Source organism: Rattus norvegicus, chromosome 1 (assembly GCF_021556685.1).
Source record: "Rattus norvegicus strain SHRSP/BbbUtx chromosome 1, alternate assembly SHRSP_T2T, whole genome shotgun sequence".
Lineage (NCBI taxonomy): Eukaryota > Metazoa > Chordata > Mammalia > Rodentia > Muridae > Rattus > Rattus norvegicus.
The window spans coordinates 65,608,156-65,680,244 of NC_141534.1; the positions used below are offsets into that span (position 1 = coordinate 65,608,156).

The window sequence follows — 72,089 nt, forward strand, 5'->3', positions numbered from 1 at the left end:
GCACCTCCATTTTTGCCAAGCCCCTCCACTGACGCAAGACTTCCACTTTTGTAGCACCTTCACTGTCCAAGAAAACCAACTCCTGCAGGATCTCCATTGTCTCAGGGCATTCACTAATGCCAGCCCTCCAATGTTGTAGGATATCCACTTTCACAACAGCTAGAATCTTGCAGGACCTCTACTGGCAAAGACAGTCCACTGCTGCTGGCTCTCTATGGTCAGTGCCAATGCACCGATTCATGACCTCCATTGTCACAGGACCTCCACTTTTGTAGGACCTTCACTGTCCAGGCAAACTGCAGGATCTCCAGTGTCTCAGGACATTTACTGGTGCAGAGCCTCCCTTTATTCCAGACTTCAACTATTCCAAGGTCATCTACACTGTCTTAGGACCTCCAATATTGCAGGACCTCAAATGTCCCAGGACCTCAGGTGACATAGCACCTCCATTGTCCCAACACCCTTACTGTCCCAGAACCTCAATTTTCCCACGACCTATTCAGTTGCATGACCTCCAAAGTTGGAAGAACTGCACCGTATGAGAGCCTCAACTGTTGCAGGACCTCCAATGTTGTAGGAACACAATATTCCTACACTGGACCTACACTGTCCATCACCTTCACTTTCCTAGCACCTCCACTCTCACAGGACCTACACTGTTGCAGGAACTCCATTGTCTGAGCACCTGCATGTCTCAGGACCTCGAATGATCCAGAAACTCTAATGGTGCAGGACCTCCACTGTCACCAGACTTCCACTGTCTCAGGACATCCACTCTATCACCAACTAGACTTTTGCAGAACTTCTACTGGAACAGGATCTCCATTGTGGCTGGTCTTACATTGTCTAAGGCCTCCACTATCACAGACTTTCAGATGAATTTGTAAAGCTGTAGAACTTCAAAGAGCTCCATGAGAAGGTATAGACGTGTCTCAGACTCAATTCCTTGGTGAAGCAATATGAATTTGGGGTGGATTAATATCTTCATTATATTTGCCATGGTCTGGTCTGGGTGGCATCCTTGCTGCTTCTTTCCATGCATTTTGATAACCATTGTAGCAGTACTTCCACTGTCCCAGAACCTGCACTACCCTAAGAACTCCCTTGTCACAGGACAGCCACTGTGGTAGTACCTCGGCTGTCAGGAAACTCCACAGACTCAGTACCTCCAAACTGCAAGATCTCTACTGGCACAGGAATTCTACTGTCCCTGAACATCCACTGTCACAGCACTTCAACTGTTTCAAGGACCTCTATTGTCGCAAGACCTCCTATATCACGGTTATAAGGACCTGCATTGTCAAAAGACCTCCATTGTCTCAGCCCTTCCACTTTCTCAGGACCTCCAAGCTGCAGGAACTCTACTGGCACAGGTTATCCATTGACACTGCTTTTCCACTGTTGCAGGACCTCAACTGTTATAAGGACCTCCACTGTGGCAGGACCTTCAGTGTCTCATCAACTTCACGGTGAGCAACACCAATGTGCAAGACCTCTACTAGCACAGGATATGCACAGTATCTATACTTAGACTGTTGCAGTACCTTAACTGTTGCAGGACCTCCAATTTAGAACATGCACTCTTTTAGCAGCCAGACTTTTGCAGGACCTCTACTGGCACAGTAATTCCTCTGTTGTTGGACCTCCACCGTCAGTTCAATGGCACTGACTCATGACATCCACTGTTGCAGGACCTCCAATGTTGAAGGATGTTCACTGTTGCAGGGCATTCCCTGTCAAAGGACCTCTGTTGATGCAGGATCTCCACTTACACTGTTCTAGCAAACCAACTATTGCAGAACCTACAGTGTTGGAACAACTGCATTGTATCAGGTCATTTACTGTTGCATGACCTGTAGTGTGGAAACACCCCCATTTTTGCCAGATCTCAGCTGTCCCAGGCCCATCTCCACTGACTGAGGACCTCCAATAATGCAGGACATCCAATATTTCAGGACCTCAAATGTGCCACGACCTCAACTGATGAAGGATCTCCAATATCGCAGCACCAAAACAGTCACAGGACCTCCATTGTCCCATCACCTTTACTGGCCCAGCACCTCCACTCTCACATGACCTACAATGGTGCATAAACTCCAATGTCCGAGCAACTGCACTGTCTCAGGACCTCGATTGTTCCAGAACCTCCAATGGTGCAGGACCTCCACTGTCACCAGATCTCCACTGTCTTAGAACATCCACTCTATCACCAACTCGACTTGTGTAGAACCTCTCCTGGCACAGCATCTCCATTGTGCCTGGTCTGACATTGTCTCAAAACTTCAGCTATCACAGGAATTCCACTGTAGCAGGACCTCCTCTGTCTAAAGACAACCCCTATTGCAGGACCTTTACTGTGCAAAGAACTCCACTGTTGCAGGACATCCATTCTTGCAACACCTGCATTGTCTCAGGACCTCCACTGTACCAATCCCATCTCCAATGTCTCAGGACGCCCACTCTTTCAGGACCTCCACTGTTGCATGATCTTGAATGTAAAAGGACCTTCGCTATCTCAGTGCCTCCACTGTTGCATGAACTACAATGTCTCTCAGTGCCTCCACTGTTGAAGGACCTACAATGTCACGGGTGCTGCACTGTTTTATCAACACCACTATCACTTATTACAAGGCTTTGCTGGTTATTTATTTTGAAGCTTAATGGAGAATGATGTTACTTTTGACAAAATAAGAATTTGTTCCAAACCGCTTGTGATTAATTGCCATATGTGCAAGGATCATTTGCCCCTAGAAGATTGCATGAATCCATAGGCCTCTAGACCTCACCTTGTGGGAACCGTTTCCTTTTGGTGGTGATACCGTCCTGGTAAAGGCATGGGGTAACAGGACAACTCTGAAGTCTGGGGTACACATCAGTCATATTGAGTCCTTGTTCGGAAGAGGAGAAATCTAGAAGAGGGAGAAGAATTGGCGGAAGAATCATACAGTACTTAAAAAGTTAAGACAGAAACGATTTTGCAGAAATGGATACCAGAGACAGAGCTAAGCAACACAGAGCAAACTGGGTAGAACAAAGCACAAAGGTACCTGTCCTTGCCTGCCTGCCGCTTATTTTTTGGATGCTGTCTCCAGCCCTCATTTCTCAGGAGAGAAACTGTCCTGTCCCAGGAGAGTTTTCTTGCTTGATTGAGCACAGGAACACTGCTTCATTTGGATATTCCTAATTTCTTGGACCATCCCTTGAATCCTCTTAGCCAGCCACTGATGGGGACAGACTCGCCCTCTCCTCATGCACAGAGAGATAATAGGTTGTCTTCTGTGTTTTCATTGATGCTTCTGTTCAGCCTGAGGCTGCTTGTTGAATGAAGGAAGAAGACAATCTGGCATGTATGTTTTGTCCAGGTCATCTGTAGTGGCCTGAGAAGAAAGCCAGTCCCAGTGGTTCTTCTGAAAGCTCTATGACTAGAATATGGACAAAGGCATAAATGAGGCCATGGGGTTGACAAGTCCAATGTGTCAATGGTGGGTTGGTTTCCACTCCTCTGCAGTCCAGTCCTAGAGGGACAGCAGCATAATCATTAAGGGTAGGGAATGGAGCCATTACTAGACTCACTGTCTGAGCCTGGGTATGAAGCCAGGCATCAGAATAGCCTGTCCTTCCAGTAAGCAGTTGGATGCCATGATCCGCTTAGACTTTCTTTGATGTAAAGAATCTTTGTCTTGTGTTTTGAATAGAACATGTTGCACTACTTCCAAAATTCCAAGGTGTGGCCTGAGAGGTATCATTTCTTCATAGGGATTTGGGAAACGCTCCCAATCTTCTTTGAAACAGGGGTGCATTATCATGTCTATGACTGATATTTCTGGGTTTGACTGTTATTAAATGCTAAGCAGGTCATCTAGCTCTCTTGACATCCCACAGTGGTCAAGATGCACACCTGCCACAACCTGTCTTTTCAGCTCCTATATTAAAACAGAGGTAACTTTTTCAGCTACCATAAAATGTAAGACTAACATTCATATGTGGTTCTTTGGACCATCATAAGTATAACCCAGGAAGAGTTCAGGGGCATCAAAAGTGTTAGCACCGTAGTACATGTTCAGCATTTGCTCTGGTTTGTCTTGGGTACTAAGGCCAATGTCGATGATTTTGACTTTATTGTTCTTATCCACCATTTTATTTGTTTTGAAGTCCTGTATTTATTCTGTGCCCCTGACAGTAGATCCAGGCTGCTAATATCTGCATAAGTATTTCCCATGCCTTGTCTTTCACTATGTAGCCATACTTTCAGATACATTTATGAAGACATTGAACCTCACACAGCTCCATGACAAGGTATCTACTTGTTTTCGTCTCAATTATTGAAGATGATGTTGGAGTGGTTAACCACAATTGTCATCATTGCCATGGTCATTATTGGATGGCATAAGTGCTTCCTCCTCACAAGGACTTGGAGGCCACTGTAGCAGGACATCCACTGTCTTAGCACCTGCTTTTTCCCCACACCTCCACTGTGCTGACTGTCCAAGCCTATTTTGTGCTGTCTTGCCTGTGAACTTCCTGCCTTTGCAGAAGGAAGTAGGATGCCATGGTCTGGTTATAATTTTGTTCAGTTGAAGTGTCCTTAGTTTCCAGCACTTGGAATCCTATATATTCCATTGCTCTTATACTTACAGGGTCTGGCCTGAGGGGGATCAGTTGCTCATAGGGATTTGGGAACTGCGTCTAGCCTTAGTTGAACTAGGGTTGCATCATGACCACAGTGACTTTTGGCCTATATCTAGGGTTGACTGTCATTAGGAGGCTAAGTAGGTCCTTCTGACACCACACCAGAGGCACCACACACTCCTGCTACAACCTGTCTTCTCAACTCTAGAATGAAGAGAGAGTCAAATGGAAACTTTCTGACTGCCATGAAATATAAAACTCCACCTAAGCGTCAAATTTAGTTCTTTGGAACGTCATAAAATTTGCCAAAGAAGAGTTCAGGAACACAAAAAGTATAAGTACTGCAGTGCTGGTTCATCATTTACCCTGATTGGAATGGGATACTAAGGCCAAAGTTGGTAATTTTGACTTTCCCATTGATGTACAACACAATATTCTTTGGCTTTAGGTGCCTGTGAAATATTGTGTGCCCATAGCAGTAGCTCATCACAGCTATTATTTACACAATATTTTGCTGGCCTTGCCTTGCTCTAGATAGCCATACTTTTGGGTGTATTTGTAAAGCTGTTGCCCTTCAACCAGCTCCATGAAGAGATGTATTGTTTTGGTCTATATTACTTGAAGAATCGAGATGATGTTGGGGTGATCAGCCATCATCATCACTTCCATGGTCATTGCTGGCTGGCATTATTTCTTCTCTAATACAAGGACTTTGTTGGACACTGTCACAGGAACACCAGTGTGGTAGAAACTCTGTTGTCAAATCAACTCCACATTCTCAGGGCCTCCAAATTGCAGGGCCTCTCCTGGCACAGGACATACACTTTCCCTGTACTTCTATTCTCACAGAGTCTCAACTTTTCAGGACCTGAACTATTGTCGGACATTCACTGTTGCAGAAAATTGAATCTCTCAGCAACTAGTATGTTGCAGGACCTCAGCTCGCAGAGAAATTCCACTGCCGCAGGACCTGCAATGTCAATGTAAATCTAGAGTCTCAAGACCTCCACTGTTGCAGGAGCTCCAGTGTTGTAGGATGTCCAATTTTGCAGGGCCATCACTGTCAAAGGACCTCCTCTGTCACAGCCTAGACCTTCAGACTTAACTGTAAAACAAGTGGCATTCAAGTAGCACCATGAAAAGGTATTATCTTGTCTCAGACTCAATTACTTGCGTAGTGAAATGAAGTTAGAGTGGTCAAAAATCATCATCATTACAAGCACTTTGATGTGCACTGTAGCAGGACATCCACTGTTCCAGTGTGGCTTCTGTCCCAGTACCTCCACTATCACTGGACCTCCAGTGTCATAGGACCTTCTCAATAACAGCGGCTGCATTGTCAGGACCCTCAATTTTCAGGACATCTACTGTCACAGTATGTGTACTGTTGCTGGACTTTCATTGTCACTGCACCTAAACTGTCACAAGGTCATCCAGTGTCACAGAGCAGTGTCTCAGCACCTCTACTCTCCCAGGACCCCACAGTCACAGGACCTCCAATAACTCAGGAAATCCAAGTTCCATTACCTCAACTGGCACAGCGTGTCCACCCACTGATGTTGGACTTTCACTGTGGTAGCACCTCAACTATCACATAAAGCCCACTATTGAACGATCTCCACTTTTCTGGACATCTATTTCCTCTGAAACTAGAATTGGCAGGACCTCCTCTGTCACAGTACGTCTACTGTCGAAGCAGTTCCACTATCACAGGACCTCTAGTGCTGCAAGGCTTTCACTATTATAGCATTTCTATTGTCGCCACACCTCTACTGGCTCTCCTACACCTGTACTGTCCCATCACCTCCTAGGTCAAAGATCCTGACTCGTGCATCAATTGAAGTTTTTCAAGACCTCCACTGTAGCAGCATATCCACTGTCCCAGCTGCTACTCCACTGTCAAAGGACCTGAAATGTCTTAGGAACTCCACTGTTACAGGACCTCAACTGATGAAGCACCTCAACTGTCACAGTACCTCCACTCTTGCAGTACCTCCAAAAACTCAGCCACTCCACTGTCACAAGTCTTCCAATTTGAAGGAACTCGACTGTTGCAGCACCTCCACAGTTGTCGAAGCACCATTGATATGGCACTTCCCCTGTCCTGGGACCTCCATAGCTTCTACTCTATATTCTGAGGACCTCAACTGTTGAAGCACATCCACTGTCCCAGGACCTCCATTGACAATGGACCTCATTGTGTCAGGAACACCACTTTTGCTTGGTCTGTCCCTAAAGCCTCTGGGCTGGCACTAGCTGAGGACAGACTTTCTCCCTACTGAGGCATTCCAGGAGAGTAGATTGGCTTCTGTGTTCTTATTGCCATTGTTCTTCTCAGTGAGGCTGATTATTTAGTGTATTCAGGCGACACTGGAGGCATGGATGCATGTTTCTCCAGTGTGGGTGTCATCTCGAGTGGCCTGAAGAGAGAAGGGCAGCACCAGGGGCTCTTATGCCTAATCATGGACCAGTTTATGGCCGCAGGGAAACAGAAAGCCATTGGAGGATGATGAGACCAGTGTGCTTAGGGTGGGGTAGCTTCCACTCCTCTTGAGCCCAAAGGGAATGAATCATTATCATCAAGGGTAGGGAATAACTGAACTCAATGTGTGAGCCTCTGTTGTTCAGCCTTGCACCTGGAGAACTTGCCAGGACAGTAAGCAACATGATCCCATGGGTTGATTATACATTGTAATATCTTAGGCTCTGGACTCAATATGTTCCATGTCGTCCACAATTACAGGGTCTTGTGTGATGGAGCTCAGTCCTCATATGGATTTGAGAAAGCCTTCCGGTCTTCCTTTAACCAGAGGTACATCATCACATCAGTGACTGTCATCCTATATTTCATGTTGAGTATCATTAAGAGGCTAAGCAGGTTATCCATCTCTTCTAACACCCAACAGGTGGCAGAATACAATTGCCACAACAAGTCTTTTCAAATCTAGTATGAATAAAGATCTTAACTTTTTAAGTACCATGTAAAACTAAGGTCCTAATGTCATTTTGTGGACTATCATAAAGTTTGCTGGGCAAGAGTTCAGGAGTTCCAAAAGACAAAGCACCACAGTGCCAGTTCAGCATTGCCCTGGTTCAACTTGTGTTCTAATGCGAAAGAAAGTCTACGATTTTAACTTATCCATTTATGTCCAACATAATCTTATATGGTTTGAGTTCCCTGTGTACTATACCATCCATGCTCATGGCATTAGCTCACAGTTGCTCTAATTTGCCTAAATATTTGCCTGACTTTATCCTCCTCTACCTTACCCCCATTTTCTGGTGTTTTCATAAAACTGTTGTCCTTCAATGAGCTCTTACTTGAGGAAATAAGATGCTGTTCAGGTGGTCGACCATCATCATTGTCTCTGCCTTGGTCAGGAGTGGCTGGCACCATTGCTTCTTTAGAAGCAGTTTGATGGTCATGGGGCTGCCAGGGAGCTGATGGTGTGGTATTGGGACCTTGGTGTTGCTCCTGTGTCCCATGGTCCTTAAGTCTTTGTATTGACAGTGGAAGTATACCTCCTCAGAGATTCTGCTCAGGTCTAGGGTGTTGTAACTCCTCCTTACTATGTGTAAGCATTGTAGTTAAAAACTACAAATATTCCCTAGAAATAACTTAATAAGAATAGAATAAAAATGATGAAAAAGATGTGGTGAAATTACAATATGTGTTAACTCAAAATGAGCAAAATGTCTTGTGGATTGCTCTTTGTATTTTTGCTTTCCCAACAGGGTGGACCTGTAGTGCAATAGATCACATATTCAGATGATGTCAGGTGAAATAGTAATTAGCCAAATAAAGGTTACTTCCTCTGATTGGACAATGGAAGGAAAAGGTAGAGCAGAATGCATTGGAAAAGGGAGAGAAAGAAAAATAGAGATGGAGGATGTGGGCAAGAAGTAGATGGAGGAGGAAGAGGTTGAAAATGGAGCAGACCCCTGTGGCCTGGAGGAGCCACAAGTAGCTAGAGATTTCATAAATGGGCAATAGAGTGCTGTAGAGGTGTATTTGTCCAATCTAATCGCACACTTTGTCGTTATATTATTGAGTTTTCTGTTCCTTGCATGGGCGTTTTTGGTTTGGAGATTTACCCATGTAAATCTGGTTAGTATAAACCTCTGGTATTTTCATTTCAAATGACTAAGGCAAGTCCTGTGAGAGGAACTTTACCCAGCCTTCTGCAGGCCAGCCAGAGGGTGTGGGTGGGATGAGAAATGCAACAGCACTCCAGGCACTTCAGTTAAAATTTGTTTGGTTAAAGTAGCAAACTAACAGCAGGAACCAAGACAAGATGGCTGCATAGAACTAGCCATGTAGGGTGAACCTAACCACTGATACCAGAGCATAGAATGAATTAGCATGGGTTTAATTTAAAACTACATGCAATAGATGACGTCGAGTGTGGTAGTCAACAATCCACTAGGGAGTTAGGATTCTTGTCCTAGGGATGAGAGAATTAGATTCCTGAATGAGCAGAGATGAGTCAAGGGACTCCAGCACATGGGAATCTTAAACACAGGGATAGACAGACCCATATCAGGCTCTGAGTTCTCCTCCTGTAAAAAGAATCAGTATAATGAATGGCTCCAGGCAGAGAGGGAAAGTAAAGGGTGCCTGCTTTTAATAAAGTTTGGTTAATTGTTGCTAATTTGGTTTAATTGGATAGAAGAGGACACAATTTTGGCCTCAGTCACCTGAGGAATTTCTCCTGAGGTTCAGAGCTAACTCAGGGAAAATGGGCCCAGATTATCTGGGAGCTCCTGCTGTGCAGGGAGAAGCTGAGCTAACAGAAAAACTACAACCTGCAAAGCAGACAACAGAGATTGGATGAGGATAAAATCCTCTAGGAAAGTCTCAGTGTCTCACAGGATGCTCCTGTTCTCTCAAAAGTGGGTTCAATATCCTGGCCTGGCAGATTAGAAAAGGCCGGAAAGTAAGGTTTCTACTGTGCTTGTTTGGTTTAGTTACTTTGTTGAGAAGTTAATTTTCAAAATGTGTGTGATTTTGAATTTTCTGGTTATTGTACTATTTTTCTGGGAAAGATGTCAAGCTAAAAATCTTTCTGGTTACTGGCTAAAGGACATGCTAGTTTGGGAGAAAGACCTTATGTTTCTGCTTATAGGAAAAGTAATTAGGCCCTGGACTCCTTCCAGAGTTCTCTGGGTCAGAAAGGGCAGAGGGAGCCACCCTGAAGAACTAGAAAATTCTAGAGAACCAAACAAGAAAGGTAAAGATTCCTTATGCCATCCTTCACAAGGCATGAGCAAAGACTTAGGATTGGTTATTATTAAATTTGGCTCATAAAAAGACTATCTTTTCACATGCTCAAACAAAGAGCAATTTCATCTTGAGTAGTCAAGGTATTTTATGTTAAACTGGTTCACAATCGGCTTAGCAATCGAGCCTTAGGATGCAGAGTAACAAGTGCATAGAAGTAGCCATGGAGGCTGCGTGAAACTCTGATGCCTGTGTTTAGCCAGACTTAGTGCTGGGTTATTTTAATATTGCATGTAGCATAATGTGCTTGAAATGAACTAAAATCAAAGTTAGAAAAATAGAATATATATCATGGAAAGATATCAGGGAAAAGGCTAAAAACAAAAATCCCAAGTAAAATCCAAACAAATAACCAACTTTATATTCTGTTCAGCAGAGTCATGAAGCTCTCTAGAAGGAGACAAGAGAGGATGCAGCTGTTGGGCTATCTCAGGCAAACTCTGCACCAGAGCACCTGTTCAAAGAGATTAGGGCATCATTACTGTATCATGGATGTTTACTGGGAGAATTGAATGAATTAACAGCTGAGTTGTGGAATTCTATAGATCTATAAAATAATCCGCAGTGGATAATACAAAGTTATGAAATATCTTCCAGCTTCTTAATCAGAACTATAAATTTTCAATGTAGCCCATGGATGCTGAGGGTAACTGTGATTTCAAGGTCATTTCCAATCATCTATGTTAAGTGTTTTGACTCAAGGAAAGTGGCATTGCCATAGATGAAATCAGTTAAAGGCATATTTATTTCTGCTTTGCCAAGTAACTGGACAAAAGTCAGTTCAAAAAGTTGCCATTATTGAGTGTACTTTTTTCCTCTCAGTTACTTCATGTATTTTCTCACTTAATTAAATTTCCATACATCTATACAGTAAAATATGGTCTTATCAACCCTAACTTCTCTCCTCCAAATTCTAAAAGATTCCTCTCAGAATCCCCCTTTTGACTCTATAGCACTGGTTAGTCTGGGACTGGCTGTGTAAATCAGATTAGTCTAGAACTCACAGAGGTCCACCTGAATCAGATCCTGGGTTAAAAGTCAGCACCACTAAACCACCCCTCTGTGTGTGTGTGTGTGTGTGTGTGTGTGTGTGTGTGTGTGTGTGTGTGTGTGTACAGAAATACACATAAACACATTTTTTGTATCTCATTAATCCCTGTTAGACCTGGTCAGGCTTGCATACTGTGTGTACAGCTGTTCACTGGGAGTCGTACCAAAGGCCTTCCCCCAAGGAAGAATGAATTTCTATCAGCTGCTGTTAACTGCAGCTCCTCATTTGATGCAAGGGCTTCTAATTTCTTCTCCCACCCATGCATGATGTGCAGACAAATGCCACATCTGTCACTTTACTCGGTTAACATATACTAATAAAATGTTGTGGTGTTTTCAAATTTATATGTGTATATATATATATATATATATATGTATATATATAGTGCATGTATAATGACACATCGTATATACTCGTAGTGGCTATTCCTGGTTGTGAACTTGACTGTAAGTGGAATGAACTACAACCCAGAATTGTAACTCTCACCTTTGATCCTGATGTTGAGGCTGGGAGATACAAGTTTCTGAACTGCATCTTGGCATGGAGATCATGAGGCAAAGTGGCTAGGAATCTCAGGAGCTTAAGACAAGGAGGTCTCTGAGTTCACGGTCACCTGGGACAAAGCAAGTCCCAGATCCAGCTGTGGTTGTATGCACCTTTAACCTGGGACACACCTTCTGCTGGGGATTTACATGAGGACATTGGAAGAAGGAAGAGTCTCTCTTTTTCACCTGCCTGTCTGCCTGCCTTGTGGGACTGAGCCACTGCTAGATCCTTGGACTCCCATTCATACCTGCTGCTGATCATGGTTGGGGAGTTGGAATACAGACTTCAAGTCATCAACAAATTGTCTCTCTGTACAGAGATTACCCATAAGTTCTGTGACTCTAAAGAACCCTATATAAGACAATTCTCTTTTATAATATATAATTTCTATTTATATAGTAATGTACAATGTAATTTATTATTTTATTCATAATTTTATTACATACATCCACATATTTATATGTAAATAAAACACAGGTTGTATGCCTATGAAACAGTAACACACTGCATACTTGATGACTGCTGCCTTGTCCCTACTCCCTACTGCAGGGGAGAAAATGGACCAGTCTCACCAATGAAAAAGGTAAACTAAAATGTTAACTACTGGGTGGAAATACAGATGGTGTGCATATAAAATAACATCTTCTTGATTCCTTCTTTAGAAATTTTTCTTCATTTCTTGAAGTCACTTTTTATGATACATTATTATATGATATACTATCTCACAGTTATTAAGGTAAGTTATTTTTATTGTTAGTACAAAAGTATACACATAATGTTTGCTAATTCCAGTAATGTCCGGGTAAGGCTTCATGCACATGACTGCATTGTATAATATTTCCCTATGTGATCCAAAAACTCTTTTGTTGTTATATTATGATCTCTAAGCAGAATATTGATGATCCTGAAATTGTATACCATACCTAAGATTTTTCTCAAACATTTCATTAGCTTTCCATAGAATGCTATTGTAAGTGCATTTGACTGTTCAGTTCCAGGGTATGAATTCCAGTAGAGTACTTTCTGGATAATATTTCCTTACAAAATGCTGTTAACTGCTTCCTCCAAGAAGTTAATTTCTTGTTTTAAAATTTATAAATTATGTTTAAATGGAAGATAGAGAAGGCAGATGCTGGATTATTTAGTACCAAGCTGGTTTTCTGTCCTGATGTGGGTAAGGGCTGGTCACTTGTTATGTTTCTCATTCCTTTAGATTTGTAGCTGTTTTAGACTTTATAAATAATCATTTTGAGTATTCCAAGTCCATAGGCATTTTCTGACCCAATTGTCCATTTTACAAGAGTATTTTTCTTAGAAGTTTGGAACCATAAAATAGAAATTTTCCTAACTAGTCAAGAATCCAGGGTATATGTGGGTAGGATTTTGCTCATTTCCTGCTGTGTGATTTCATTGTGCTGTTCTGACCTTGTTTTTGCATAGGGTGCTGGCCGGTATAAACTGGAAATGTATGTTAAGTCGTTGTCCAAGGCAGTGTTGCAGATGTGGCCAGTATTTGTTTTAAAGGAATCAGTGAAGGGCATTCTGCACTCGAGCTTTGTGAAAAAGTGTGCAGATGCTCATGGCTGTGGATGCTGTGTGGTGTGAAGAACACTGCAGTTCATTGAATATGGTGTGAGGAATGCTGCTGTGCACTGACTGTGTTGTGTGAGGAATGCTGCTGTGCACTGACTGTGTGGTGTGAGGAATGCTGCTATGCACCGACTGTGTGGTGTGAGGAATACTGCTGAGCACTGACTGTGTGGTGTGAGGAATGCTGCTGTGCACTGACTGTGTGGTGTGAGGAATGCTGCTGTGCACTGACTATGTGGTGTGAGGAATGCGGCTGTGCACTGACTGTGTGGTGTGAGGAATGCTGCTGTGTACTGACTGTGTGGTGTGAGGAATGCTGCTGTGCACTGACTGTGTGGTGTGAGGAATACTGCTGAGCACTGACTGTGTGCTGTGAGGAATGCTGCTGTGCACTGACTGTGTGGTGTGAGGAATGCAGCTGTGCACTGACTGTGTGGTGTGAGGAATGCTGCTGTGCACTGACTGTGTGGTGTGAGGAATGCTGCTGTGTACTGACTGTGTGGTGTGAGGGATGCTGCTGTGCACTGACTGTGTGGTGTGAGGAATGCTGCTGTGCATTGATGCTGCCTTTTTTCCCCACTGTTTTTTTTTTTTTATTAACTTGGGTATTTCTTATTTACATTTCGAGTGTTATTCCCTTTCCCGGTTTCCGGGCAAACATCCCCCTCCCCCCTCCCCTTCTTTATTGTTGTTCCCCTCCCCATCCTCCCCACATTGCCACCCTCCCCCCAACAATCTAGTTCACTGGGGGTTCAGTCTTAGCAGGACCCAGGGCTTCCCCTTCCACTGGTGCTCTTACTAGGATATTCATTGCTACCTATGAGGTCAGAGTCCAGGTTCAGTCCATGTATAGTATTTAGGTAGTGGCTTAGTCCCTGGAAGCTCTAGTTGCTTGGCATTGTTGTTCATATGGGGTCTCCAGCCACTTCAAGCTCTTCCAATTCTTTCTCTGATTCCTTCAACGGGGGTCCTATTCTCAGTTCAGTGGTTTGCTGCTGGCATTCGCCTCTGTGTTTGCTGTATTCTGGCTGTGTCTCTCAGGAGCGATCTACATCCGGCTGTCAGCCTGCACTTATTTGCTTCATCCATCTTGTCTAATTGGATGGCTGTATATGTATGGGCCACATGTGGGGCAGGCTCTGAATGGGTGTTCCTTCTGTGTCTGTTTTAATCTTTGTCTCTCTATTCCCTGTCAAGTGTATTCTTGTTCCCCTTTTAAAGAAGGAGTGAAGCATTCACATTTTGATCATCTGTCTTGAGTTTCATTTGTTCTAGGCATCTAGGGTAATTCAAGCATTTGGGCTAATAGCCACTTATCAGTGAGTGCATACCATGTGTGTTTTTCTGTGATTGGGTTACCTCACTCAGGATGATATTTTCCAGTTCCACCCGTTTGCCTACGAATTTCATAAAGTCATTGTTTTTGATAGCTGAGTGATATTCCATTGTGTAGATGTACCACATTTTCTGTATCCATTCCTCTGTTGAAGGGCATCTGGGTTCTTTCCAGCTTCTGGCTCTTATAAATAAAGGCTGCGATGAACATAGTGGAGCACGTGTCTTTTTTATATGTTGGGGCATTTTTGGGGTATATGCCCAAGAGTGGTATAGCTGGATCTTCAGGCAGTTCAATGTCCAATTTTCTGAGGAACCTCCAGACTGATTTCCAGAATGGTTGTACCAGTCTGCAATCCCACCAACAATGGAGGAGTGTTCCTCTTTCTCCACATCCTCGCCAGCATCTGCTGTCACCTGAGTTTTTGATCTTAGCCATTCTCACTGGTGTGAGGTGAAATCTCAGGGTTGTTTTGATTTGCATTTCCCTTATGACTAAAATGTTGAACATTTCTTTAGGTGTTTCTCAGCCATTCAGCATTCCTCAACTAAGAATTCTTTGTTTAGCTCTGAACCCCATTTTTAATAGGGTTATTTGTCTCCCTGCGGTCTAATTTCTTGAGTTCTTTGTATATTTTGGATATAAGGCCTCTATCTGTTGTAGGATTGGTAAAGATCTTTTCCCAATCTGTTGTTTGCCGTTTTGTCCTAACCACAGTGTCCTTTGCCTTACAGAAGCTTTGCAGTTTTATGAGATCCCATTTGTCGATTCTTGATCTTAGAGCATAAGCCATTGGTGTTTTGTTCAGGAAATTTTTTCCAGTGCCCATGTGTTCCAGATGCTTCCCTAGTTTTTCTTCTATTAGTTTGAGTGTATCTGGTTTGATATGGAGGTCCTTGATCCACTTGGACTTAAGCTTTGTACAGGGTGATAAGCATGGATCGATCTGCATTCTTCTACATGTTGACCTCCAGTTGAACCAGCACCATTTGCTGGAAATGCTATCTTTTTTCCATTTGATGGTTTTGGCTCCCTTGTCAAAAATCAAGTGCCCATAGGTGTGTGGGTTTTTTTCTGGGTCTTCAAATCTGTTCCATTGGTGTATCTGTCTGTCTCTGTACCAATACCATGCAGTTTTTATCACTATTGCTCTGTAATACTGCTTGAGTTCAGGGATAGTGATTCCCCCTGAAGTCCTTTTATTGTTGAGGATAGCTTTAGCTATCCTGGGTTTTTTGTTATTCCAGATGAATTTGCAAATTGTTCTGTCTAACTCTTTGAAGAATTGTATTGGTATTTTGATGGGCATTGCATTGAATCTGTAGATCGCTTTTGGTAAAATGGCAATTTTTACTATATTAATCCTGCCAATCCATGAGCATGGGAGATCTTTCCATCTTCTGTGGTCTTCTTCAATTTCTTTCTTCAGAGTCTTGAAGTTCTTATTGTACAAATCTTTTACTTGCTTGGTTAAAGTCACACCGAGGTACTTTGGTATTTGGGTCTATTATGAAGGGTGGTGTTTCCCTAATTTCTTTCTCGGCTTGTTTCTCTTTTGTGTAGAGGAAGGCTACTGATTTATTTGAGTTAATTTTATACCCAGCCACTTTGCTGAAGTTGTTTATCAGCTTTAGTAGTTCTCTGGTGGAACTTTTGGGATCACTTAAATATACTATCATATCATCTGCAAATAGTGATATTTTGACTTCTTCTTTTCCGACCTGTATCCCCTTGACCTCCTTTTGTTGTCTGATTGCTCTGGCTAGAACTTCAAGAACTATATTGAATAAGTAGGTAGAGAGTGGGCAGCCTTGTCTAGTCCCTGATTTTAGTGGGATTGCTTCAAGTTTCTCTCCATTTAGTTTAATGTTAGCAACTGGTTTGCTGCATATGGCTTTTACTATGTTTAGGTATGGGCCTTGAATTCCTACTCTTTCCAGGACTTTTATCATGAAGGGGTGTTGAATTTTGTCAAATGCTTTCTCAGCATCTAATGAAATGATCATGTGGTTTTGTTCTTTCAGTTTGTTTATATAATGGATCACGTTGATGGTTTTCCGTATATTAAACCATCCCTGCATGCCTGGGATGAAGCCTACTTGATCATGGTGGATGATTGTTTTGATGTGCTCTTGGATTCGGTTTGCCAGAATTTTATTGAGTATTTTTGCGTCGATATTCATATGGGAAATTGGTCTGAAGTTCTCTTTCTTTGTTGGGACTTTGTCTGCTTTAGGTATAAGAGTAATTGTGGCTTCATAGAAGGAATTCGGTAGTGATCCATCTGTTTCAATTTTGTGGAATATTTTGGATAATATTGGTATGAGGTCTTCTATGAAGGTCTGATAGAATTCTGCACTAAACCCGTCTGGACCTGGGCTCTTTTTGGTTGGGAGACCTTTAATGACTGCTTCTATTTCCTTAGGCGTTATGGGGTTGTTTAACTGGTTTATCTGTTCCTGATTTAACTTCGGTACCTGGTATCTGTCTAGGAAATTGTCCATTTCCTGCAGATTTTCAAGTTTTGTTGAATATAGGCTTTTATAATAAGATCAGATGATTTTTAGAATTTCCTCTGAATCTGTAGTTATGTCTCCCTTTTCATTTCTGATTTTGTTAATTTGGACACACTCTCTGTGTCCTCTCGTTAGTCTGGCTAAGGGTTTATCTATCTTGCTGATTTTCTCAAAGAACCAACTTTTGGTTCTGATGATTCTTTCTATGGTCCTTTTTGTTGCTATTTGGCTGATTTCAGCTCTGAGCTTGATTATTTCCTGCCTTCTACTCCTCCTGGGTGTTTTGCTTCTTTTTGTTCTAGAGCTTTTAGGTGTGCTGTCAAGCTGCTGACATATGCTCTTTCCTGTTTCTTTCTGCAGGCACTCAGCACTATGAGTTTTCCTCTATAGCACAGGTTTCATTGTGTCCCATAAGTTTGGGTATGTTGTACCTTCATTTTCATTAAATTCTAAAAAGTCTTTACTTTCTTTCTTTATTTCTTCCTTGACCAGGTTATCATTGAGTAGAGCATTGTTCAATTTCCACGTATATGTGGGCATTCTTCCCTTATTGTTATTGAAGACCAGTTTTAGGCCGTGGTGGTCCGATAGCACGCATGGTATTATTTCTATCTTTCTGTACCTGTTGAGGCCCGTTTTTTGACCAATTATATGGTCAGTTTTGGAGAAAGTACCATGAGGAGTTGAGAAGAAGGTATATCCTTTTGCTTTAGGATAGAATGTTCTATAAATATCTGTTAAGTCCATTTGGCTCATGACTTCTCTTAGTCTGTCTACGTCTCTGTTTAATTTCTGTTTCCATGATCTGTCCATTGATGAGAGTGGGGGTGTTGAAATCTCCTATTATTGTGTGAGGTGCAATGTGTGTTTTGAGCTTTAGTAAGGTTTCTTTTACGTATGTAGGTGCCATTGTATTTGGGGCCCAGATATTTAGGATTGAGAGTTCATCTTGGTGGATTTTTCCTTTGATGAATATGAAGTGTCCTTCCTTATCTTTTTTGATGACTTTTAGTTGAAAATTGATTGTATGTGATATTAGAATGGCTACGCCAGCTTGCTTCTTCCGACCATTTGCTTGGAAAGTTGTTTTCCAGCCTTTCACTCTGAGGTAGTGTCTGTCTTTGTCTCTGAGGTGTGTTTCCTGTAGGCAGCAGAATGCAGGGTCCTCATTGCGTATCCAGTTTGTTAATCTATGCCTTTTTATTGGGGAGTTGAGGCCACTGATGTTGATAGATATTAATGAATAGTGATTATTGCTTCCTGTTATATTTATATTTGGATATGAGGTTATGTTTTTGTGCTATTCTTCTCTTTGTTTTGTTGCCAAGACGATTAGTTTCTTGCTTCTTCTAGGGTATAGCTTGCCTCCTTATGTTGGGCTTTACCATTTCTTATCCTTTGTAGTGCTGGATTTGTAGAAAGATATTGTGTAAATTTGTTTTTTCCTGGAATATCTTGGTTTCTCCATCTATGTTAAGTGGGAGTTTTGCAGGATACAGTAACCTGGGCTGACATTTGTGTTCTCTTAGGGTCTGTATGACATCTGTCCAGGATCTTCTGGCTTTCATAGTTTCTGGTGAAAAGTCTGGTGTGATTCTGATAGGTCTGCCTTTATATGTTACTTGACCTTTTTCCCTTACTGCTTTTAATATTCTTTCTTTATTTTGTGCGTTTGGTGTTTTGACTATTATGTGACAGGAGGTGTTTCTTTTCTAGTCCAATCCATTTGGAGTTCTGTAGGCTTCTTGTATGCCTATGGGTATCTCTTTGTTTAGGTTAGGGAAGTTTTCTTCTATGATTTTGTTGAAGATATTTACTGGTCCTTTGTGCTGGGAGTCTTCACTCTCTTCTATACCTATTGTCCTTAGGTTTGATCTTCTCATTGAGTCCTGGACCAATGTTTTGGACCAGTAGCTTTTTCCGCTTTACATTATCTTTGACAGTTGAGTCAATGATTTCTATGGAATCTTCTGCTCCTGAGATTCTCTCTTCCATCTCTTGTATTCTGTTGGTGAAGCTCGTACCTACAGCTCCTTGTCTCTTCTTTTGGTTTTCTATATCCAGGGTTGTTTCCATGTGGTCTTTTTGATTGCTTCTATTTCCATTTTTAATTCCTTCAACTGTTTGATTGTGTTTTCCTGGAATTCTTTCAGGGATTTTTGTGACTCCTCTCTATGGGCTTCTACTTGTTTATTTATGTTTTCCTGGAATTCTTTCAGGGATTTTTGCGATTCCTCTCTGTAGGCTTCTACTTGTTTTTTAATGTTTTCCTGTGTTTCTCTAAGGGAGTTCTTCACGTCTTTCTTGAAGTCCTCCAGCATCATGATCAAATATGATTTTGAAACTAGATCTTGCTTTTCTGGTGTGTTTGGATATTCCATGTTTGTTTTGATGGGAGAATTGGGCTCCGATGGTGCCATGTAGTCTTGGTTTCTGTTGCTTGGGTTCCTGCGCTTGCCTCTCGCCATCAGTTTATCTCTAGTGTTACTTTGTTCTGCTATTTCTGACAGTGGCTAGACTGTCCTATAAGCCTGTGTGTCAGGAGTGCTGTATACCTGTTTTCCTGTTTTCTTTCAGCCAGTTATGGGGACAGAGTGTTCTGCCTTCGGGCGTGTAGTTTTTCCTATCTATAGGTCTTCAGCTGTTCCTGTGGGCCTGTGTCTGGAGTTCACCAGGCAGGTCACTTGCAGCAGAAAAGGTGGTCTTACCTGTGGTCCCGAGGCTCAAGTTTGCTCGTGTGGTGCTGCCTATGAGCTCTCCACGGTGGCAGCAACCAGGAAGATCTGCGCCGCCCTTTCCGGGAGCTTCCGTGCACCAGGGTTCCAGATGGAGTTTGGTGTTTTCCTCTGGCGTCAGAGATGTGTGCAGAGTGCAGTCTCTTCTGGTTTCCCAGGCGTGTCTGCCTCTCTGAAGGTTTAGCTCTCCCTCCCACGGGATTTGGGTGCAGAGAACTGTTTATCCCGTCTGTCCCTTCAGGTTCTGGTGGTATCTCAGATGCAGCGGTCCTGCTGCACCTGGGCCCTCCTCTGCGGGAACCCAAAGGCCTTAAACAGTTTCCTCTTGGGCCAGGGATGTGGGCAGGGGTGAGCAGTGTTGGTGGTCTCTTCTGCTCTGCAGCCTCAGGAGTGCCCACCTGACCAGGCAGTGAGGTCTCTCTCCCACGGGGTTTTGGAGCAGAGAGCTGCTGCGGGCCGGGTTCCGCGGGTTTGGGACTCCCGGTAAACCCCGGAAGTGCCCAGTCCTAGAGGACTTTTTGCCTCTCTGTGTCCTGAGTTCACCAGGCAGGTCTCTTGCAGCAGAAAAGTTGGTCTTACCTGTGGTCCCGAGGCTCAAGTTTGCTCGTGTGGTGCTGCCTATGAGCTCTCCACGGTGGCAGCAACCAGGAAGATCTGCACCGCCCTTTCCGGGAGCTTCCGTGCACCAGGGTTACAGATGGTGTTTGGTGTTTTCATCTGGCGTCAGAGATGTGTGCAGAGTGCAGTCTCTTCTGGTTTCCCAGGCGTGTCTGCCTCTCTGAAGGTTTAGCTCTCCCTCCCATGGGATTTGGGTGCAGAGAACTGTTTATCTGGTCTGTCCCTTCAGGTTCTGGCGGTGTCTCAGACACAGCGGTCCTGCTGCTCCTGGGCCCTCCTCTGCAGGAACCCAGAGGCCTTATACAGTTTCCTCTTGGGCCAGGGATGTGGGCTGGGGTGGGCAGTGTTGGTGGTCTCTTCTGCTCTGCAGCCTCAGGAGTGCCCACCTGACCAGGTGGTGAGGTCTCTCTCCCACAGGGTTCGGGAGCAGAGAGCTGCTGCGTTTCGGGATCCGCGGGTTTGGGACTCTCGGTAAACCCCGGAAGTGCCTGGTCCTAGAGGATTTTTGCCTCTCTGTGTCCTGAGTTCACCAGGCAGATCTCTTGCAGCAGAAAAGTTGGTCTTACCTGTGGTCCCGAGGCTCAAGTTTGCTCGTGGGGTGCTGCCTATGAGCTCTCCGCAGCGGCAGCAACCAGTGACGCTGCCTTTTTTCTTTTCTCCCTACACCCTTCTGGTACTCAGGTTGGACAACTAGGTGCCCATGACCAACTCCTCATTGTGGATGAATTTAGTCTGGTTGGACTTTCTCAGGAAAGGTATGACTAATTGGTCACTTAAACGCGTCAACTAATTGGTTAGTTTTAGTGTACTGAAGTGATAGTTTGCATTTAATTTTGAAATTTGAGTTCAAAAAGAAGTGATGTAAAAGCTCTTTGTGTTTACTCACCTTCACTATAACCCTAGTTCTTAGAGCACATGAATCTCATTTTGGGTTCACTCATAAGAATGTATATTAGTATAGAACATTTAATTAAATAATTATATAAATATGTACACATATACTTAGAGCTTGAAAATCTTTAAATATCTTAATGTTAATGTTATAGAATAGAATATATTTACCTGTTTTATAATTAATTATCATAAGTGATGTGGACAGGACATAATCTTCTGAAAGTCTGGTTTATTTCCCCAAACAGCAACCAGGCTGAGGAACCTAAGCACAAGTATTCTGAACATAGACTCCTCTATGACAGTGAGCGCTGTTTCTTTATATTTTCTTCCTGGGGCAGCAGAACTCATGACTACAACCAGTTCCATGGTTACACTGGAAGTTGCAAATCAAGGCATCCTCTCTCACTGCCTGTCCACCTTTCTTACCCAGCCATTGTCCTCCATGGTGCAGAGAGGTAAGAGCTAGTGACTCAAGCCAGGTTAGCCAACATATAGTAATCCTGTATTGAGATATGGCTCCTCCTAAAAGTTATCAAAATCTGGGGCTGGAAAGATGGTTCAGTATTTTACAACACCAGTGTTAGCTCACAACTGCCTAAAACTCTAATTTCAGGGGATTTGAAACCTTCTTCTAAGTTCTTTGGACACCAGTCAAGCATTCATGTGCACACATGCTGGGCAAACACTCATACACATAAATTATTTTTATAAAATGAGACCCTAAAAGTCCCATGTAGTAGCTCCTACCACAGCTCTTGCTCAGCTTTTCAAGGAAGAAGTTAGTTGAGAGTGCATGATGCTGAGAAATACTTCTGGATCATGATACAGATCAGATCTGATGGTACGGTTTACTAGATATATTCACACTCTGTTAGGTGCAGTATTGTGAATCATCTTCTGACCCTGACTCAGCTTTTATTTTTACTTTTTATTTTTTCAGTTTTATTTTTATTATGCTTCTCAAGTAAATTAATACTAAATTAATGAATCTGGGAAAATGATAATTAGTTTAAATGAGTAAATAAGAAAATGTGAAATGTTTTTTATTGAAAGCATAGTGTCAAAATTATAGTTTTTAGCAGGGCATTTAAAATACATGCTTTTTAGAAAACCATTTATTTATTTCCTTTACAATCCTGTCTTCCCAGTAACCCACCATACAATTCTTCCCTCCATTACACTTTTCCTGAAATGGCAAAGCTTGTTTCGGGGTGTCAACCCCCATGAATGCTTTTTAAAAGATTGTAAAACAGATACCTGAGGAAAAAGTATGCCTTTTATGCAGTTTTAAGCATCTGATTGTTTACTTCTTTACATTTCACAAGAACAGACCCCTCTACCTAGACCAGAAGTTAGGAGCTAAATTTCAGGAGTGACAATGCCACAAACAGCATGCATCAGTGTATAGAAAAAATCTTTTTATTCCTTTGTAGACACAGGAACAGCTGGCTACTTGGCCAGTGAGCCATAAAGCAGTGTCAGGTCTGGTTATATAACCATTCCCCAGTTTTTGTTACCTCCTCTGTGAGGAAGAAACATGCATGAAATTTTGCTAATATCTCTGGTGAGTCCCTGAAGTAGTATAGCTTCCTCTTTTCTTTTCTCAGCCTCTTACCCCTTCCAAGGAAGAGCTTCAGGAAGTTTTATCTACTTGAGCTCCACTGAGTAGAGGCTGGCAAGGGTCTCTAGTGTGACAGTGATATGTGGATCCAGAGGTCCTCAGTGGAATCTAGCACATGCAGCCAGGAGCACATGAACTCTTCCTCCAAGTCAGTTGCCCCTGCTTCCACTCTGACCAAGAGTGGTCCTGGCCATTGGGAAACCCCAGCAGAGGTGCTGCCCACCCCTGTGACTGTCTCCCAGCCCATATGAACAGACCTCCGTCCACCACCTCTTCTACCACAGGTCCACTACACCAGATATTGGTGGCATTTCAGTGGATTTGCCACTCCCCCCTCCTTCTGCAAACAAGGCAGCATCCCAGTCTGCACAGGTGGCTGGGAAAAAAGAGTGAGGAGCAGCAGTGGTGGTCTGAGATATAGAAGGCCTGTCTGGACAAGGAAGCAGAGAGGAAGCACAGGGAGCAGGAGAGGAAAGGGCGACAGATGCACTCTCATTCCCTGAACTTGCTTCCTTCTCATCTTTGACCACACCGACCAAACCAGGAAAACCTTCCACACTGCAGAGGCCCCAAGAAACAGTCATTCTGGTGTTGTAGTCCCTGCAGCAGCCCCCCACTATTGAGCACAGGGATCTGCAGTTCATAACTATCAGAAAAGAGGTGCTGTCCTCTGGGGAGTCTGTCTCCAGACCCATAAAAATAAGATGTCAGGAAGAAGCTGGAGAAGCAACAGCAAATGCACCTTGTGGATAAGCTAAGCAAGGAGATCCATGAGTTGCAAAACAAGGGGGACGGTAGTGCAGAGGAGACTGACTGCCTGTGGACGCTTATGCTGGAGTGGCAGTTCCAGAAGAGACTTCAGGCCATATTTCTTACGTTTCTCCCAGGTTCATTTCATAAAACTGTTCAAGAAGCACAACATTTGATGTTTCCATAGTAGAAATTTATAACAAAATGTTTTTGCCCTTCTGGCCTTAGACTGTTCTACAGTGGTGTCTATGGTTAAGTGCCAGGCAGTGAGAACCCAGGAGTGACATTCAGAGGTACACAGGATGACCAGCAGGTGAGGTGCTCCTGGGGCCCAGTGTCCTGAGTGCAGGTCCTCAACCTTACAGCTGCCCACTCCAGCTGTGCCTGGGATGGAGCCAGTGCTACCAACCTAGGAAGCAGCTCAGGGAGTGTGCTTAGTATGTGCCCCATTGCTTCATTGCATGACAAGGTTAATCTGCAGGAGTAGCAAGGATTTTAGCCAGCACGCGTTCTGTATCTGAGGAAGAACATGTCTTTAAGAACATCAAGGTGCTCACCTCTAGCACATATCAGCTTTACATATCAAAGATATCATAATAAAGCTGTTTAAAACATAAAAAGTTATAAGGTAGCTCAAGGGTAGGATTACTGACCCTGAGTATTATATCTAATTACACACACACACACACACACACACACACACACACACACACACACACAGAAAGAGCTACAAAAGTTGGAAAAATAAACGAATCTTAAAAATATATAAATAAATGTATAATTATTAAAATCTATATGAGAGTCAATGTTTATCACCCAGCATTGAGGAAGGGGCTTAGAGAAATGAAATATCCCTCTCCAACCTCAAAAAACATACGCACACACACAATCAATGACATGTGTAATTATACCAGGAAATACCCGTATTTTATAGAATGCCATAATAGAAAGTAAGAACCATCTTTTTTGTTAAGGGTTGCCAATACATTCTTTTTCCAAGGTGTGTGCAGCTGTGCCAGTCTTGTTCACTATGGGATGGAAGAGGTCCCTGACCTGTGAGCCTAGAGGTGAGCAGGGGATCTTTGCTCCATTCTGAGACTGAGAAAGGCAGGGTGCCCACTCAAGGGTCCATAGCAGGGAAGGTTTTCAAGCTATGACAGTGCTGGAAAAGCCTATACAAGGCACACAGTTAGCAGTGATGTGTTTGCAGGGAGTCCAAGAAACCAGCTTTGTACTGACGCAGGTGGGCAAGCATTTATCATCCACCTCCCACTCTGACAGCAATGAGAGTATTGCTTAAGTTTTATTTCATAGATTTGATCCCTGACCAAAATACCAAAAACTGCACCCTTAATGATGTAGCAAATAGAATAGTGGATGCTAGGCCAGGAACCTTTGACTCTTCTAATACCATTGTGTATTTCCGAGCAAGGAAGGAGAGGTATCAATGGACAGCAGTCTGTTTCCCCACGAGTACTCTACCACTGAGTTAGTAGCCTTAGCCCTCCTCACCTCTAGGAAAAGGGTGTCAGTAAGTTGGCCAAGCTGATCTTAAACTCATGATGTAGACCAGGCTAGCCTTGAAGTTCTGATCCCCCTACCTACTGTGTGTTTTGAGTGTCTGGTATTACAGGCCCGTTTCTCTATGGATTAGTAGCCCATGGAAGAGTCCATGATCCCATGACCCTCTAGTTCTCAGCCTGTGGAAGCTATTGGCCTAAGGGGGAGATGGAGTCCATCTGAAGGGATGGGTCAACAAGACAACTCTGTAGAGTGTGGAACTCATCATTCATATTGGGTCCCTGCTGGGAAGAGGAGAAATCAAGAGGAGGGAGGAGGCTTGGTGTTGGGGAATCCTCCTCTTCCTCCTCCTCCTCCTTCTGCTGCTAATGCTGCTGGCGCTATTGCTGTTTCTCCTGTTGGTGCTGTAGCTTCTGCTGGTGTCTTTTCCTTGGCCATGTGTCTGAAATCACCTCCTGTTTATACTCAGGACATGACAGAATTTCAATATGGCACTGTGAGAGAAAAAAAGTCAATTTATTCTAAGCAAAAATCTTATGCGGTAGAATACTTAGATTACCATTTGGAGCTTTGATTGCCTTATTATTTTATTAAATCTTCTCTTCTACTTCTCATTTAGATTTTTGAAAGAAATCATTTAGAAATGTTACATATATATATATATATATATATATATGTAACAATATATCAGTTGCTAGGTCTTAGGAATGAAAAAATCAGTATGCAAAACAATATGCATGCATGCAGGATTCTGACCATCAACAATAACCCACAAAGTAGGTTGTTGATACTTATTCAGTGACAAACCTTGTTATTAATTTTAAGGCTTAATGGAGTGGGATGTTACATTTGAAAACATAAGACTCTGTTCTGCAGCACTTGTGATTGATGACCACATGTGCTAGAACCAGTAGCCCATGGATGAGTCCATGAGCCCATGAATCTCTAGTCCTCACCCTGTGGGAGCTATTGGCCTAAGGGGGAGCTGGAGTCCATCTGAAGGGATGGGTCAACAAGAAAACTCTGTAGAGTGGGGAATTCATATTGAGTCCCTGCTGGGAAGAGGAGAAATCAAGAAGAGGGAGAAGGCTTGGTGTTGGGGAAACCTCATAAAAGAACTTAGAGAAGATACAAGGTAAGAATTGTGGGGAAAATGGAAACCAGAGACAGAGGAAGGACCAGCATAGAGCAAACTAGAAAGGACAAAGCACGAAGGTACCTGGGCTGTGCCTGCTGCTTGTTATCTGGACTCTCCCTGTGGCTCATTTCTGGGGTGAGATTCTGTTCTGCCCCAGGCGAGGTTTCTTTCTCCTTGGCAAGCAGCAACAAAGCTTTATCAGAGCATTTGCTATATTCCTGGTCCACCCCTTAAAACCTCTGTGCCGGACCCTGCTAGAGATGGGCTGATCCTCTAATGGGGCTCTGTGGGAGACTAGATTATCTTCTTTTATTTCCTTGTTGCTACTCTTCTCACTGAAGATGCTTGTTGTTTGAATGTATGGGACACTCATGGCACATTTGTGATAGTGGTCCTGTACAGTAAAATCCAATACAACCACACACAGCTCACAAGATACAACCAAGTCGCAGAGGGCTCCACTCCACACCTCCTCTCAAAGCACTCAAAGAAATCCAGGCCTGGCAACAGCTTAACATCTGTTGGCTGGGACGCCTCACAGTCGCTCCTCATTAGGTCACAATAGGACCTGTCATGACATGGTTGGGAAGGGCTTCAAGGCTCTGGCTTCTGTGGGCTATGGAGAGATTTAAGGCTTTTAGAAATCAAAGCCTGTAAGATGTTTACCTCTCCTCGGTTCTCTGTTTTGAATGTTTTCTATGCCTCCTGCTTCAAAGTCGTCATGTCTACACTCAGGGTGTCACTTTTTCATTGAATTCTGAATGATTAGCCTCAAACTGATGGTACACTGTTAAAAAAAATAAAAAAAAACAAAGCTGTGTTTCTAAACTGACCCATCAAGATGACACTGATTTCATAAATCCTCAGAAAGGCTCTAGGTTATCATCAAACACCTGAGACAAAGCTGCAGGGATAGGCAGAGCACTTGCCTCCCAAGGGTAAGGAATTGAGTTTCAATCCCCAAAACCCCCATCAATGTTGGGTGCATCAGCAAAGCCCACAAGCTCAGCATCTGTGCAGTGGGGAGGGGTTGGGGCTTGAAGACAGGTGGTCTGACATGCAGGCGTGAGGACCTGTCAGAGGATGGCCTCTGACAGGACATGGGGTAGTGGTATGCATGGACACCTAGGCACATAAGGGGGTATGCATACACAGGCAGACACTTCCTCTCACACAGAGGTTGGCATGATGTATAGAAAACCAAGTCCATCCTGAGTGTAGGGCTCACTTTAAATATTAAGGTCCAGTGATGGAAGAGGCATGTATGAGGACAAGGAGCTCTGTGCAACCTGGGGCCAGAAGGAACAGAGTGGCTATGCTGACACAGTTGAAATGAATTCTCAATCACAGTCTGTGACAGCCAGGTCACAGGACCCAGTCTGCTGTGTTATTTGTGAGCAGCCAGTGCAGCCAGAAGCTAACTATTGAGCACTGACTGGCCCAAGCCCAGAAAGGGTCTCTGTTTCTCAGAGTGCTGGGGGCAGTGCAGTGTGTAGCGCTTTCCTTCTGAAGACTCTTCTGGGGTTTGGAGTCCCCTGTAGAGGACTCTCATGGCTGCAGACACTAAGCCTGGGAGGAAAGATCCTCATCTGTAGAATTCACTGAAAGGCCTGAGAGCAGAAAAGGAAAGAAACAGCAAAATGTGCCACCTCTGCTCACTGTGGTTCAGCTTCTGCCTTTGCAGCTGAGCTCAGGTGCCCTGGAGTCCTCCCTAGCCTGAGTCAGTGATCTCAAGTTTAAGTCCCTACTTCCTGGTTTGTAGTATCAAACAAAGCACAGTTTCAGGCAAGAAAAGCTGTGAACACCATCTAGACATTGCTGTCTACATTTGAGGGGGACTGTTGAGCCCCAAAGGGAGCAAGGGTTACAAGGTCAGGTATTATAGGAATGGCCAGGGTTGGAATCCAAGTTCCAATCTCCCTTTGCTCTGGGCAGAGGGTAGGCCTGGCAATTGGTTCCTGCTGTGTACATGGGGAGAATCAAAGGGTCTTATGGGATCGCTGGCACAGACCTGCCCAAGCATGGCTTAGGGAGCCTCACACCAACTCAATATTTGATGTGTTCCCAGTTTTGTCTACCATCCTCAGCTGTGTGCCATTTTCCCTGCCTCCTGCAAGGGACCCTAAATATCTTCCTATAAAAGGCGATCAAGGAGGAGTTGCACAAGGACAGGTGGGGCTCTGTGGGGAGGTTCACATGGGCTAACACATTAGAGGGCCACAGTCCCTGGATTGATGCTGGATGGACACCCTCCTCTGACATCCAACAGAGAGATCTTCACAGAGATCAAGAGAAGGCTTCTCTGAATAGCTGTGCAGAGCACCTCTGATTCATGGACTTAGGACTGACACCCATAGGATGCTTTTGAGGAGCCGATTGTGATTCAAGGGCTCATCTGCCTGGGTCCATGTGCCTCTAGAGATGAGCCCAGGACTTGGCTGTGGCTGGTTATGGGATCAGATCAGAGGATGGGAGGGGGCTTGTCCTTGGCTCCTGGGAGTAGAGCAATTTTTCTTTCCCTGCCCCTACTTTTTTTGCTTTTCTTTCCTTGGCATAAGGAGGGACTGGAAGAAGTCTGTCTATGGGGAGTGAGGCTGGCTGGGAAACTGCTCGCTGTTCTACATTGTCATGCAGCTGGGGGCTTGGGGTTGTTGGCAGGATAACCTCTGCACCATTCCAGTCTGCTTCTCTCCACTTTATCCATGCATCCCTGTCCCAGGGCTGGGAGACCTGGATACAAAAGTCCCACCTGTAGCTTCCAGTCCAGGGATGGAGTCCCTCAGTGAATGGATTCCAGATGGTTCTGTGTAAAGCTGCATCAAACAGGGTAGTTACTGAACATGTGGGTACATGGAGGAGGATACTGCACTGCACCCACCCACATTTCATATAAAACCAATCCTCATGCTCTGGTACTAATTGGTTCTTTTTATACCTTTCACCATTTTTGCTATTCACTGTACTGTTAAGGGTGAATTTTCATTGTTTCACTTCTGCAAAAAGACAGAGTTTAGCATTGGAGACTCCCTACAGCCTGGCTGGAAGGGAGGCCTACACCCATGTGTCCTTCTAGGAAAAAGCTCTTTCATAGGATGCCTCCCTGCGTCCCAGGATGTGTGGAGGGCTCTGTGCCCTACCCAGGGTTCACCTCAGTATATTAACGGGAGCAGAGGCTTCTCTCTGATAGAACAGTACCACCCTCCTGCAAGATGTCTATGATGGTTTGTATATGCTTAGCTCAGGGAGTGGCAATATTAGGAGGCGTGGTCTTGTTAAAGTAGGTGTGTCACTGTGGGCATGGGCTTTGAAACCCTTTTCCTATCCACATGCAAGCCAATCTTCCCCAAGCAGCCTTCAGATGAAGATGTAGACCTCTCACTTACTCTGGCACCATGACTGCCTGGATGCTGCCATGCTCCCAGCTTGATGATACTGGTCTGAGTCTCTGAACCTGCAATCCTGTGTCCATTAATGTTGTCCTCATAAGAGCTGCATTGGTCATGGTGTGTCTGTTCTCAGCAGTAAACCCCTAACTGAGACAATGTCAATGTTCCCTGCTCCAGCTTCCTGGCTATAGAAGCTTCACACATGAGCAGCATTCTCTTGGGATATGGGCCTAATAGGCTCTAGGCTGTCTGCTTGATCTGAGAGTGTTAGGACATCCTGCTCCTAAGGGCATTGTTACTGTTCCCATGCAATACTGTGAAAACATCAGCAGGCTCCTGCTTTCTTACCCCCCTGAACACAATGCTGCCTTTTCCAGGAGTGGATCCAACAGCTCTCAGAACCTCCTCAGGAACTATGTGTTACCCAAGGATTACCTGCACTTGCTTACACACCCCTATTCTGTGTCCTGAAAACTTTTCAAAGCCCATTCATCTGAGACTGGTGAGTTCAGGACAGTAGTCCCAAGTGTCTTGTCCTACGCTGACAGTTCATTCTCATGAGGCATCACTTACCCTTGACAGAGGATTTTTCCAAGGGGCATTGGATGTGCAGGAGAATTGTGTGTGCTGACTCCTGTCAGATCAGCACAGGATACCATCAAGGCCCCATTTGCTCTTGATTTTGGAACTCATGGTCTTGGCACTGTCTTGTTGTTATTTAGGTCCCTGTCAGTCCCTAATTGAATTTTAGCATGGGAACCCAGGGCAGTTGTCTACAAAGATATTCCTAGTATGGGCCACATCTTCACCTTGCCAGACATAAAGCACAACAAAACACCAGGCAGGCAGAGAGCCCTCAGGGGCTGGAACTGGCATGTTCAAACACTCTGGCTTGACCTTGGCCAGCACAGATTCAGAGAACATCTTCTATGTAGGAAGATCTCCTTCCTCCTCTCAGAGTTTAGGACATCTAGAGGTAGGCTAAGGTGCTGGCACAATGTGAGCAGAGGCAGCACTCTGGGCTTGTTCAGTGTCAAAGCCTCCCTGCCACCCCTGTATCACAGTCACAGCAGCCCATCTCATGAGAATTCTAGGGCTGCTGATATCCTGGATGAATAATCCATGTTCTGCTGCTAGTTTCTTTGCTTCCACATGGACAACTGAGAGAAGAGATTGATTAAGTGTAGGTGAGGAAGCCCTGCAAATATCTACTTGGTGTTAATAAAGACAATGGGTTCTGACTGGCAAGATCTTTGAATTAGATTTTGAAAAATGCCACCTAGGAACAGTTAGTAGGTACTCTCAGGAAGGTGCAGCATGGTGGGCACAATGGGACAGGATCCCTGAGGCTGGTGCAGTGGGACAGGGTCGTTGGGGCAGGTAAAACTGAGTAGGAAACGTGAGCCAGGAACAACCGGGCAGGGACCCTGGTTCAGTTACAACAGAGCAGGAATCCTGGGGGAGATGCAAGGGGGCATGATTCCTGGGGAAGGGATCTTGTAGTTGTGGCCCTGTGGCATGTGCAACTGGCAGGGACCCTGGGGCAGGTGCACTGTGACGTGCACCCAAGCTGGAATGTTCAGACAGGTGTGTGTTTGCTTCATGCAGCTGCTGTCTGAAGTAGAGAACACTGGCAACTGCCCCAGAGGGGATTTTGGGAACTCCTTCCAAGAATCCCTTAGCTCCTAACTGAGAAGCTATACATTCCACAGATGGACCTTTATTGAGATGAGCAGATTCTAAGGGAGCTGCCTTGAATGAACAGCCAAAGAAAGCAGAAATGAAGAACAAGCAATTGCAGCAGACATGTTCGTGTGTTTTCGACCAGAAAAGTAGGAAAGGAAGAAACTGATTAAGTCAAATCACTTCTCTGTCTATCCATCCATCCATCCATCCATCCATCCATCCATCCATCCACCCACCCACCCATCCATCCATCCATCCATCCATCCATCCATCCATCCGACCATCCATTTCCCTGAGGGAAGTCAGCTTTTCTTTCTGAGAATGTCGAAGCAGCGCTCCCTTGTGGTGACAATGAGGATTGCAGGCAGTGAGATAAGTTGGTATTTATTGATTGATTGATTGATTGATTGATTGATTGATTGATTGATTTCATCTGCGATAGACTGCCACTTGTGGCCAGTCCCCATCTGCATCAGCTGTACCATAAACCCAGTCTCAGTGTGACACAGAAAAGGCCTAAATGGAAAGTATGTCCTCTCTCTAAGCGACACTGTATAATAACATACTCTGGACTGCAGGTCAGTCAAGGCCTGTGTTTAGGAGACTTGTGGACAGATGAATGTCTGTGAGTCTGGACTTAGACTCTGTGGAGGGCTCAGGTCACCTGACTGTCCTGAAGCTTCCCACTGTGATTTATTTCCCTCCTACAGAGCCAGACACCTGAGCAACTGCATTTCCTGGTTATCCCCTAATCCTCTTACACTGTGTAGTGTGTTCAATCTCAGGGAGGGCCTGGGAATCTGAGAGACACCACTGAGCCCTCTGGGCCTGGCTGACTCAACCTGAGGCTACTCTGTGTGTCTTCATTTTGCTCACCCTCCAGAGACCTCAAAAGTCCGCAGTGAGCTTGCTGAGAGGTCAGGAACCTCCATATTGGCCCAAGAGCAACTGTCCTCTTTTACAGGTTCATCCACAGAGCTTGTAATTCTGATTGGTGCAACAGTCAGGAAGAGTGAAAGATGTCATCTCCCAAGGACAAGTGCTGTGCTAGTGGACACTGAGGAACTTCAGGGATCAAACCCTTCCCCATTCTTCTCCAGCCTCTCTTGTTCTTCGTTGAGATGTTTCCTGCAGATCTAAAAGATCCAAGCAATCCATGACATAGTTTGAACATAATCTCGACATTTTATTCATTGCCTGATAACTAAGACTAGGTAAAATTTATTTATTTATTTATTTATTCATTCATTCATTCATTCAATCAATCATTCGTTATGCATACATACAGGGTAGCTGTATTTAGAAAGACCAGAGAGGGCATCAGATGTCATTAGAGACATTTGTGAGCCTCCATGTGTTTGCTGGGATTTGAACTCAGGACCTCTGAAAGAGCATTCAGTGCTCTTAGCCACTTATCAATCTTTCCATTTTCCAGGCTAACTTTTTTACTTCCAATAATGTCTTCTTTATTCAGGTTACATCCTGATCCCAGTCACTCTCCCTCTTCCCTTCCCAGTCCCACCTTACAAATCCTTTCTACCATAATGCTCTCCCTTCTCTTTGGACAAGGGGAGAGTCCCTGGGTACCACACCACCCCGGGACATCTAGTCCCAGGTGGCCCGAGCACATTCTGCCCCACAGATTTACAATCAGGCAGTCCGGGTATGGGGAACAGATCCAATGGCAGGCAACACAGACTGAGACAGTCTTGGATCTACTTGTCAGATGACCCACATGGAGACCAACTGCAGATAGCTAACCTGGCTCTGGGGTTGGTTGCACAGGCTCTAGCATACTCCATGGTCCAAGGTATCTGACGGTAGGGGACTTCTTGTAGTGTTTTAACCCAACCAGTTTCCTTGTCACTCTCCCCCCACTCTTCCACAAGACTTCCCGAGCTCCATCTGAGGATTGGCTGTGGCTTTCAGCCGCTGACTGAAGCCTCTGGAGACAGGTGTGCTACTTTTCTGTCTGCAAGTAAATCAGAAAGAATATCATAAATAGCGTCAGAGGTTGTGTCTGTCACATGAGACAGATCTCACTTTGTGTCAGTCATTGACTGGTTGGTCCCTCAATATCTGCTTTACCTTTATCCCTGCACACTTATTGGCAAGACAGATTTCGAGTTGAAGGTTTTGTGAATGTATTGATGTCTCCTTCCTCTTCTAGAAGTGTTTCTTGTTACAGGAGGTGGCCATTTCGTTTTCATGCTCTGGTAAGCCTGCAAGGGAGGCTTTGTGTTGGGTCCAGTAGTTAAAAGCAAGACCTGGGAAGAGGAACGGCAGAGTTGTGATCTAGGACTTCCTGCATCAGCCAGCTCTGGGTCCTGGGAGCCTAGGCAGGCTTTGCAGTCATAGAGCTCCATCCACTGCCCAAGTCCCATCCTGACACCTTCTCCATCTCTATTACAGACCATTGTAATTCTGGCATAGTCGCTCTGTCCTGGGCCCGATAGGCCATCCTACCCTGGAAGAACAGAGAGTTCAAGGACGGCCAAATTTCACTTAAGCAAACTTGTTCTCAGACTGTGTGGTTGCTCTGTCTTAGCTCTCATAACACACTTCCCTCTACGTTGCCTTAGGCTGTATCCTCCAAGCATCCCACCATGCATCAGCTCCATATCCTGACGAACCTACCTTAGGATCCCTGATAATTCCAGATACTTTAATGTTCTCCCAGGATAGACTGTGGCCTCTGGTGTGGCTCACATTGATCCTAGAAGTTCTTGGGATCCTCCATGCCATGGCATAGGATGTCTCTGAATCCGCACTGGCCTGAGGGATTCCATCTGGCACAGGATTCTCTCCCTATTGTTGAATTTTGGCTCTTACGTTTTTCAGGAATGGCTCTGCATGTGGTCAACACACACTACCCTGGAAGACCAGAGAGTTCAAGGTCGGCCAACTTTCACTTAAGCAAACTTTTTCACAGACTGTGTGGGTCCCATCAGCAGAGAGTAGCCTCCACATTGCAATGATGTGCAAACTTCTGCCTTTCAGCCATGATGGACTTTAGGATCTACCCTGAGGACCCTCCACAAGCCACAGGTGGGTGATGTGTAAATTGGGCATGTTATTGGGTCAGGTCTTCAGTGCAGTGCCTTAAGCTGACAGCCTTTTGGGAGGGCATATGCTTCTCTATTAAATGAACTGGTTCCACTGTTGGCCTGGACTCTGCTGTGTCTGCCGCTCATGCTCTCCTCCAAGTCTCTAACTGTCCCTAACTCTCCTTGACTGGCTGGTCAATCAGTCTTCATACCAGTCTAGAGCCATTCTATAAACACAGAGCCCAGACTGTCCTCTGCCGACGTTTAACAGGGCTGCTGGTTTAGTGTCCTGGGTTCCCTATGGGGGTGCAAACTCAAGTTTCTTAGGTCCCTATGTGTCTGACAAAAAGCCTTTAGAACAAGGTAGATGTGAAGAAATCAGGAAATAAACTCCTGCAGTACTTCATGTCTACCACTGGAGGGCTCTACACTTTTCTGGTCCTGGTGTGCTACTCAGCAAACCCTCTCACTGGAAGGCTCTGTGCCTGAAGCAGAGAACCTCTGCTAAACACAATGTTACCAAGAAACTGGCTGTATCTTCATGGCAGCCTGTAGAAGATTCTCCACGACCCTGAGGACCCAATTGGGAAAACTTAGGTAGGCAGGGTGTGGGAGCCACCAGGGCTGTATGGAGACCTTACCCAGAATTTGATCTCCAGCTGGGCATTCCGATTAACATGACCCACACTCCTATGAAGGTCTCTGGGTGGCTCCTGATGAGTTGGGGGAGGGGGGAGGACAAGGAAGCTGGGTCAAGACAGAAGCACTGTCCTTACTCACTGCGTCTGGGCTTGTTCCTGCCCTAACTGTGAAGCAGGAACCAAACACCCACTCCTCATGGGACTGTCCGTGATGAGGCCAGCTGAGGATCTGAACCCTCAGCAAGAAAGACAGGAGCTGTATGTGCCACAGACCAGAGCACAGTGTCCCGCATAAGCCCATCTCTCAAATGATGCCATCTCCTCCCCAGAGTGGCTCCAGTCTGGGTTAGGAGTGGGTCATGTATTCCGAGCTCTCTGCTACTCCTGCAAATACAGCAATGGTGCCTTCTCATGCTCATCTATACTGAGCCTAGGGAGCAGCCAGAGGTCATACTCATGGGAATTCAGACTCAGTTCAATCTGCTATCCTGTAGCCCATGAGTCTGGACTCAACTTTAGTGGTCAAGGCCAGTGGTTTATTTCCTGGACAAGACTTTGAGAATGTTAGTGACACATTGTATGCCCTTGGCTGGCCTTCACACTAATACCCTGAGTGACCATTCCAGCCTGCCCTCAGGGATTCAGATCAGCATTGGCCAGATCAGGCTCTTTGCTACCTGTTCCTATAGCTCACCTCCACTGTAGTTCATGTGTCCTGGCTGCTGCAGCTGCTCCAGAAGCTACCAGATGTCTTCCCACAGAATCCTGTAGTCCCTGTGGGCTCATCCACAGACATCTCACACTCTCCCTGCTGGGAGTTAGGCTGGATGCCTGCTGTGTGGGAGCTGCCTTGGCTTGTGGAGCAGAGTCAGAAGCAGTGGAGGAGATGTTGTCTGCTGCTCTTAATGTCCTCAGGGCCCAGGGCTTGCCTGTGGTGTGGTTGTGGTCCAGCTCCAGTTAATCACTGATATAAATTCAGCCCGTAGAAGCTGCGGACCCCATGAGGCACAGGGAGGACCATGACTGAGGGAGAACCATGCAATCCAGGACCCTGTTGGGATCAGGGAATATTCCAGGTCCCCTCTCACGCAGGATGCAAGGCTAGGAGCTCTGTGTGCCCTGACACAGGGGCATGGGACCGTGACTCCCATGAAATGCTCCTTCATACCTATTACATCATCAGCTTTGAGAAGGTCTTCCTCAGTAAGAACATTCCACACTGCTTGCCTCTGCCATCTGGCTCTCTTTTCCAGGGCTGCATGCCCTCAGGAACATTGACATGTCTTCTATGAAAATTAATATTCTGTTAAATCATTTTGATAAACAGTTCTCAGCATGATATCTGTGTCCAGAAGTAGTCATCAGCAATTCTCACGGGGACAGGGAATCAAAATATTCCCCCTGCTCTTCATCCTCCTCTTTCTCCTCCTCTTCCTTCTCTTCCTCCTCCTCCTCTTCTTTCTCCTCCTCTCTTCATCTTCCTCCTCCTCCTCCTCCTACCCTCCTCGCTCTCCTCCTCCTGCTGCTGCTGTGCCTAATGCTGCTTCTGCTATTGTTGCTACTCCTGTTGCTGCTGTAGTTTCTGCTGGTGTCTTTTCCATTGCCATGTGTCTGAAATCACCTACTGTTTATACTGAGGACATGAAAGAATTTCCAGATGACACTGTGAAATAGACAAGACAATTTATGCCAAGCAAAAAAGACAGTGAGGTAGAATTCTTAGCTTACCATTTGGGGCTTTTATTTGCCTTACTATATTATAACTTCTTTTTTCTACTTCTCAGTTGAGGTTTTTGAAAGAAACCGATTAGAACTACTACCTATAAAATTCAATAGATCAATAGGTCTTAGGAACAAAAAAAAACCAGTATGCAAAACAATATGCATGCATGCAGGATTCTGACCATCAACTATAACCCACAAACTAGGTTGTTGATACTTATTCAATGAAAAACCTTGTTAATTAGTTTTGAGGCTTAATGGAATTGGATGTTACATTTGAAAACATAAGACTCTGTTCTGAGGCACTTGTGATTGATGACCACATGTGAAAATATCAGTAGCCCCTGGAGGAGTCCATGAGCCCATGAACCTCTTGTCCTCACCTTGTGGGAGCTATTGGCCTAAGGGGTAGCTGGAGTCCATCTGAAGCGTTGGGCCAACTAGAAAACTCTGTAGAGTGGGGAACTCATCAATCCTATTGGGTCCCTGCTGGGAAGAGGAGAAATCAAGAAGAGGGAGAAGGCTTGGTGTTGGGGAAACCTCATAAAGAACTTAGAGCAGATACAAGGTAAGAATTGTGGGGAAAATGGAAACCAGAGACAGAGGAAGGACCAGCATAGAGCAAACTGAAAAGGACAAAGCACAAAGGTACCTGGGCTATGCCTGCTGCTTGTTCTCTGGACTCTCCCTGTGGCTCATTTCTGGGGGGAGATTCTGTTCTGCCCCAGGCGAGGTTTCTTTCTCCTTGGCATGCAGCAACACAGCTTTATCAGGGCATTTGCTATATTCCTGGTCCACCCCTTAAAACCTCTGTGCCGGACCCTGCTGGGGATGGGCTTATCCTCTAATGGGGCTCTGTGGGAGAGTGGGTTGTCTTCTTTGATTTCCTTATTGCTACTCTTCTCAGTGAAGATGCTTGTTGTTTGAATGCATGGGACACTCACGGCACATTTGTGATAGTGGTCCTGTGTAGGTGTCATCGGTAGAGGCCTGAGACGACCAGCCACAGTGGATCTTTTGCCTCCTTTTGGATGAGCATTCTGGCCATAGTGAGATACGTGACCATGGGAGGATGACACCCGCAAGGTGCCAAGGACTGGCAGGCTTCCACTCCTCTTTGGTTCTAATCTAAAAGCAGCAGCAGGATCAAGGCTAGGAAATGGGGCTACAACGGGACTCACTTGCTGTGCCTGGGCTGTGCAGCCATCCCCCTGGAGAGCCTGCTTTTGTAGAAAGAAATAAGTTGCCATTTCCTCATTATATTTTCTTTGTTTTAAAGAGTGTTTTACTACAGAGGCTTGGAATCCAATGCTTTTCATGGCATCCAAAATGGCCGGGTCTGGTGTGAGGGGAAGCATTTCTTCATAGGGACCTATCAATCCGTTCCAGTGTTCTTTGAACCAAGGGTGTTTCATCGCCTTTCTTGCTGTTGGTCTAAAGTTGGGATTTACCCTCAGTAATTTACTAAGGAGGTCCTCCAGTTCTTTTGAAACCCCACAGGGAGCAGGATATACCCCTGCCACTACTTGTCTCTGCAGTTCTTGGATGATCACTGAATCAAATGGGAGCTTTCCCACTACCATACAGTACAAGACCACTCCTATAATCCACATATCATTCTTCGGCCCGTCATACCGATGGCCAAGGAGGAGTTCAGGGGAACCAAAAGAGTACGTGCCGCAGTGGTGGTTTAGCATTTTTCCAGGTTGAAATTGGGTGCTAAGCCCAAAGTCGATGACTTTGACCTTTTTGTTTTTATCAATCATTATATTGTCCAGTTTGAGGTCTCGGTGAACAATCCCCTTTCCATGGCAGTAGCTCACTGCTGACAATATCTGTTCAAATATTTGCCGGGCCTCATCCTCCTCTATGTGCCCTGACTCTCTGATGTACTGGTAGAGTTCTTGGCCTTCCACCAGCTCCATTATGAGGTATATTCTCGTTTCCTTTTCAATAACTTGTATGAGAGACACTATGTTGGGGTGGTTGATCTTTCTCATTATGTTTGCTTCCATCATGGCTGGCTGGAACCACTGCTTGTCCTTTCGCAGAACTTTGACAGCCACCGGGGTTCCTGTGAGCCGGTGGTGGGCCAGGAGGACTTTGGCGTTGCCCCCTTGCCCAATTGTCCCCAATACTTGGTATTGGGAATGGAAGTTGCCCTCCTCAGAGATACTGGGCTCGGGTGTAGGGGTTGGTAACTCCTCCTCAGTCTCTGTAGGCATTTTATCAGTACTAATGCTACCTAAAAATAACAAAAATGGAATCAAATAATGAAAAAGATGGAGCAATATAGGAGCTAAAATTACACTTGTGGTACCTAAAAGAAACAAACAAAAGAAAAAGAAAAAAAACAAACAAAGACAAAGTAAAAACTAGACTAGAAAAATAGAGCAAAATTATGAAAAAGTTAAGGGGAAAATATGAAGAGTCATAAGTAAAAGCCACCCAAATAACCAACCCCAAAAGAGAAAGCCAAGAGCACACACATACTAAATGCAATGATGAAAATAAAAATCGTCATACTACAATAGGATTGGGCGGCCAAAGATGGTCAATACTATGAATAGATGTTCATTGAAGAAAAAAAAAACAGATGAAAGAAATGAGAGGAGAAAGACTGAGTATAAGACAAAACAAACAAATATAAAAAGCCAACACTTAAGGGAAAACTCCATTGAATTTCAGGACCTAGTGATCCACAAAAATCCACAACTCTCCAGAGCAAAATACTTAAAATTAAAATTAACCAACCACAAGGAATAAGGCAGTTAAATATCAGTGAATAGTAAACCTTAAACAAAGGCCGAAGAGTCAAAGTGTCACAAAGGGCAAATTTGTATCAAGTCTAAGCCAATGATTGCTTGTACTCAATAAATAGAGAAACAGGAATAATGTAAAAGGATAAAACCGCAGGACATTGAAAATGGAGATAGAGTTAATCATCCGACTGCAGAACCGTAAATAATCAAAGCAGTAATATAGCATGTGAGAACATAAAAACCACCAAAAAATGAAACCAGCAATCCATAATAAATAAATAAATAAATAAAACAAAAAACAAAACCCCAATAAGGAAATAGCCAATGGCGTGGCAATATGTGACCTAATTCTTTCTCTTGAAGTCATCCAAAAATCAATCAATCAAGAAATAGGCAGCCAGCCATCTACATAGGCCTTTAAACTGATATTATGGGGTTGGCATACCAAATGCCTGGGAGCGACTGGACAACCAGCCCAGATACTTGGGCAGCTGCAGGCCAGTGAGAGAGCCTGTCTTGAAAATAAGGTGGAGAACCTACCTCAGGAACAGCAGCCGGGGTGACTTCTGGCCTCTACACTCTCTTGCACTGAGGTGCAGGTAATATAGATACAAGGAGCAAAAGGGGATGGGCACGTGCACACACAGACACACAGACACACACACAGGCACACACACAGAAATACACAGAAGTGAACTTATACTCACACAAACTCTTACAAACACCCAGATTCACACAAAACACGCATACTTACACACAAGGAAACCTGGAAAAACACACGTCAGACACATACACACATACACACAGGGATACACATACGCACAAGAAGACATACACACATACAAACACATACACACATACAAACCTGTAAACTCACACACTCCTACATATACTGACAAACACACAGGCAAAAGTGTACACGCACTCACACACAGGCCAATCTGTCAACACACACTCTCTTACACACACTGATACATACACATATACACAGTACAGTAAAATTCGACACAACCACACACAGCTCACTAGATACAACCAAGTCGCAGAGGGCTCCACTCCACACCTCCTCTCAAAGCACTCAAAGAATTCCAGGCCTGGCAACAGCTTAATATGTGTTTGCTGGGCCGCCTCACAATCGCTCCTCATGAGGTCACAATAGGACCTGTCATGACATGGTTGGGAAGGACTCTGAGACTGTGGCTTCTATGGGCTATGGAAAGACTTTAGGCTGTTAGAAATAAAACCCTTTAAGATGTTTAGCTGTCCATAGTTCTCTGTTTTGAATGTTTACTCTGCATCCTGCTTTAAAGTCCTCATGCAGGGTGCAGGGTGTCACGTTTTCTTTGAATTCTGAAGGATTAGCCTCAAACTGATGGTATAGTTTTCTTTTTTTAAAGACAAAGCTGTTTCTAAACTGACCCATCAAGAGGACACTGTTCTCATAAGTCCTCAGAAAGGCTCTAGGTTATCATCAAACACCTGAGACAAAGCTGCAGGACTAGGCAGAGACTTGAGTTTGAATCCCCCAAACGCCTAATGGATGCATCAGCAAAACTCATAAGCTTTCTCTGTGGAGAAGTTAACATGGACCAACAGATTAGAGGGCCAGAGCCCCAACCCATGCTGGGTGGACACTCTCCTCTGACATCCAACACAGAGATCTTTGTACAGAGATCAGGAGAAGGCTTCTCTGAATAGCTGTGCAGAGCACCTCAGGCTCAGGGACTCAGGACTGACACCCATAGAATGCTGTAGAGGAACCCTTTGTGATTCAAGGGCTCATCTGCCTGGGTCCCTGAGCCTCTAGAGATGATCCCAGGACTGGGCTGTGGCTGCTTATGGGCTCAGACAGGGAGGTGCCAGGGGGTTTGCCCTTGGCTCCTGGGAGTAGAGCAGTTTTTCTTTCCCTGTCCCTGCTTTTTGAACTTTTCTTTCCTTGGGAAAATGGAAGGACTGGAAGAAGTCTGTCTATGGAGAGTGAGGCTGGCTGGGAAACTGCTCGAGGTTCTCCATTGTCATCCTGCTGGGGGTTTGGAGTTGTTGGCAGGTTAGCCTCTCCACCATTCCAATCTGCTTCTCTCCATTTAATCCATGCATCTCTGTCTCTTCGCTTCGTGACATGGTTGCACAAGTCCTACCTGTAGCTGCCACTCCAGGGCATAAATCCTTCAGTGAGTGAATTCCAGATGGTTCTGTCTAGAGAGAAATTGTACAGGGTCGTTGCTCTGTATGTAGGAAAATGGAAGAGGATACTGCACGGCACCCACACACATTTCATATAACATCAATCCACATACTCTGGTACTCATCGGTTCTATTTACACCTTTCGCGATTACTGCTATTCACTGTACTGTGAAGTGTGAATTTTTATTATGTTTCACTTCTTCAAAGGAAGAGACAGTGTTTAGCACTGGAGATTCCAAAGGCCTAGCTGGAAGGGAGGCCTTGACACACATGTGTGCTCCTGGGAAATAGCTCTTTCATAAAACGCCCCGTTGAATCCCATGATGTGTGGATTGCTCTATGCCCTATCTAGGGTTGCCTCCACTGTCGCAGGACCTACCTCTTCACAGGATCTGCACTGTTGCAGCAACTGTAATTTCAATTTTTCAAAGTCATTGCTGGTTTTTAGATTTCAGGCTGAATGAAATGAGATGTTACTTTTGAAAGCATAAGAATTTGTTCTATACCTCTTGTGATAAATGCCGTGTGTGCTAGGACCAGTAAACTATGGAAGACTTCATCAGCTCATACCACTCTCCACCTCACTTTGTGGAAGCTGGTGTTTTTAGAGTGTGATAAACTTCAGGTGAATGGATGCAGTCAGCTGCACCACGCTCTAGAGTGGGCTACACAGCAGTCATATTGAGTCCTTGCTGGGAAGAGAAGAAATCCAGAAGAGGGAGAAGGCTTGGGTTGGGGGAAGAATCATAAAATACTTAGAGGATATTAGAAGGTAAGAATTATGGGGAACTGGAAAACAGAGCCAGAGGAAGAATGATCACAGAGCAAACTGGGAAGGACAAAGTACAAAGGCACTTGGGTTTTGCCATCTGCGTGTTCTCTGGACAATCTCCCTGGGCCACATTTCTGGGAGAAAACTCTTCCCCCACCCCCTTGTAAGGTTTCATTCTTGAAGGAAAGCAGCAACACAACTTCATCAGTGAATTTCCCCATTGGAATTGGTTCATCCTTTAATGCCTCTGGGAAATACCCAGCTGGGGAATGTCCTGCTCTCTGCTGAGAGACAGCAGGAAAGTAGGTCGTCCTCTGTTTTCTCGTTGCTACAGCTCTTCTAAGTATGGCTGATTGTTGAGTGAAGACACAGGATACTTCTGGTGTGTAGGTATGCTTTGTTCACTGTGGGTGTTGTCGGGAGTGTCCTGAAAAGAAGGGCATGCCCAATGGCACTTCTGCTTCCTCTTTGACTAGCCTTATGATCATAGGGAGACACTAGGCCATTGGAAGATGAGGAGAGCAATGTGTCTAAGTTGTGTTCACTTCTATTCCTATTTAGTCCTAGAGGGAAATCAGCAAGGGTGTGAGGAATGCTGCTGTGCACTGACTGTGTGCTGTGAGGAATGCTGCTGTGCACTGACTGTGTGCTGTGAGGAATGCTGCTGTGCACTGACTGTGTGCTGTGAGGAATGCTGCTGTGCACTGACTGTGTGCTGTGAGGAATGCTGCTGTGCACTGACTGTGTGCTGTGAGGAATGCTGCTGTGCACTGACTGTGTGCTGTGAGGAATGCTGCTGTGCACTGACTGTGTGCTGTGAGGAATGCTGCTGTGCACTGACTGTGTGCTGTGAGGAATGCTGTGGTGCATTGAAGCTGCCTTTTTTCTTTTCTCCCTACACCTGCATCCTTCTGGTGGCTCAGGTTGGACAACTAGGTGCCCATGACCAACTCCTCATTGTGGATGGATTTAGTCTGGTTGGACTTTCTCAGGAAAGGTATGACTAATTGGTTACTTTAAAGCTGATTGGTTAGTCTTACTGTATTGAAGTGATATTTTGCTTTTTATTTTGAAATTTGAATTCAAAAAGAAGTGATGTAAAAGCTCTTTGTGTTTACTCATCTTCCCCTATAATCCTAGTTGTTAGAGCACATGAATCTCATTTGTGTTCACTCATAAGAATGTATATTCTTTAGAGTATTTCCTTAAATAATTACATAAATATGTACACTTATACTTAGAGCTTGTAAAATGTTTAAATATCTTAATGTTAATGTTATAGAATAGAATATATTTACCTGTTTTATAATTAATTATCATAAGTGATGTGGACAGGACATAATCTTCTGAAAGCCTAGTTTATTTCCCACACAGCAACCGGGTTGAGGAACCTAAGCACAAGTATTCTGAACATAGACTCTACTGTGACAGTGACCGCTGTTTCTTTTCTACCTAAGGCAGCTGAACTCATGACTAGTACCAGTTCCACGGTTACCCTGGAAGTTGCAAATCAAGACATCCTCTCTCACTGCCTGTCCACCTTTCTTACCCACCCATTGTCCTCCATGGTGCAGAGAGGTAAGAGCTAGTGACTCAAGCCAGGTTAGCCAATATATAGTAATCCTGTATTGAGATATGGCTCCTCCTAAAAGTTATCAAAATCTGGGGCTGGAAAGATGGTTCAGTATTTTACAACACCAGTGTTAGCTCACAATTGCCCCTAATTTCAGGGGATTTGAAACCTTCTTCTAAGTTCTTTGGACACCAGTCAAACATTCATGTGCACACATGCTGGGCAAACACTCATACACATAAATTATATTTATAAAGAGAGGCCCTAAAAGTCCCATGTAGTAGCTCCTACCACAGCTCTTGCTCAGCTCTTCAAGGAAGAAGTTAGTTGAGACTGAGTGCATGATGCTGAGAAATACTTCTGGATCATGATCCAGATCAGATCTGATGGTACAGTTTCCTAGATACATTCACAGTCTGTTAAGTGCAGTATTGTGAACTCTCTTCTGACCCTGACTCAGCTGTGGAACCTGCACACCCTAGCCCTGACCTTTGTAGCTGGAGTATCAACAACAGTATCAGCATCTGACAGCCTAGAATCCTGTTTACTAAAGCGTAGGACAGGAAACAATCCTGGCTAGACCATGTGTTGGCATGTTAAAGCAGAACACCATTTACTAACTCAAAGAGGGACGTGGGTAACAAATGAGTCCCAGGTGAGCAGACAGGAAGACTAAACTGTGAACAGGTGTGGATAATCACACCAGGTGACAGCACCATGTGATGCTGTCATTCTGATGGATAATAATATGTGTGTTATCAGGTGAGAGAAGAGAAGTTGAGTGCTTTTTAAAAAATACTCTAAAAAAGGTTACTTTGTTATTTACAAATTACAATTCAGGTGTTGAGAAAAAAAATAAGGTCAGTTTCCCCCATAGATACTTATTAAGTAAATGAAATGTTTTTCTAGACACAATATATGTAAAAGCTTTTGAAAATGTTCATATAAAGCTATTTGTGGTGGCATGTACCTTTAATGCCAGCTCTAAGAATGCAGAAAGAGGCAGATTTCTGTTAGTTTCCGGTGCCCCTGTCTGTGTAGTGAATTCCAGGCCAGCCTCAAATATATAGTGAGACCCTAGGCTATGGTTTCTTCTGATTGCTTGGTTGGTTTTGCATTTTTACGCTAGTCAAAGAATGTATATAAAGATCACCCTATTGTACCAAGAGCAGTTATTAAATATAAGAATTTTAGACGCATACTTTGAAGCTCTTCAAGTCTTAGAACCAGTAAGAGGGAGAGAATGAATGAATTGGCTTTGGTTTCAGTTTCAGATCGTTATGGCTCAGGTAAACCCAGAGCACAGAGTGAAGTTTTTATGAGTTTTATTTTTCTTGGATATTTTATGTATTCACATTTCAAACGTTATCCCCTTCCCATGCTCTCCCAACCCCCTGCCTCTGCTTCTATGTGGATGCTCCCGCTCCCACACACCCATTCCCATCTCAGTGCTCTGGAATAAGGATGCTTGCATGTAACCATTGCACTGAATAGGGGGACCCCAATGGAGGAGTTAGAGAAAGGACTGAAGGTGCTGAAGGGGTTTGCAACCCCACAGGAAGAACAACAATATCAACCAACCACAACCCACCAGAACTACCAGGTAGCAAACTATCAACTAATGAGTACACATGGAGGGATCCATGGCTCCAGCCACATGTGTAGCAGACGATGGCATTGTCCATCATCGATAGGTGGAAGAGTAAAGGTTTTGAGCTCTATAATAATTCAGCTCAAAACGGCTCCCCAGAGAGTCCTCAAAAGCCTTGGACAGAGCACAGTGATCCAACGAAACTGCCTGGTAAAGACAGGCTGATGAAAAACAGAGCAGATCACCTTTTCAGCCCCAATGTGACAAGAGGAGGCACTCTCTAAGTCACCTTGTAACCCAGAAGCCAGTGAGGCACATTGTACTTCGATCATTGTTGTTTTCATAGAGGTCTCAAATTAGTCCAAAATTAGGATTTTACTTGAAAAACCCTTGACCTTATAGATCAAAATGCACTGTAAATGTGTCTTCAAAAAAGTGTCAGGTTTCCAAGGTAGTGGAGATCATTTTTACACTTAAAAGGCTGGCTAACAAAGTAGTGAGGATGGAGTATCCTAAATAGGGACCCCAACCTCCAAAAGGCTTCAACCTCCAAAAGGCTTCACGTATTTACTCTCATGTCTCTAGCACAGATCTCATCTGGTCCTGGAGAAAGTCCTTATCCTGGTCTGTGGTGTCAGGAGACTTGTAGGGGTGCGTGAAGCCGACTTCTGGTACATCTTTGTCTCTGGCTCAGTGCTAAACATCCTGCCCTCAGTGTATGATGGGTATGACATGGCTCCTGCATTTAAAGGAACATTGTTATGTTTATTTTACTTGTCATTTAATGTGACACTTGGGTTTTTAACACTATTTCTAATAGATCAGCCTCCTATTCCTGGAGAGAAGTGTGCATATACCACTAGAACAGCAGCTAACATCTGTCTCCACTGGAGACCTCTGCACTGAGGTCTGAGATGAGCTGGAACACTTTCTTACTTGTGAAATATCTGACTTCTTTGATACAGTTCTCAACAAATTACATTAACTATCATTCCTGAATTTTGTTCACTGAAGTTTTATTTTTATTACGCTACTCAAGTAAACTAATACTAAATTATTGAATCTGGGAAAATGAGAATTAGTGTAAATGAGTAAATAAGAAAATGTGAAATGTTTTTTATTGAAAGCATAGGGTCAACACTACATTTTTAGCACAGCATTTAAAATACATGCTTTTTAGAAAACCGTTTATTTATTTCCTTTATAATCCAATATTAGCCCTTCCTGTCTTCCCAGTAACCCACCATACAAATCTTCCCTCCATCGCCCTTTCCTGAAATGGCAAAGCCCCTTTCGGGGTTTCAACCCCCTTGAATGCTTTTTAAAAGATCCCTGAGGAAAAAGTATGCCTTTTATGCAGTTTCAAGCATCTGATTGTTTATTTCTTTACATTTCACAAGAACAGACCCCTCAACCTAGACCTGGTTAGGAGTTAAATTGCAGGAGTGACAGTGCCACAAACAGCATGCATCAGTGTATAGAAAAATCTTTTTATTCCTTCATAGACACAGGAACAGCTGGCTACTTGGCGGGTGAGCCATAAAGCAGTGTCAGGTCTGGTTATTCACCCATTCCCCAGTTTTTGTTACCTCCTCTGTGAGGAAGAAACATGCATGAAATTTTGCTAACATCTCTGATGAGTCCCTGAAGTAGTAGAGCTTCCTCTTTTCTTTTCTCAGCCTCTTACCTCTTCCAAGGAAGAACTTCAGGAAGAGTTTTACCTACTTGAGCTCCATTGAGTAGAGGCTGGCAAGGGTCTCTAGTGTGACAGTAATATGTGGATCCAGAGCTCCTCATTGGAATCTATGACATCCAGACAGGAGCACCTGAACCCTTCCTCCAAGTCAGTTACCCCTGCTTCCACTCTGACTAAGAGTGTTCCTGGCCATTGGGAAACCCCAGCAGAGGTGCTGCCCACCACTGTCACTGTCTCCCAGCCCATATGAACAGACCTCCCTCCACCACCTCCTCTACCACAGGTCCACTACACCAGATTTTGGCGGCATTTTAGTGGATTTGCCCCTCCCACCACCTTCTGCAAACAAGGCAGGATCCCAGTCTGTTCAGGTGGATGCTGGCTAGCAAAAAAGAGTGAGGAGCAGCAGCGGTGGTCTGAGATATAGAAGGCCTGCCTGGACAAGGAAGCAGAGAGGAAGCACAGGGAGCAGGAGAGGAATGGGTGACAGATGCACTCTCATTCCCTGAACCTGCTTCCTTCTCTTCTTTGACCACACCGACCAAACCAGGAAAACCTTCCACACTGCAGAGGCCCCAAGAAACAGTCATTCTGGTGTTGTAGTCCCCGCAGCAGCCCCCCACTATTGAGCACAGGGATCTGCAGTTCATAACTATCAGTAAAGAGGAGTTGTCCTCTGGGGAGTCTGTCTCCAGACCCATGGAAACAAGATGCCAGGGAGAAGCTGGAGAAGCAACAGCAAATGCACCTTGTGGATATGCTAAGCAAGGAGATCCATGAGCTGCAAAACAAGGGGGGCGGTAGTGCAGAGGAGAGTGACTGCCTGTGGAAGAATATGCTGGAGTGGCAGTTCCAGAAGAGACTTCAGACCATATTTCTTGTGTTTCTCCCAGGTTCATTTCAGAATACTGTTCAAGAAGCTCAACATTTGACGTTTACATAGTAGAAATTTATAACAACAATGTTTTTGCCCTTCTGGCCTTAGACAGTTCTACAGTGGTGTCTATGGTTAAGTGCCAGGCAGTGAGAACCCAGGAGTGACATTCAGAGGTACAAAGGATGACCTGCAGGTAAGGTGCTCCTGGGGCCCAGTGTCCTAAATGCAGGTCCTCAACCTTACAGCTGCCCACTCCAGCTGTGCCTGGGATGGAGCCAGTGCTACAGACCTAGGAGGCATCTCAGGGAGTGTGCTTAGTATGTGCCCCATTGCTTCAGTGCATGACAAGGTTAATCTGCAAGACCAGCAAGGATTTTAGCCAGCTTGCGTTCTGTATCTGAGAAAGAACATGTCTTTAAGAACATCAATATGCTCACCTCTAGCACATATCAGCTTTATATGTCAAAGATATCATAATAAAGCTGTTTAAAACATAAAGAGTTATAGGGTAGCTCAAGTGTAGGATGTACTGACCCTGAGTATTATATCTAATTACATACACATACCCACACACACACACACACAGAGAGAGAGAGAGAGAGAGAGAGAGAGAGCGCTAAAAAAAGTTGGAAAAATAAACAAATCTTAAAAATATATAAATAACTGTGTAATTTTTAAAAGTCTGTATGAGAGTCAATGTTTTTCGCCTCGCATTGAGGAAGGGGCTTAGAGAAATGAATTATCCCCCTCCAACCTCCAAAAACATATGCACACACACAATCAATGACATGTGTAATTGTACCAGGAAATACCCGTATTTTATAGAATGCCATAATGGAAAGTAAGAACCATCTTTTTCATTAAGGGTTGCCAAAATATTCTTTTTTCAAGGTGTGTGCAGCCGTGCCAGTCTTGTTCACCATGGGATGGAAGAGGTCCCTGACCTGTGAGCCTAGAGGTGACCAGGTGCTCCATTCTGAGACTGAGAAAGGCAGGATGCCCACTCAAGGGTCCATAGCAGGGAAGGTTTTCAAGCTATGTACAGTGCTGGAAAAGCCTACACAGGGCATACAGTTAGCAGTGATGTGTTTGCAGGGAGTCCAAGGAACCAGCTTTGTACTGATGCAGGTGGGCAAGCATTTATCATCCACCTGCCACTCTGACAGCAATAAGAGTATTGCTTAAGTTTTATTTCATAGATTTGATCCCTGACCAAAATACCAAAAACTGCACCCTTAACGATGTAGCAAATAGAATAGTGGATACTAGGCCAAGAACCTTTGACTCTTCTAATACCATTGTGTATTTCAGAGCAAGGAAGGAGAGGTATCAATGGACAGCAGTCTGCTTTCCCCACGAGTGCTCTACCATTGAGTTAGTAGCCTTAGCCCTTCTCACCTTTAGAAAAAGGGTGTGACTAAGTTGTCCATGGTGACCTTGAACTCATGCTGTAGACCAGGCTAGCCTTGAACTTCTGATCCCCCTTCCTACTGTGTGTCTTGATTGTCTGGTATTACAGGCCCATTTCTCTACAGCTGACCAGCTTGCTTGCTTCCTCCTTTCTTTTCTTCTCCTTTCTATCTCTCTCTCTCTTTCTTTCATTCTTCCTTCCTTTCTCTCTCTCTCTCTCTCTCTCTCTCTCTCTCTCTGCCTTTCTTGATTTTTCGTTCTTTCTTTCGTTCGTTCTTTCATACTTTCCTTCCTTTCTTTCATTCTTTAACTTTCTTTTCTTCCTTCTTTCATTCCTTTGTTCCTTTCTTTTAAGATTCAATTATTTGAGTGGTCTATCTGCATGTACGTCTGTGTGTCCAAAGAGGGCATCAGATCTGATTATAGTTAGTTAGTATCCAGAATATGGTGACTGGAATCAAACTCAGAACCTTTGAAAGTGCAGCCAGGCTCTGAACCACTGAGCCTGCTCTCCAGCCCCAGCCCATTTTCTTAAACTTAGCACACTTGGTTCACATGAGAATTGTCTGTCCATGAGCAAGATAAGGTTAATCATAGCAAAGAGTGCTTATCCCTTGCCAGATCAACCTGGGGTCTCCTGTGACTTATGCTGTCCTTTTCCAGGCCTGTCATCAGTGCCTTGGCGTTTGTGGGACTCATCCACAGAGGCATGCAACTCAGAGAACTGCACCCCAACTTGGTGCACAGGAACTCTTTCAGGTGTCACTTGATTGTCACAGGTTTCTGCTCGGTCAGCAAGGAAGGGAAGCCTAGCCCTGTGCCAGGTCAGTTCCCAGTACAGAAGTTCATTCATGGCAAACCCAAGTGATCATTGCAGTGAGCGTTGGCAGTCTAGAGCCCACATCAAGGAGGCCTTCCAGACTTTGGAAGTGGAGAGGGAGGGAAGAAAACAAAAGTATGGTACACTCACACTTTGGAAGGACACACATCCATCCTAAGTGAAACACAAGTTCTGTTTTCCAGTTGACAAGTATATAACATGGCTCTTAAGGCTACACCCACATTGTAAAAGCCGGTGATGTCAATCACAGCAGGTAAGATGTCAGCCACCTGAGTCATGCAGAGTTTGACCACATGAGACTCACCCCAGGACTTAAATGCACTGAGTTCAAGGACTCACATGCTATGCTGTGTGGGCTCCTCCTTATGCCACACCTTGACCCCATTGCACCCTGGGCCTCCACACCATAAGCCAGAGTGCAGATCCCTGGGCACAGTAGGACACACCTAGGCTAGTTTCCACTCCCATGGATGTTCTTGTGGCCTTGTCAGAGCACTGTGACCATATCCCACATCTGAACAGCAAGCTAATCAACAGGATGCTCTAGGAGTCCATCCGTTTGTCTTCTTCAGAGACCCCATAATAGAGGGGGAAGAAATCCAGGCTTTAGGGAGTTACCACAGCCACGATTGTTCATTTGTCCCAGCCACTCCACCTTTGGCCAAGTTACAGCTCTGCCAGGCCCTGCCATGTTGTCTTCAACATGTTTGTGTGTCAGTGATACTTGTATGAACTATGCTACACGTTGGCCTAGAGGCTGGGCTTTCCTCTTGCATTTCCAGCAAGACTACAGAGTTCCCGGGGGAGACTCTCATGGCTCTTCATGTTCTGACAGCACAGTCTGCAGATGTCTCTAAGGTATTGGACATCAGACCCCACTGAGGAGTGAGAGGCTTTCAGTGGCTTATAGACCCAGGGCTTGGGCATGATGGCCTTTATTGTGTGTTTGATAGCATGTATGCTCTGCTCCAAGTGTAGACAGACACTCCCCATGCCTGTAGTCTGTGCTTGGAGTGTGGGTACACACTCTCCATGCAAACAGCTGTCTACGCACACACAGATGCCATTTTCATGATTTACACCTGTTATCTTTGATGTTTCTTTTAAAAGACAATCATATAAAGTTACTGTGATTTTGTGCTGGCTTTCTTTACCCATCCCACAGATGAATATTGGAAGGAGACTCTGGGATCTGCATGGGCTCCTCCTTATGCCCATACCCTGACCCCATTGCACACTTTTAGGCAGAGGCATGGCAGAGCGTGGCCTGTAATTGTCCTGTCCATTCCCTATGGATTGTGACCACAGTCTGCAGTTCTGCACAGCCTGGCATCCAAGGAAATTGGTATAGTTCCCTACAATGTCTCCACAGGCCCAGAGGAAGGACATAAATAGAATCTTTATGAGACCCAAGTGGCTTCTCAGGGTCAGCCAATGCTCTTGGCTCCTTCTTGTCTCTGAAGACACAGGGCACAGGTCCTGACCTGCATGCACCTGTAGCTGCTGCACACACTAAGGATGACTTGTGCTGGCCTCTGATGCTTCTGGGAGTCCTGAAAACCACAATCCCTGGGCCAAGGGGACTAGTGAGGGACAAGTGAGCACAAGGCCCCTGCCTGCTCCCTGGAGACCAGAAACCCCAGCAGGGTTCTCACTGCTGTGTTCCCCAAGATAATCACAAGCACCTGTTACAGCAGGTCATGCTCTGGTGGGAAAGGCAGACAGGCACATCCAAGGCTGTTCTGTGGCCATGCTGGGCCTGCCTGCTCTTCAGGGGCATACTCTGCCATGCCACTCAGCATATCCCAAGCTGTGTCTGGAGTGCTTTGGTCTCACAGGAATGCTGTGTTCATGGAGACACTGACAAACTAAGGACCAAGACCCTGTCAAGTACCCATCCACACATGACTCCTGCCAGGAATCAGCAGTATGGGCAACCACGTAAACATGGAGACATGGATTATTTCTTCCTTGGGAGCACTTGTGAACCAGAGGGTCAGGTGACAAGCTCTAGACCAGGAAAGGATCAGGAGGAGCAGAGTGACCTCACCTGAACTTGAGGAATAGGGAACCCAGCAAGGGGAGTGACCACCCCTGGTTCACACAATTTAGGGACATATGTGGTGGGAAGAAGCTAAGTTGAGGCAGCCTGGACACATCCCAAGATAGCAGGTGATTGGGGGGGGGGGGCGGTGTAGGCTTGCATGAAATGATGTGTGTGTGTGTGTGTGTGTGTGTGTGTGTGTGTGTGTGTGTGCCTGTGTATGTCTGTGGATGGGCCTATCCTGACACCAGACCTGACCGATGCCAGGCACCCACAGTTGGCACAGACACCACTTTACAATAGGGTTTTTGTTCCCAAAGGTTTTCTAATGGAAGGTAATATGAGTCTTGTACAGGGCTAGTTCACCAGATTTTGTACGAAAGATGAAATCTGATCTTTAGAGATTGGAGTCTGAGCTAGCCTTGTGGACCCTCCTCTTCCCACTGTTCCCAGTCTGTTTCGTGTCACAATGTCCAGGGAATAGAACCCTCAGTTCTGCCAGCACCTCTGTGTGAGGCATTGCATCAGCTGACATCCAGAATGGTTGTCCCAACTCCACATGTTCTGGCCGAGGTCAAGATGCACACAAGAAGGCCTAGATGAGGAGGTACTGCCCCACCCAGCCAGACAGACTTTATCTACTCTAACAGATGTTAGGAGGAGGTGCAGATATGACTCACAAAAATGCATCCACTATTGGGCTCAACTACCAAGAACCTGTGAGCAGCAGTGACATTCAAGTCTCCTCTCATCCAAGTAAAGGGACATCAAATACTTCTTTGGACCCTGGGCAGTAAAGAAATCTTGAGGGCTCCATGAGTAGATAACATACCATGAACCATATCAGAGCCCATGGACTGTACCTGCTTGATGACCCTGGACCTCCTTGGCTAAGGTGAGGAGAGGAGACCCCAAACAGCCCTATACCAATGACTCAGAAACACTGTCAGACAGGATGGACCAGCCTCCACAACCTGAGATGTGCAGTAAGGGTTCTTTTCCATTCCGTACAAAGATGTCTGGTTTGCAGAGTCTCAAATGGATCTGAGACATACTGCAAGGGAGGCTTTGTGTTGGGTGCAGTAGTTAAAACCAGGACATGAGAAGGGTAACTGCAGAGCTGTGATCTCGGAAATTCTGCAGTACCCAGTTTGGATTATTGGAGCCTAGGCAGGCCTTGCAGTCATAGACCTCCCTCTACTGCCCATGTCCCTTCATGACACCTTCTCCAGCATGCATCAGCTCCATATCCTGCCCAACATACCTTAGGGTCCCTGATAATTCCAGATACTTTAATGTTCTCCCAGGCTGCACTGTGGGCTCTTGTGTGCCTCACATTCATCCTAGAAGTTCTTGGGAGCCTCCATGCCATGGCATAGGTTATCTTTGTGTCCACACTGAGCCGAGTGATTCCATCCAGTACAGGATTCTCTCCCTATTGTTGAATTTTGACACTTATGTCTTTAGGAATGACTCTGCATGTGGTCAACACACACTACCCTGGAAGACCCGAGAGTTCAAGGACGGCCAACTTTCACTTAAGCAAACTTGTCCACAGACTGCGTGGGTCCCATCAGCTGAGAGTAGCCTCCACATTGCAGTGATGTGCAAACTTCTGCTTTTAAGTCATGATGGACTTAGGATCTAACCTGAGGACCATACACAAGGCACAAGTAGGTGATGTGTAAATGAGGCATGTTACTGGGTCAGGTCTTCAGTGCAGTGTCTTAAGCTGACAGGCTTTTGGGAGGGCATATGCTTCTCTATTAAATGAGCTGGCTCCTCTGAAGGCCTCAACTCTGCTGTGTCTGCCGCTCATGCTCCCTCCTCCAAGAATCTAACTGTCCCTAGCTCTCTGTGACTGGCTGGTCAGTCAGCCTTCATGCCACTCCACAGCCACTCTACAACACAAAGCCCACACTGTCCTCTGCAGAAGTTTCACAGGGCTGCTGCTTTAGTCTCTCTGTTGCGCTATGGGGGTCCAAAGTCAAGTTTCTTAGGTCCCTAGGGGTCCCTGAAAAGGCTTTAGAACAAGGTAGAGGTGAAGAAATCAGGAAATAAACTCCTGCAGTACTTCATGACTACCACTGGAGGGCTCTACACCTTTCTGGTCCTAGTGTGCCACTCAGCAAGCCCTCTCACTCACTCTAAGGTTCTGAGCCTGATGGAGAGGACTCCTGCTAAACCCAGTGTTCCCAAGAAACTGGCTGTATCGGCAGGGCTAACTGTAGAGGATTCTCCACAACCCTGAGAACACAATTTGGAAATCTCAGGTAGGCAGGGTGTGTGTGGGAGCAACCAGGGCTGGATGGAGACCTTACCCAGAATTTGATCTCCAGCCCTGCATTCTGATTAGCATGAACTACACTCCTGTGAAGGTCTCTGGGTGGTTCCTGAAATTAGGTGGAGGAAGAGGAGGAGAAGGAGGAGGAGGAGGAGAAGGAGAAGGAGGAAGAAGAAGAGGAGGAGAAGAAGGAGGGGGAGGAGGAGGAGGAAGAGGAAAAAACAAGTAAGCAAGGACAAGACAGTCGCATGGCCTGTACTCACTGCAGTGGCCCATCGTATCCTAGGTGTTTTCCTGCCCTAACTGTGAAGCAGGAACCAAACACCACTCCTCATGGGACTGTCTGAGATGAGGCCAGCTGTGGGTCTGAACTGTCAGCAAGGACAGGAGCTGTCTGTGCCATACATCAAAGCATAGTGTCCCACATAAGCCCGTCTCACAAATGATGCCATCTCCTCCCCAGAGTGGCTCAAGTAAGGGTTAGGAGTGCCTCATGAATGCCAAGCTCTCCCCTACTCCTGCAGACCCATGAATGGTGCCTTCTCAGGGCCCATCAATCCTGAGCCCAGGGAGCAGCCAGAGGGCATATTCATGCGATTTCATACTCAGGTCAATCTGCTATCCTGTACCCCATGAGTCGGGACTGAACCTCAGTGCTCAAGACCACTTGTTTTTTTCTGGACAAGACTTTCAGAATGTGGTCACACACAGTGTTAGTGACACATTGCATGCCCATGACTGGCATTCATTGTAGCCCTGAGCACCCAGGGATTCAGATCAGCATTGGCCAGATCAGACTCTTTGCTACCTGGTTCTATAGCTCACCTCCACTGTAGTTCCATGTGTCCTGACTGCTGCAGCTGCTCCAGAAGCTACCAGATGTCTTCCCACAGAATCGTACTGTAATGTGGGCTCATCCACAGACATCTCACACTCTCCCTGCTGGGAGTTAGGCTGGATGCCTCCTGTGTGGGAGCTGCCTTGCCTTGTGGAGCAGAGAGAGAAGCAGTGGAGGAGATGTTGTCTGTTGCTCTTATTGTCCTCAGTGCCCGGGGCTTCCCTGTGGTTTGGGTTCAGATCCAGCTCCAGTGAATCACTGATTAATTCAGCCCATAGAAGCTGCAAACACCGCAGCAGCTCTCTGCTCCCAGACCCGGTGAGAGAGAGACCCAACCGCCTGGTCAGGTCGGCACTCCTGAGGCTTCAGAGCAGAAGAGACCACCAACACTGCTCACCCCTGCCCACATCCCTGGCCCAAGAGGAAACTGTATAAGGCCTCTGGGCTCCCGTGAGGGAGGGCCCAGGAGCGGCAGGACCCCTGCCTGAGACACCGCCGGAACCTGAAAGAAACAGACCAGATAAACAGTTCTCTGCACCCAAATCCCGTGGGAGGGAGAGCTAAACCTTCAGAGAGGCAGACAAGCCTGGGAAACCAGAAGAGACTGCTCCCTGCACACACATCTCGGACGCCAGAGGAAAAAACCAAAGACCATCTGGAACCCTGGTGCACTGAAGCTCCCGGAAGGGGAGGCACAGGTCTTCCTGGTTGCTGCCGCTGCAGAGAGCCCGTGGGCAGCACCCCACGAGCGAACTTGAGCCTCAGGACCACAGGTAAGACCAAATTTTCTGCTGCAAGAAAGCTGCCTGGTGAACTCAAGACACAGGCCCACAGGAACAGCTGAAAGACCTGTAGAGAGGAAAAACTACACGCCCGAAAGCAGAACACTCTGTCCCCATAACTGACTGAAAGAGAGGAAAACAGGTCTACAGCACTCCTGACACACAGGCTTATAGGACAGTCTAGCCACTGTCAGAAATAGCAGAACAAAGTAACACTAGAGATAATCTGATGGCGAAAGGCAAGCGCAGGAACACAAGCAACAGAAACCAAGACTACATGGCATCATCGGAGCCCAATTCTCCCACCAAAGCAAACACGGAAGATCCAAACACACCAGAAAAGCAAGATCTAGTTTCAAAATCATATTTGATCATGATGCTGGAGGACTTCAAGAAAGACATGAAGAACTCCCTTAGAGAACAAGTAGAAGCCTACAGAGAGGAATCGCAAAAATGCCTGAAAGAATCGCAAAAATCCCTGAAAGAATTCCAGGAAAACATAAATAAACAAGTAGAAGCCCATAGAGAGGAGACACAAAAATCCCTGAAAGAATTCCAGGAAAACACAATCAAACAGTTGAAGGAATTAAAAATGGAAATAAAAGCAATCAAGAAAGAACACATGGAAACAACCCTGGATATAGAAAACCAAAAGAAGAGACAAGGAGCTGTAGATACGAGCTTCACCAACAGAATACAAGAGATGGAAGAGAGAATCTCAGGAGCAGAAGATTCCATAGAAATCATTGACTCAACTGTCAAAGATAATGTAAAGCGGAAAAAGCTACTGGTCCAAAACATACAGGAAATCCAGGACTCAATGAGAAGATCAAACCTAAGGATAATAGGCATAGAAGAGAGTGAAGAATCCCAGCTCAAAGGACCAGTAAATATCTTCAACAAAATCATAGAAGAAAACTTCCCTAACCTAAAAAAAGAGATATCCATAGACATACAAGAAGCCTACAGAACTCCAAATAGATTGGACCAGAAAAGAAACACCTCCCGTCACATAATTGTCAAAACACCAAATGCACAAAATAAAGAAAGAATATTAAAAGCAGTAAGGGAAAAAGGTCAAGTAACATATAAAGTGAGACCTATCAGAATCACACCAGACTTCTCGCCAGAAACTATGAAGGCCAGAAGATCCTGGACTGATGTCATACAGACCCTAAGAGAACACAAATGCCAGCCCAGGTTACTGTATCCAGCAAAACTCTCAATTAACATTGATGGAGAAACCAAGATATTCCATGACAAAACCAAATTTACAAATATCTTTCTACAAATCCAGCACTACAAAGGATAATAAATGGTAAAGCCCAACATAAGGAGGCAAGCTATACCCTAGAAGAAGCAAGAAACTAATCGTCTTGGCAACAAAACAAAGAGAATGAAAGCACACAAACATAACCTCACATCCAAATATGAATATAAAGGGAAACAATAATCACTATTCCTTAATATCTCTCAATATCAATGGCCTCAACTCCCCAATAAAAAGACATAGATTAACAAACTGGATACGCAACGAGGACCCTGCATTCTGCTGCCTACAGGAAACACAACTCAGAGACAAAGACAGACACTACCTCAGAGTGAAAGGCTGGAAAACAACTTTCCAAGCAAATGGTCAGAAGAAGCAAGCTGGAGTAGCCATTCTAATATCAAATAAAATCAATTTCCAACTAAAAGTCATCAAAAAAGATAAGGAAGGACACTTCATATTCATCAAAGGAAAAATCAACCAAGATGAACTCTCAATCCTAAATATCTATGCCCCAAATACAAGGGCACCTACATACGTAAAAGAAACCTTACTAAAGCTCAAAACACACATTGCACCTCACACAATAATAGTGGGAGATTTCAACACACCACTCTCATCAATGGACAGATCATGGAAACAGAAATTAAACAGTGATGTCGACAGACTAAGAGAAGTCATGAGCCAAATGGACTTAACGGATATTTATAGAACATTCTATCCTAAAGCAAAAGGATATACCTTCTTCTCAGCTCCTCATGGTACTTTCTCCAAAATTGACCATATAATTGGTCAAAAAACGGGCCTCAACAGGTACAGAAAGATAGAAATAATCCCATGCGTGCTATCGGACCACCACGGCCTAAAACTGGTCTTCAATAACAATAAGGGAAGAATGCCCACATATACGTGGAAATTGAACAATGCTCTACTCAATGATAACCTGGTCAAGGAAGAAATAAAGAAAGAAATTAAAAACTTTTTAGAATTTAATGAAAATGAAAGTACAACATACCCAAACTTATGGGACACAATGAAAGCTGTGCTATGAGGAAAACTCATAGCGCTGAGTGCCTGCAGAAAGAAACAGGAAAGAGCATATGTCAGCAGCTTGACAGCACACCTAAAAGCTCTAGAACAAAAAGAAGCAAATACACCCAGGAGGAGTAGAAGGCAGGAAATAATCAAACTCAGAGCTGAAATCAACCAAGTAGAAACAAAAAGGACCATAGAAAGAATCAACAGAACCAAAAGTTGGTTCTTTGAGAAAATCAACAAGATAGATAAACCCTTAGCCAGACTAATGAGAGGACACAGAGAGTGCGTCCAAATTAACAAAATCAGAAATGAAAAGGGAGACATAACTACAGATTCAGAGGAAATTCAAAAAATCATCAGATCTTACTATAAAAACCTATATTCAACAAAATTTGAAAATCTTCAGGAAATGGACAATTTCCTAGACAGATACCAGGTATCGAAGTTAAATCAGGAACAGATAAACCAGTTAAACAACCCCATAACTCCTAAGGAAATAGAAGCAGTCATTAAAGGTCTCCCAACCAAAAAGAGCCCAGGTCCAGACGGGTTTAGTGCAGAATTCTATCAAACCTTCATAGAAGACCTCATACCAATATTATCCAAACTATTCCACAAAATTGAAACAGATGGAGCCCTACCGAATTCCTTCTACGAAGCCACAATTACTCTTATACCTAAACCACACAAAGACACAACAAAGAAAGAGAACTTCAGACCAATTTCCCTTATGAATATCGACGCAAAAATACTCAATAAAATTCTCGCAAACCGAATTCAAGAGCACATCAAAACAATCATCCACCATGATCAAGTAGGCTTCACCCCAGGCATGCAGGGATGGTTTAATATATGGAAAACCATCAACGTGATCCATCATATAAACAAACTGAAAGAACAGAACCACATGATCATTTCATTAGATGCTGAGAAAGCATTTGACAAAATTCAACCCCCTTTCATGATAAAAGTCCTGGAAAGAATAGGAATTCAAGGCCCATACCTAAAAGTAAAAGCCATATACAGCAAACCAGTTGCTAACATTAAACTAAATGGAGAGAAACTTGAAGCAATCCCACTAAAATCAGGGACTAGACAAGGCTGCCCACTCTCTCCCTACTTATTCAATATAGTTCTTGAAGTTCTAGCCAGAGCAATCAGACAACAAAAGGAGATCAAGGGGATACAGATCGGAAAAGAAGAGGTCAAAATATCACTATTTGCAGATGACATGATAGTATATTTAAGTGATCCCAAAAGTTCCACCAGAGAACTACTAAAGCTGATAAACAACTTCAGCAAAGTGGCTGGATATAAAATTAACTCAAATAAATCAGTTGCCTTCCTCTATACAAAAGAGAAACAAGCCGAGAAAGAAATTAGGGAAACGACACCCTTCATAATAGACCCAAATAATATAAAGTACCTCGGTGTGACTTTAACCAAGCAAGTAAAAGATCTGTACAATAAGAACTTCAAGACACTGAGGAAAGAAATTGAAGAAGACCTCAGAAGATGGAAAGATCTCCCATGCTCATGGATTGGCAGGATTAATATAGTAAAAATGGCCATTTTACCAAAAGCGACCTACAGATTCAATGCAATCCCCATCAAAATACCAATCCAATTCTTCAAAGAGTTAGACAGAACAATTTGCAAATTCATCTGAAATAACAAAAAACCCAGGATAGCTAAAGCTATCCTCAACAATAAAAGGACTTCAGGGGGAATCACTATCCCTGAACTCAAGCAGTATTACAGAGCAATAGTGATAAAAAACTGCATGGTATTGGTACAGAGACAGACAGATACACCAATGGAATAGAATTGAAGACCCAGAAATGAACCCACACACCTATGGTCACTTGATTTTTGACAAAGGAGCCAAAACCATCCAATGGAAAAAAGATAGCATTTTCAGCAAATGGTGCTGGTTCAACTGGAGGGCAACATGTAGAAGAATGCAGATCGATCCATGCTTATCACCCTGTACAAAGCTTAAGATAAAGTGGATCAAGGACCTCCACATCAAACCAGACACACTCAAACTAATAGAAGAAAAACTAGGGAAGCATCTGGAACACATGGGCACTGGAAAAAATTTCCTGAACAAAACACCAATGGCTTATGCTCTAAGATCAAGAATCGACAAATGGGATCTCATAAAACTGCAAAGCTTCTGTAAGGCAAAGGACACTGTGGTTAGGACAAAACGGCAACCAACAGATTGGGAAAAGATCTTTACCAATCCTACAACAGATAGAGGCCTTATATCCAAAATATACAAAGAACTCAAGAAGTTAGACCGCAGGGAAACAAATAACCCTATTAAAAAATGGGGTTCAGAGCTAAACAAAGAATTCACAGCTGAGGAATGCCGAATGGCTGAGAAACACCTAAAGAAATGTTCAACATCTTTAGTCATAAGGGAAATGCAAATCAAAACAACCCTGAGATTTCACCTCACACCAGTGAGAATGGCTAAGATCAAAAACTCAGGTGACAGCAGATGCTGGCGAGGATGTGGAGAAAGAGGAACACTCCTCCATTGTTGGTGGGATTGCAGACTGGTAAAACCATTCTGGAAATCAGTCTGGAGGTTCCTCAGAAAATTGGACATTGAACTGCCTTAGGATCCAGCTATACCTCTCTTGGGCATATACCCAAAAGATGCCTCAACATATAAAAGAGACACGTGCTCCACTATGTTCATCGCAGCCTTATTTATAATAGCCAGAAAATGGAAAGAACCCAGATGCCCTTCAACAGAGGAATGGATACAGAAAATGTGGTACATCTACACAATGGAATATTACTCAGCTATGAAAAACAACGAGTTTATGAAATTCGTAGGCAAATGGTTGGAACTGGAAAATATCATCCTGAGTGAGCTAACCCAATCACAGAAAGACATACATGGTATGCACTCATTTATAAGTGGCTATTAGCCCAAATGCTTGAATTACCCTAGATCCCTAGAACAAACGAAACTCAAGACGGATGATCAAAATGTGAATGCTTCACTCCTTCTTTAAATGAGGAAAAAGAATACCCTTGGCAGGGAAGGGAGAGGCAAAGATTAAAACAGAGACTGAAGGAACACCCATTCAGATCCTGCCCCACATGTGGCCCATACATATACAGCCACCTAATTAGACAAGATGGATGAAGCAAAGAAGTGCAGACCGACAGGAGCCGGATGTAGATCTCTCCTGAGAGACACAGCCAGAATACAGCAAATACAGAGGCGAATGCCAGCAGCAAACCACTGAACTGAGAATAGGTCCCCTATTGAAGGAATCAGAGAAAGAACTGGAAGAGCTTGAAGGGGCTCGAGACCCCAAAAGTACAACAATGCCAAGCAACCAGAGCTTCCAGGGACTAAGCCACTACCTAAAGACTATACATGGACTGACCCTGGACTCTGACCCCATAGGTAGCAATGAATATCCTAGTAAGAGCACCAGTGGAAGGGGAAGCCCTGGGTCCTGCTAAGACTGAACCCCCAGTGAACTATACTATGGGGGGAGGGCGGCAATGGGGGGAGGGTTGGGAGGGGAACACCCATAAGGAAGGGGAGGGGGGAGGGGGATGTTTGCCCGGAAAACGGGAAAGGGAATAACACTCGAAATGTATATAAGAAATACTCAAGTTAATAAAAAAAAAAAAAAAAGAAGAAGCTGCAAACACCATGGGGCACAGGGTAGACCAGGAATGAGGGGCAACCAAGCAATCCAGGACCCTGTGGGGATCAGGGAAGCCAATAATCCCGGTCACCTCCCTGGCAGGCTGCAAGGCCAGGAGCTCTGTGCGCCCTGACAGAGGTAGATGGGACCCTGACTCCCACAAAACGCTCCTTCAGACCTATGACATCATCAGCTTTGAGAAAGTCGTCCTCATTAAGGACTTTCCGCACAGCTTGCACTGCCATCTAACTCTGTCTTCCAGGGGTGATCCTCTTCAGGAATATTGACATGTCTTCTATGAATGGTTAATATTCTGATAATTTGTTTCATAAACATTGCTCAGCATAGTATCTGTCTCCAAAAGAAGTCATTCAGCAATTATCCCAGGACAGGGAAGCAAAGTCCTCCTTCTCTTCCTCCTCCTCCTACCCCTCCTCCTCCTTCTCCTCCTCCTTCTTCTCCTCCTATTCCACTTCTCCTATTCCTTCTCCTCCAGATTTTTCTCCTCCTCCTCCTGCTCTGCCTCCTCCTCCTCCTCCTCCTCCTCTTCCTCTTCTCCTCTTCCTCCTTCTGCTACTGCTAATGCTGCTGGTGCTATTGCTGTTACTCCTGTTGGTGCTGTAGCTTCTGCTGGTGTCTTTTCATTGGCCATGTGTCTGAAATCACCACCTGTTTATACACAGGTTATGACAGAATTTCAAGATGGCACTGTGAAAGAAAAAAAGAATTTATTCTAAGCAAAAAAAATATGAGGTAGAATACTTAGATAACCATTTGGAGCTTTGATTGCTTTATTATTTTATTACTTCTTCTCTTCTACTTCTCACTTAAGATTTTTGAAAGAAATCATTTAGAAATGTTACCAATCAGTAGGCCTTAGGAACAAAAAAAATCAGTATGCAAAAAACTATGCATGCATCCAGGATTCTGACCATCAACAATAACCCACAAACAGGTTGTTGATACTTATTCAATGACAAACCTTGTTATTAATTTTAAGGCTTAATGGAATGGGACGTCACATTTGAAAAGATAAGACTCTGTTCTGCAGCACTTGGAATTGATGCCCACATGTGCTAGGACCAGTAGCCCATGGAAGAGTCCAAGATCCCATGAACCTCTAGTCCTCACCCTGTGGGAGCTATTGGCCTAAGGGGGGGATGGAGTCCATCTGAAGGGATGGGTCAACAAGACAATTCTGTAGAGTGGGGAACTCATCAATCCTATTGGGTCCCTGCTGGGAAGAGGAGAAATCAAGAAGAGGCAGGAGGCTTGGTGTTGGGGAAACCTCATAAAGAACTTAGAGAAGATACAAGGTAAGAATTGTGGGGAAAATGGAAACCAGAGACAAGAGGAAGGAGGAGCATAGAGCAAACTGGAAAGGACAAAGCACAAAGGTACCTGGGCTATGCCTGCTGCTTGTTCTCTGGACTCTCCCTGTGGCTCATTTCTCGGGTGAGATGCTGTTCTGCCCCAGGCGAGGTTTCTTTCTCCTTGGCAAGCAGCAACAAAGATTAATCAGGGCATTTGCTATATTCATGGTCCACACCTTAAAACCTCTGTGCCGGACCCTGCTGGAGATGGGCTTATCCTCTAATGGGGCTCTGTGGGAGAGTAGATTATCTTCTTTTATTTCCTTGTTGCTACTCTTCTCACTGAAGAGGCTTGTTGTTTGAATGCATGGGACACTCATGGCACATTTGTGATAGTGGTAGTGCCCTGAGAGGACCAGGCACAGTTGACCTTCTTCCTCCTTTTGGATGAGCCTTCTGGCCATACTGAGATACTTGACCGTGGGAGAATGACACCTGCAAGGTGCCAAGGACTGGCAGGCTTCCACTCCTCTTTCTTTGTAATCTAAAAGCACCTGCAGGATTAAGGCTAGGAAATGGGGCTGCAATGGGACGCACTTGCTGTGCCTGGGCTGTGCAGCCATACCCCGGGAGGGCCTGCTGTTGTAGGAAGTAATAAGTTGCCATTTCCTCATTATATTTTCTTTTTATTAGGGAGTATTTTATTACAGAGGCTTGAAATCCCATGCATTTCATCGCACCCAAAATTTCAGGGTCTGGCCTGAGGGGAAGCAGTTCTTCACAACGACCTGTGAACCCCTTCCCGTGTTCTTTGAACCAGGCGTGTTTCATCACCTGGCTGGCTGTTGGTCTATACATTGGATTTACTGTTAGTAATTGACTAAGAAGGTTCTTCAGTTCTTCTGAAACCCCACAGGGGGCAGGATACACGCCTGCAACAACTTGTATTTGTAATTCTTGGATGATCACAGAATCAAATGGGAGCTTTCCCACTACCATATAATACAAGACCACTCCTATTGTCCACATGTCATTCTTCATCCCGTCATACAGAAGTCCAAGGAAGAGTTCCGGGGAACCAAAAGAGTACGCACCGCAGTGCTGGTTTAGCATATGTCCAGGTTGTGTTTCGGTGCTAAGGCGAAAGTCGATGACTTTGACCTTTTTGTTTTTATCGATCATTATATTGTCCACTTTCAGGTCTCGGTGAACAATCCCCTTTCCATGGCAGTAGCTCACTGCTGACAATCTCTGTTCAAATATTTGCCGGGCCTCATCCTCCTCTATGTGCCCTGACTCTCTGATGTACTGGTGGAGTTGTTGGCCTTCCACCAGCTCCATTATGAGGTATATTCTAGTTTTGTTTTCAATGACTTGTAAGAGAGAAACAATGTTGGGGTGGTTGATCTTTCTCATTATGTTTGCTTCTGTCATGGCTGGCCGGAACCACTGCTTGTTCTTTCGGAGAACTTTGACCGCCACTGGGGTTCCTGTGAGCTGGTGGTGGGCCAGGAGGACCTTGGCATGGCTTCCTTTTCCAATAGTCTTCAGTACTTTATATTGGGAATGAAAGGTTCCCTCCTGAGAGATACTGGGATCGGGCGTAGGAGGGGCTAACTCCTTCTCAATCTCTGTAGGCATTTTATCAGTACTAATGCTACCTAAAAATAAAAAAAAAATGGAATCAAATAATGAAAAAGATGGAGCAATTCAGGAACTAAAATTACACATGTGGAACCTAAAAGAAACAAACAAAACAAAAAGAAAAAAAATAAAAATAAAGAAAAGACTAGACTAGAAAAATAGAATAAAATTATGAAAAGGGGGAAAATATGAAGAATCATAAGTAAAAGCCACCCAAATAACCAACCCCAAAAGAGAAAGCCAAGAGCACACACATACTAAATGCAATGATGAAAATAAAAATCGTCATACTACAATAGGATTGGGCAGCCAAATCAATACTGTGAATGGATGTAGTTTGAAGAAAAAGGTCAGATGAAAGAAACGAGAGGAGAAACAATTAGTATAAGACAAAACAAAGAAATGTAAAAAGCCACCACTTAAGGGAAACTCCATTGAATTTCAGGACCTAGTGATCCACAAAAATCCACAACTCTCCAGAGCAAAATACTGAAAATTAAAATTAACCAACCACAAGGAATAAGGCTGTTAAATATCAGTGAACAGTAAACCTTAAACAAAGGCCGAAGAGTCAAAGTGTCACAAAGGGCAAATTTGTATAAAGACTAAGCCAATGATTGCTTGTACTCAATAGAGAAACAGGAATAATGTAAAAGGATGAAACCGCAGGACATTGAAAATGGAGATAGAGTGAATCATCCGACTGCACAAATGTATATGATCAAAGCAATAATATAGCATGTGAGAACATAAAAACCACCACCAAAAAATGAAACCAGCAATCCATAAGAAAGAAAGAAAGAAAGAAAGAAAGAAAGAAAGAAAGAAAGAAAGATCAAAACCACAATAAGGAAATAGCCAGTGGTCTTGAGAATATATGGCCTAATTCTATCTCTTAAACACAGAAAAAAAAAATCAAACCATAAATGAGCAGGCAGCCGTCTACGTAGGCCTTTAACCTGATATTATGGGGTTGGCATATCAAAATCCTGGGAGCCACTGGTCAGCCAACACAGGTACTTGGGCAGCTGCAGGCCAGTGAGAGATCCTGTCTTGAAAATGAGGTTGATGACCTACCTTAGGAACAGGAGCCCGGGCTGACTTCTGGCCTCTACACTCTCTTGCACTGAGGTGAAGGTAATATAGATACAAGAAGGGGCAAAAGGGGATGGGAACGTGTGTACACACACACACACACACACACACACACACACACACACACACATAGGCACACACAGAAGCACACACAGAAATACACAAAAGTGTACTTATACTCACACAGACAAACTCTTACAAACACCCAGATTCACACAAAACCCAATCACATATGAACAGGTACACACATACTTACACACAAGCACACCAATAAAAACGCACATCACAGACACACACAAACATACACACAGGGACACACACATGCACAAGAAAACGTACACACATACAAACACATACACACAAACAAACCTGTAAACTCACACACTCCTACATATACTGACAAACACGGGCGAAAGTGTACACACAGTCACACACAAGCAAATCTGTCAACACACATCATCCTACACACATAGACACATACACATATACACAGTACAGTAAAATCCGATACAACCACACACAGCTCACTAGATACAACCAAGTCGCAGAGGGCTCCACTCCACACCTCCTCTCAAAGCACCCAAAGAAATCCAGGCCTGGCTACAGCTTAACATCTGTTGGCTGGACCTCCTCACAGTCGCTCCTCATGAGGTCACAATAGGACCTGTCATGACATGGTTGGGAAGCGCTTCAAGGCTCTGGCTTCTGTGGGCTATGGAGAGACTTTAGGCTTTTAGAAATCAAAGCCTGTAAGATGTTTACCTCTCCTCAGTTCTCTGTTTTGAATATTTGCTGTGCCTCCTGCTTTAAAGTCCTCATGTCTATGCTCGCTGTGTCACTTTTTCTTTGAATTCTGAATGATTAGCCTCAAACTGATGGTACAGATTTTAAAAAATGAAAAAGGCAAAGCTGTGTTTCTAAACTGACCCATCAAGATGACACTGTTCTCATAAATCCTCAGAAAGGCTCTAGGTTATCATCAGACACCTGAGACAAAGCTGCAGGGATAGGCAGAGCACTTGCCTCCCAAGGGTGAGGACTTGAGTTTGAATCCCCAAAACCCCCATCAATGTTGGATGCATCAGCAAAGCCCACAAGCTCAGCATCTGTGGAGTGGGGAGGGGTTGGGGCTTGAAGACAGGTAGTCTGACATGCAGGCGTGAGGACCTGTCAGAGGATGGCCTCTGACAGGACATGGGGTAGTGGTATGCATGGACACCTAGGCACATAAGAGGGTATGCATACACATGCAGACACTTCCTCTCACACAGAGGTTGGCATGATGTATAGAAAACCAAGTCCATCCTGAGTGTAGGGCTCACTTTAAATATTAAGGTCCAGTGATGGAACAGGCGTGTATGAGGACAAGGAGCTCTGTGCAACTTGGGACCAGAAGGAACAGAGTGGCTGTGCTGACACAGTTGAAATAAATTCTCAATCACAGTCTGTGACAGCCAGGCCACAGGACCCAGGCAGCTGAGTTATTTGTGAGCAGCCAGTGCAGCCAGAAGCTAACTATTGAGCACTGACTGGCCCAAGCCCAGAAAGGGTCTCTGTTTTTCAGAGTGCTGGGGGCAGAGCAGTGTGTAGCGCTTTCCTTCTGAAGACTCTTCTGGGGTTTTGAATCCCCTGGAGAGGACCCTCATGGCTGCAGACAACAGCCTGGGAGGAAAGATCCTCATCTGTGGAGTTCATTGAAAGACCTGAGAGCAGAAAAGGAAAGAAACAGCAAAATGTGCCACCTCTGCTCACTGTGGTTCAGCTTCTGCCTTTGCAGCTGAGCTCAGGTGCCCTGGAGTCCTCCCTAGCCTGAGTCAGTGATCTCAAGTTCAAGTCCCTACTTCCTGGTTTGTAGTATCAAACAAAGCACAGTTTCAGGCAAGAAAAGCTGTGAACACCATCTAGACATTGTTGTCTACATTTGAGGGGGACTGTTGAGCCCCAAAGGGAGCAAGGGTTACAAGGTCAGGTATTACAATAATGGCCAAGGTTGGAATCCAAGTCCCAATCTCCCTTTGCTCTGGGCAGAGGGTAGGCCTGGCAATTGGTTCTTGCTGTGTACATGGGGAGAATCAAAGGGACTTATGGGATCGCTGGCACAGACCGGCCCAAGCATGGCTTAGGGAGCCTCACACCAACTCAATATTTGATGTGTTCCCAGCTTTGTCTACCACCCTCAGCTGTGTGCCATTTTCCCTGCCTCGTGCAAGGGACTCTAAATATCTTCCTATAGAAGGCGATCAAGGAGAGGTGGCGCTCTGTGGGGAGGTTCACATGGGCTAACATATTAGAGGGCCACAGTCCCAGGACTGATACTGGGTGGACACTCTCCTCTGACATCCAACACAGAGATCTTTGACAGTGATCAAGAGAAGGCTTCTCTGAATAGCTGTGCAGAGCACCTCCGATTCATGGACTCAGGACTGACACCCATAGGATGCTTTTGAGGAGCCGATTGTGATTCAAGGGCTCATCTGCCTGGGTCCATGTGCCTCTAGAGATGAGCCCAGGACTTGGCTGTGGATGGTTATGGGGTCAGATCAGAGGATGGGAGGGGGCTTGTCCTTGGCTCCTGGGAGTAGTGCAATTTTTCTTTCCGTGCTCCTGCTTTTTTTGATTTTCTTTCCCTTGGCATAAGGAGGGACTGGAAGAAGTCTGTCTATGGGGAGTGAGGCTGTCTGGGAAACTGCTCGCTATTCTACATTGTCAAGCAGCTGGGGGCTTGGGGTTGTTGGCAGGATAACCTCTGCACCATTCCAGTCTGCTTCTCTCCACTTTATCCATGCATCCCTGTCCCAGGGCTGGGAGACCTGGATACAAATGTCCCACCTGTAGCTTCCAGTCCAGGGATGGAGTCCCTCAGTGAATGGATTCCAGATGGTTCTGTGTAAAGCAGCATCGAACAGGGTAGTTACTGAACATGTAGGTACATGCAGGAGGATACTGCACTGCACCCACCCACATTTCATATAAAACCAATCCTCATGCTCAGGTACTAATTGGTTCTATTTACACCTTTCACCATTTTTGCTACTCACTGTACTGTGAATGGTGAATTTTTATTGTTTCACTTCTGCAAAGAGACAGAGTTTAGCATTGGAGACTCCCTATAGCCTGGCTGGAAGGGAGGCCTTAACACCCATGTGTCCTTCTAGGAAAAAGCTCTTTCATAGGATGCCTCCCTGAGTCCCAGGATGTGTGGAGGGCTCTGGGCCCTATCCAGGGTTGACCTCAGTATATTAACGGGAGCAGAGGCTTCTCTCTGATAGAACAGTACCACCCTCCTGCAAGATGTCTATGATGGTTTGTATATGCTTAGCTCAGGGAGTGGCAATATTAGGAGGCGTGGTCTTGTTAAAGTAGGTGTGTCACTGTGGGCATGGGCTTTAAAACCCTTTTCCTATCCACATGCAAGCCAATCTTCCCCAAGCAGCCTTCACATCAACATGTAGACCTCTCACTTACTCTGGCACCATGACTGCCTGGATGCTGCCATGCTCCCAGCTTGATGATACTGGTCTGAGTCTCTGAACCTGCAATCCTGTGTCCATTAATGTTGTCCTCATAAGAGCTGCATTGGTCATGGTGTGTCTGTTCTCAGCAGTAAACCCCTAACTGAGACAATGTCAATGTTCCCTGCTCCAGCTTCCTGGCTATAGAAGCTTCACACATGACCGGTATTCTCTTGGGATATGGGCCTAATAGGCTCTAGGCTGTCTTCTTGATCTGAGAGTGCTAGGACATCCTGCTCCTAAGGGCATTGTTACTGTTCCCATGCAATACTGTGAAAACAGCAGCAGGCTCCTGCTTTCTTACCCCCTGAACACAATGCTGCCTTTTCCAGGATTGGATCCAACAGCTCTCAGAACCTCCTCAGGAACTATGTGTTTCCCAAGGATTACCTGCACTTGCTTACACAGCCCTATCCTGTGTTCTGAAAACTTTTCAAAGTCCATTCTTCTGAGACTGGTGAGTTCAGGACAGTAGTCCCAAGTGTCTTGTCCTATGCTGACAGTTCATTCTCATGAGGCATCACTTACCCTTGACAGAGGATTTTTCCAAGGGGCATTGGATGTGCAGGAGAATTGTGTGTGCTGACTCCTGTCAGATCAGCACAGGATACCATCAAGGCCCCATTTGCTCTTGATTTTGGAACTCATGGTCTTGGCACTGTCTTGTTGTTATTTAGGTCCCTGTCAGTCCCTAATTGAATTTTAGCATGGGAACCCAGGGCAGCTGCCTTCAAAGATATTCCTAGTATGGACCACATCTTCACCGTGCCAGACGTAAAGCACAACAAAACACCAGGCAGGCAGAGAACCCTCAGGGGCTGGAACTGGCATGTTCAAACACTCTGGCTTGACCTTGGCCAGCACAGATTCAGAGCACAGCTTCTATGTAGGAAGATCTCCTTCCTCCTCTCAGAGTTTAGGACATCTAGAGTTAGGCTACGGTGCTGGCACACATGTGAGCAGGGTCAGCACTCTGGGCTTGTTCAGTGTCAAAGCCTGCCTGCCACCCCTGTGTCACAGTCACAGCAGCCCATCTCATGAGAATTCTAGGGGTGCTGATATCCTGGGTGACTACTCCATGTTCTGCTGCTAGTTTCTTTGCTTCCACATGGACAACTGAGAGAAGGGATTGATTAAGTGTAGGTGAGGAAGCCCTGCTAATATCTACTTGGTGTTACCAAAGACAATGGGTTCTGACTGGCAAGATCTTTGAATTAGATTTTGAAAAATGCCACCTCGGGACAGTTAGTAGGTACTCTCAGGAAGGTGCAGCATGGTGGGCACAATGGGACAGGATCCCTGAGGCTGGTGCAGTGGGACAGGGTCGTTGGGGCAGGTAAAACTGAGTAGGAAACGTGAGCCAGGAACAACAGGGCAGGGACCCAGGTTCAGTTACAACAGAGCAGGGATCCTGGGGGAGATGCAATGGGGCAGGAGTCCTGGGGAAGGGATCTTGTAGTAGTGGCCCTGTGGCATGTGCAACTGGCAGGGACCCTGGGGCAGGTGCACTGTGACGTGCACCCAAGCTGGAATGTTCAGACGGGTGTGTGTTTGCTTCATGCAGCTGCTGTCTGAAGTAGAGAACACTGGCAACTGCCCCAGAGGGGATTTTGGGAAGTCCTTCCAAGAATGCCTCAGCTCCTAACTGAGAAGCTATACATTCCACAGATGTGCCTTTATTGAGATGAGCAGATTCTAAGGGGGGCTGCCTTGAATGAACAGCCGAAGAAAGCAGAAATGAAGAACAAGCAATTGCAGCAGACATGTCCGAGGTGTTTAGCTCAGAAAAGTAGGACTGGAAGAAACTGATTAAGTCAAATCACTTCTCTGTCTATCTATCCATCCATCCATCCATCCATCCATTTCCCTGAGGGAAGTCAGCTTTTCTTTCTGAGAAGGTCAAAGCAGCGCTCCCTTGTGGTGACAATGAGGATTGCAGGCAGTGAGATAAGTGGGTATTTATTTATTTATTTATTTATTTATTTATTTATTTATTTATTTATTTATTTCATGATCTGCGATAGACTGCCACTTGTGGCCAGTCCCCATCTGCATCAGCTGTACCATAAACCCAGTCTCAGTGTGACACAGAAAAGGCCTAATTGGAAAGTATGTCCTCTCTCTAAGCGACACTGTATAATAACATACTCGGGACTGCAGGTCAGTCA

At 44.8% G+C, this 72,089-nt stretch overlaps 2 pseudogenes across 3 annotated transcripts; both read right to left on the reverse strand.

The window, feature by feature from the left end:
- Positions 1-31,665: 31,665 nt before the first annotated feature.
- Positions 31,666-40,550, reverse strand: LOC148007168 (sperm motility kinase Y pseudogene; annotated as a pseudogene). 2 transcript variants are annotated; one of them, XR_015646228.1, is made up of 7 exons: positions 40,011-40,550; positions 37,361-38,953; positions 37,092-37,197; positions 35,681-36,649; positions 33,387-33,565; positions 33,060-33,270; positions 31,666-32,434 (listed from the first exon to the last, which is right to left on the reverse strand). The product of XR_015646228.1 is annotated as a sperm motility kinase Y pseudogene, transcript variant X1 (transcript). The 2 variants fall into 2 exon arrangements; XR_015646229.1 differs by lacking the exons at positions 31,666-32,434; positions 33,060-33,270; positions 33,387-33,565; positions 37,092-37,197 and having other exon boundaries at positions 36,519-36,649.
- Positions 40,551-63,758: 23,208 nt separating this feature from the next.
- LOC134485082 (sperm motility kinase Y-like) lies at positions 63,759-66,991 on the reverse strand (annotated as a pseudogene). Its single transcript, XR_015646227.1, has 2 exons — positions 66,392-66,991; positions 63,759-65,331 (listed from the first exon to the last, which is right to left on the reverse strand). The product of XR_015646227.1 is annotated as a sperm motility kinase Y-like, transcript variant X2 (transcript).
- Between the last annotated feature and the right edge of the window lie 5,098 nt (positions 66,992-72,089).